General features: G+C 41.8%; 2 protein-coding genes across 3 annotated transcripts; one reads left to right on the top strand and one right to left on the bottom strand.

Moving 5' to 3' along the window:
- Positions 1–10,937: 10,937 nt before the first annotated feature.
- On the bottom strand, positions 10,938–11,846 carry LOC120029198 (actin-like). Its single transcript, XM_038974491.1, has one exon. It carries the CDS (start codon positions 11,844–11,846, stop codon positions 10,938–10,940), a length of 909 nt encoding a protein of 302 aa, XP_038830419.1.
- Positions 11,847–25,634: 13,788 nt separating this feature from the next.
- On the top strand, positions 25,635–58,717 carry LOC120028590 (alpha-2-macroglobulin-like). 2 transcript variants are annotated; one of them, XM_038973799.1, is made up of 36 exons: positions 25,635–25,797; positions 27,015–27,195; positions 28,631–28,787; positions 29,042–29,094; positions 30,014–30,034; positions 30,366–30,531; positions 30,651–30,735; positions 31,696–31,846; positions 31,977–32,097; positions 32,443–32,552; positions 32,699–32,869; positions 33,115–33,348; positions 33,559–33,625; positions 33,709–33,854; positions 34,480–34,629; positions 35,230–35,382; positions 35,587–35,674; positions 35,809–35,992; positions 37,458–37,683; positions 37,856–37,982; positions 38,111–38,232; positions 44,297–44,348; positions 44,429–44,512; positions 50,591–50,767; positions 51,681–51,756; positions 51,976–52,132; positions 52,292–52,366; positions 52,770–52,932; positions 53,277–53,467; positions 53,749–53,964; positions 54,153–54,277; positions 55,487–55,577; positions 55,716–55,784; positions 58,127–58,232; positions 58,338–58,391; positions 58,607–58,717. In XM_038973799.1, exons 1-35 carry the CDS (start codon positions 25,718–25,720, stop codon positions 58,376–58,378), a joined length of 4,416 nt encoding a protein of 1,471 aa, XP_038829727.1. In that variant the 5' UTR covers positions 25,635–25,717; the 3' UTR covers positions 58,379–58,391; positions 58,607–58,717. The 2 variants fall into 2 exon arrangements, 1 of the variants encoding a protein (XP_038829727.1); XR_005473474.1 differs by lacking the exons at positions 58,127–58,232; positions 58,338–58,391; positions 58,607–58,717 and having other exon boundaries at positions 55,467–55,577.
- The last annotated feature ends 13,372 nt before the right edge of the window (positions 58,718–72,089 follow it).

Below are 72,089 nucleotides of genomic sequence, written 5' to 3' on the forward strand. Positions count from 1 at the left end.
TGTGTGTGTGTGTGTGTGTGTGTGTGTGTGTGTGTGTGTGTGTGTGTGTGTGTGTGTGTGTGTGTGTGTGTGTGTGTGTGTGTGTGCCTTTTGCCTTGTTAGTGATCACAGAAAAATATGCATATCGTTTGCTTTTCACACATATTCTGTAAATACTGGGCCATGTTGCCATAAACAACAGTCTGTAAGAGATGCTGATGAGAGCGGGGTTTATTTCATATCGTCACGAAAGATCCTCTGTGCCAAAGGCCAAAGGGCCTGCAATGACACCGAAGCTCACGAGACAAATCCATGAAGCACAGGAAAAAAATAATTACAGTGTCCCTGTCTGTTTAGCTCTTAAAGTTCTTCCTGACAAACTTTTCACATTAAAAGTAGGCCTATGGTTATAAAGCATTATAAACCATCTAACGATGTATTTTTAGTAGCCGAGGTGTTTCCCATAGCATTCGTTAGTAACCTTAGAAAACCTTTGCACATCTACGAGTGATCCAGACCACTCGTAGAGTAGCCAAAGTGCATCATTAGATGTTTTTTTGCCCTTCCGCATCACTTTATTCTCAAAAGATCTTCGCTAAACATAGAATCAAGATGTTTAGGCTATCTGTCTGACTGTGACTGCCAGGGCCGGCTCTAGGCGCTGTGGGCACCCGGCCTATAGAGTGCCCCAGACCCAAAAATTATAAAATATATATATTAGATATATATACTTTTGGGGGGAATTCAGTTGGGGTCTCAACTTACTGTTGAGAGTTATCTAGATGTCCATCAGATGTTTTTCTCTTGTGATGTCAGTCACTGACAGTCACTCAATTAGCCTGTGTCAGCTAACAATTTTTAGATTGGTAAATTGAGTCTAGCCAGCTATCTAAACTTGTAGTAATAATGGTTGAATTATTGATTTGGCACAAAGGGCACTTGCTCAGGGGGCCGGACCTCCAGGGGGCCCCCATTGATTTTGTTAGTCACCCTCACTCAGATATCATATTAACATGGTATAAGTCATATTAAAAAATAGCTCTAAAGCTGCACATTTTTCTCTCCACACCATGGCAAAATGAGTAGAATTGCATGAAATGTTTTATAAAATGGTCAAATCTTCTCTCTGCCCCATGGCAAAATGTGTAGAATTGCAGCAAAGTTGCTTTAAAACTGTACCATTTTGTCTGCATCCCATGGCAAAATGTGTAGAATTGGAGGAAATTGTAACAACATTTCCCATAGGGCCCCCAAAAGGCTAGGGCCGGGCCTGGTGACTGCGATAACTTCAGAATGAAGTTGACTACACATAAAAAGTTGCCAAAGTATTTGCAATTGCTACAAACAAGTGAAGGGTAAAATTATGATTCAAATGAGAACTGAGATGACTGCATTAAAAGATACATAGGCTACAAGCCTATCTATATAGGCTAGTTCAATCATATTGAAATACATTTCTATTACAATATATTTAGTTATATTTTGCGTCTAGGCTACTGTCTGTAATTTTTGGCTCAATGTTTTTCATGTATGACAACATGTGCTCAATGATGTGCCCAATCTGTGATTTAGTGCATTATTATTGGGAAAGCATAATTAGCCGCCTCAATAGCCTATTTGCAGCCATAGGTGGCAATATGTCTCTAGGAGCTGATCCGTCGTCAGTATTATGGAATAACTTTCATGTTAAGGTATGATTTGAATGGAGAAAGCTGATCCGAGAGCAGCGCTGCTTTTCTTTCCATCCAGACAAATAGTCTAACAACTCATATAGCAAATGTCCTCTAAAAAGTTGGCTCTTAAATAACGATGCATCTGGTACGATTATCGTTAAGTTACATCGCAACTGGGAAAAGATGCCCAGTATTGTTTGAACAAACAAAACACTCACAATTCGATTTCAAAATAAAACTGCTGGTTGGATGAGTGTCATCCACTGAGTTTGTAGGCCTAAATAAATTAATATCCTAAAGAGGAAAGGGTTTTAGGGTCATTTCTCCTCTGTCGGAGCTCCAGAAAGGTCCAGAGAAATGATCAATTTGTAGCAGGAATATATGTTATAGGCAGAAAGTTACACACACAATAACAAGACTGTCAGGTCTCTCAGACGTTTATTGAAAGAATCACACCTGCGACCCTTGTCTCCAGGACTGCAACCTACCGGTGTTGACCTGTGGCTGCACTGTTGTCCAGACATGAGGAAACTAGCATTCAAAACATTCAAATTATATACTTACAATTTGAAAATGTTGTTTTTTTTATCTCAGAAAATGACTGCAAAAAAATAGCCTACTGGCTATACACATTCATAAAGGTTAAACACAATTGAAAATGTTACTGACTCAGAAAATGCAATTAAATTGCAATAGGCCTATACATAATTTGAAATAATTATCGAAAACGTTTACTTCTGTAGCATAAACTACTTGAAGGATTGTACATAATGATTATAGCTACATCATCCGCTTGACATTTTGCTGAGAGAGATAGGCCTACATATTATATAAACATTGTAGTGCATTTTGGTAGATTGCCATAGATCACAATACAATTTTTTGGGAGTAAACACCTTTTACCCAAATCAGTGTGTTGCTCCCTGGGGTTGAATTGCTTTCAGAACTCAGACTAATAAATTAACAATTTCAATCAATTACAGAAATACTGTATTCGGCTACTGAATATTGGCGTTCAAAGCCTCCGTGCCCCTCAATGTGCAGTGGTAAAACACAAACATCATTACATTTCTGTATAACATAAAGATGTAAACACGTTTTGTACACAGACCGTAACATTAATTATATAACATAGATGCTGTACTTGTTGCACAAACGAAATACACCATAATAAAGATACAATACAGCGTAATAACCCAAGGCTATAACGTAATGATAGGTAGAGCGAACACCCATACGCATTTATACTAGGTTACATTTAACAAGGCAAAAATAATATTTTGGACTTTTGTCAGCAATGGTACCTGATTATATTTAAATGCATAAGTCCTTCATTCTGGATCTTTCATTTCCGAAGTCTGAATGAGGCAACCTGCCTTTTCAAAGTTGCTCCTGCAAATTGAAGTATACAGAAACCAAGCGTGTGCAACAACAGCGTCGCAGGACGGGACGAGAATTGGCCAACGCTGTAGCGCCCACTATACAAAGCACAACCCAATAACGATAGTAGTTCGTTCCCTGAGAAGTGCCTCTCCCGTTTGCACAACTTTTTATAACTTAAAACGCCAATTGAATTTTTCTGAATTCGCGAAACGAACTGGCACTGACAGCATCAACTCGAAACCCTTGAAACAACTTATTCTCCCAACTGTACTGTACCGCTGCTCAGTCGTGAGTGGGGGCTATTTTCTACTGACACTCATGTAAGCAAGATACAATATATTGTACCTCATTTTTAGATGCGAAACAGCATTGATAACTGAGATATAGCTACACATTTACAAGATGGCAGTTTCAAAAGGCAAAGAAAGGGATATTGCACCTACTTGTGGCCAGTTTCCGTGCCCTGCCTTTGGACCTCATGATGCCAGTCCTTCGGCGTGGGTTTGTTAGATTTTTTCTTGGATCTTTTCCTCCTTTTTCTTTTTTCTCTGTCCTTTTCTCTGTGTTTCTCAATCCAGACTCGCTATCTCTCCAGCATTGTCAGTTTGGACACCTTCGCACATGCGCATAACCAAACTGGCAGCACCGCCAAAAAAGTTTGGAACGATTTATCACTTGATATGACTGATCTAGTCAGATGGCAATCGCAGAGAGATCCCTTCGTGTAAGATCTTTAAAGATCACCGAATATGAAACAGAGTCGACACGACCTCGAATCTACGGAGAGCCGGAGACATGAATTATAATGAACTATTCTCAAACTCTCACCATGCATGCCTACCTTTTGTGTTAAAATGAAATCACATTCATCAATGTTCGGCTAAATTACTAATGTGAAACGTTTTCATTAAATGTTTTATACGTTTTAATTGTGTTTTGACCATCACAGCGACCACTAGGAAATGAATGAACCCCTCCTCCCCTGGTATGTGGGCAGTCGAACTGACAGCTCTAATATGAGGCTGTCCGAGGCTTTTTTTTTGTGAAGCGATGACAATTATTAATCTGTTTAATACTTTGAATTAAAACCCCTTTCTGCTGGCGTGCATGCGTAAATTCCATCGCTTGCATGCAAATTGATAACCAAAATCAATGTTGTTGAACTCGAATAGTCTATTATAACTTTTGTGTAAAGCTGATGCACAATTGAACTGTTTTACTTTGCCTTACTCTTATCGGATTTGGGCACCACTGTATCAACATAGGATTGGTCCGATGAACCTAACAATGAAAACCCCAACAATCTTATTGGGCTATTGCACTACAGTCGTAGTGGAGAGATATTAACTGCAAGGTGTATTTGTTTATTAATTAAAACGCAGTATAATTAAGGTAATTGCTCATTAATTAGATCCGCATGAGGTCATGTTGATCTTGCACGTGAACCCTTTAATGGCTTGTGAACTCGATTTATTGATTCCAAAGTATGTTGAAATTGATTTAAGTAATGACATCATATAAATTGTAAAGAACAAAAATAAGACATCCCTTTGGCCGATGTCCATTATACCTTTCAATACGGCAAGTATACGCCTATAGGTTGGACCCCATTTATGCTAAAATACCTCTCGGAAATATGAATTCATGTTTTTGATAACTGTGGGCAATTGAGTCAGTACCACATTATCAATAGAAAAGGCGCGTGGGGTGTGTGTGTTATCCAATTCAGTCAAATACATTTGCTGTCAAACTATATGTTAAATGTTCATAAAGGTGTCATTAAGGAAAATACTGTCTCAAGTTATTCGTCCAACATACTTACAGTTTAGAGAAATCACCAAGTAATTTAAGTCACCAAGTCAAGAAAGGTTAATATAGGTACTTTATTGTGGGTATACCTCAGCCTAGCCCCAAAGTAATGACATAAATGGTGCTATTAAGTACACCGTGTGCTGGAGAGGGTGGCTTGCGGCGCAGGCAGGCATGCAGCCTTTCAGACCCATAGCTACAGCTCGAGGCAGCGCGCTCAATTAGCCTAAATGGAAACAGTTTTCATTCATTGCAATAACTCACTGTTCTCGAGACCACTTTCAGAATACATACTTTATTATGACACGCTGACCCGGAGGCGCGGAATGGCAGGACCAGGGAACGCTGGAGAGATCTGTGCAGCCCAGTGGGTTGTAATTATTAGACATTCATTGGGTTCAAGACCCTTTGCAAGTATAGCTAAATTATTTGCTTTCTTGTGCTATAGTTCGAATTTAAATCCAATCAAAAAAAGTGGTTGGGCAGTTCACAACGTTTGGATCCTATTTTAACCTAATTAGATGCGTTACCTTGGGTAATTTCTGCAGAAAATAAGAACTCACGTTAATATCTGGTAATTGATTGTTTATTTCAATGCATTTAGTTATGTTTGGGAGGTTGTTTAGGGGTTAAAATAAATACATAATTTGTATAGGAGCTGTCGAAGCCAGACTAAAAGTGAGAAGGGAGCCTCCGGCACAAGGAAATTACCGCGCACCCGCGTGACCTTTGAGCAAGGTAATCAATCAAGTGATCAACAGGGATATTTTATCAATGCTTTGCCCAGCCAAGACGTTTCTGAAATAAAATAAGGAGATGGACAACGACGATAAAGCGTGTAGATTATACTACTAAATACAAATAATAATACGGTATAAATACTCCCATCACATTTGCAAAAACATTAAAATAATAATTTGTCAAGTCAATTGTTGTATGTGCATGAGCAGTATTTTGCATGAGCAGTATTTTGATTCATAAAACATATACTTTTTATTATAATAACACTAATAACAAAAGCATTTAAAAAAAGCCTACAAATAAAACGTCTTTATAAATAAACCACACTAACAACAATAATAATAACAACACATATTAACAACACCAATAACAATAATAATACTATTAATAATAATAGCCTAATAATAATAGTTATTATTATAACTTGTTTTATAACTCTTATATGTGCAACTGCTTTTGAATCTGATACTGGTGCCTACACATTTTATGCTTTTGACATAAACGTGTGCTGGGTGTTAGAATCATCATGCCATACTGCCTGTGTTTTTACAACCATTTTTTCACCTTTAACTTCGAGAGTATAATCATATTACCATCATTTCCTGCTCTTATTCAATTGTAATAATTCATATAATGCCTTATGTGAAACATGTTCGAAGGAGTGTGATCCGGCGAAAAGGCCGGGAGTGGAGCACGCTAGTGCCCGGTGAGCAGTGCCCCTTCGTGGAGAGAAGTGCGAGTATTTTATAACCTATACGGACCACTGAGCTCTGGTACCGACACCCATTCAACACAATCTACATTGCCAAAACACCACGGGGAACTCCAACTTTCTGTCTAATTGTTCCGTTCGAGTAGAGATACGCAGAAATAATCTGCAACTGTTCACTCCTGGATTTTTAACTACATCGAAAAGCATCCACTATACGCTTCTACTTTTCGATCAAAGTTAATATTAGGCTACACTGTTGTGGCTATTTGGATATTGAGGTGTTCATATTTCCACCGTTTGCTTATGGGCAGGGGTGTCATGCACCCCAAACAACTGAGCAGGCACAAAGTATGTGAGGATTGCTGGGGGGTGATCCTGGAGGAGGGCTATGTCCCCATCCATAAATTTGAGAATTTAGATTTTTTTGTTGTTGTTGTATTTTCTCCCTTTTTTCTCCCCAATTGTGATTCAATCTCATTGCTGCAACACCCCAACGGGCTCGGGAGAGGCGAAGCTCGAGTCATGCATCCTCCGAAATATGACCCGCCAATCCGCGCTTCTTAACACCCGCCCACTTAACCTGGAAGCCAGCTGCACCAATGTGAGGAGGAAACACGTTCAACTGACGACCGAAGTCAGCCTGCAGGCGCCCCGGCGAAACCCTCCTCTAACCCGGAGGACATTGGGCCAATTGTGCGCCGCCCTATGGGACTTCCGGTCACGGCCAGTTGTGACAGCCTGGGATCAAGCCCGGGTCTGTAGTGACGCCTCAAGCACTGTGATGCAGTGCCTTAGACTGCTGCGCCACTTGGGAGGCCGAATTTAGCATTATTTCAAACTCCTGAAACAGCTTTTTCCTGTGATCTAGAGCCATAATCATGATGCTTAATTATATGTAAAAAAATTATGATAATAATTCTGCATGTCTAAGCAAACCTCTTGAGCTGTCTGTATCCTCCTGACAAAACTACATATGCTTCTCTGAATCTCTGCTCAAGGGTAAAATATTGAAAGGAATGTGAATCATATTCAGTACATTTAGTTATTTCTTGCTTTTCTAAAGTTTACCAAACCTACCAGGATGCATACCAGCTAAGATAGTTAGACAAGTTAGCTACTATAACTTGATTGATAGCCTGAAATGGGTTCTTGGTAGCTAGTTATGAGTTTGAAAGATTCCTGGAACCTATCTGGGCTAGCTTATACCAACTTCATACATGTGGCTAGTAGTATTACAGAGAAAAAACAAACAAACAAAAACAATGGCCATGACATGTCTTCTTATGAGCTCCTCAGTTTCCAAATCTGTTAAAAGGGTAATCTACAGTTCAAACAATAACAAATAACTACCCCACCACTGTTTTGGTGGAAAGCTTCAAGAAGGGGCTGGTGTAATGTAACCACACTCAAATTCATAGACAGAGCTATGGATACAAGCACTGACCATCCATGACATCAAAATTATAGTTTTAACCATGTTTTGAGCCTAGTGCTTGTTTACAATTACATCGTTTGTAAACAACAGAGTAAAAAAAAGCGTATATTTTGGGTTCTGAAGGGTTACGACAGTTGAACTAAGGTCATGAGGGATTTATAAATAATATTTTTCAAAAATCAATTGGTATACAATTGGTATATTCACGGTCTCTCTCTTCAAGCAGATTTCAGTAAAAACTGTAACTGGGCCACTCAGGAACATTCACTGTCTTCTTGGTATGCAACTCCGGTATAGATTTGGCCTTGTGTTTTAGATTATTGTCCTGCTGAAAGGTGAAGTCATCTCCCACTGGCACATACTACCATACCCCGTTCAAAGGCGCGTACATATTTTGCCTTGCCCATTCACGCCCTGAATGGGACACATACACAATCCATGTCTCAATTGTCTCAAGGCTTAAAAATCCTTCTTTAACCTGCCTTCTCCCCTCCATAATACATTGATGGAAGTAGATTTAACAAATGACATCAATAGGGGATCTATGTCATGGAAAGAGCAGGTGTTTGTAATGTTTTGTACACTCAGTGTAGATTGAAAACCTAGACCTATAGCCACAAGGCCTATATATTAGCCCACTCCTTATACAAAGTCCACACTCAACAAATTAATGTAATATTTTTTTTACCAGCAATAACCCACTAACCTCTCCTCATATGAAGTCAACATGTTTCCCCTGCAAACCCAACTGGTGCTGGAGAATGAAATAGATAATAAAGTATTAGTGACTGTGATTGCATTAAGTCTTTAAGCAAGGCTTTCATTCGATGTCATGTGATTCAAGCAAGGAGTTCTTGGTTCAATTGTATACTTCCTGGTTCAGTCGTGTTTAAAGCAGAATATATTTGATGAGCTTGGTAGAGCTTGGAAGAGCACAACCCTTGCATTTGAACAAATAAGCCATGTCTGCATTGTGGCGACACACTTGAGAAACCTAAGAAAATGCACCAAGACAGAGTATCATAACAATGCCCGTGACGCTGTGGAGAACATGTGAGCAAATACAATCTAAGTACTGTAGGCTACAGTATCAAAATACCATTCTGTGCTTCAACAAATAAATATGTCTTTGCTCATCAAAGTGTGCATCAACAACAATCAACTAAGAGCTGCTAATAGTTTAGAACATTGCAACCAAATATTCTCCCCAAACCATTTGTCTGTTGAGATTGTATTCATTTCATGTCCTTTAGCAGTGGTTTCTTTGCAGCAATTCAACCATGAAGGTCTGATTCACGCAGTCGCCTCTGAACAGTTGATGTTGAGATGCGTCTGTTACTTGAACTCTGTGAAGGACTTATTTGGGCTGCAATTTCTGAGACTGGTAACTCTAATGAACTGATCCTCTGCAGCAGAGGTAACTCTGGGTCTTCCTTTCTTGTGGCGGTCCTCATGAGAGCCAGTTTCATCATAGTGCTTGATGATTTTTGCAACTGCACTTGAAGAAACTTTCAAAGTTCTTGACATTTTCCGGATTGACTGACCTTCATGTCTTAATGTAATGATGGACTGTTGTTTCTCTTTGCTTATTTGAGCTGTTCTTGCATAATATGGATTTGGTCTTTTACCAAATAGAGCTATCTTCTGTATACCACTCCTACCTTGTCACAACACAACTGATTGGCTCAAACGCATTAAGAAGGAAAGAAATTCCACAAATTAACATTTAACAAGGCACACCTGTTAATTGAAGTGCATTCCAGGTGACTACCTCGTGAAGCTGGTTGAGAGAATGCCAAAAGTGTGCAAAGCTATCATCAAGGCAAAGGGTGGCAACTTTGAAGAATCTCAAATCTAAAATAGATTTTGATTTGTTTAACACTTTTTTGGTTACTACATGATTTCATGTGTTATTTAATAGTTTTGATGTCTTCACTATTATTCCAAAATGTAGAAAATAGTAAAAAATAAAGAAAACCCTGGAATGAGTAGGTGTGTCCAAACTTTTGACTGGTACTATATACAGTATATATATATATATATATATATATACACACTGTACCTTAATGTCTGACACAGAAATGGAATAGGCCTAGACCTACTAAAGGCAAGACACAAAGGTTTGCAAGGACAATTTATGCACTGGTGGACAGTCTGCTATAGCAAGTGTATACGTATCTATTTGTCAATCCTGATACATACCTTTGGTTTGGAGGTGGTAAAATTGTTAAAATGCTTTACAACAGCTATAGTAAATTACACCCAACCAAACAAGTGTGTGCAGTGATGACAGATTCTTAGACTACAATATTTCTAACGTTTGTTGCTCCATAATGTTGTACCGCCATCTAGTGCTCAATAAGCGGCACGGTTTACAATAAAGCAATGAAACAAACTATTGTCTAAACGTACCTATACCAAATATATTCTACAACAGAGGTATAGATATGTAGATAACACTAGCAATACGATGAGGGTAATGTATACATTCACTGCTGGTATTTCAGGGGCAAGCAAACTCTATTGACATCTTGGTGAGGCAGATAGTTGAGTGCATTTTAACAGTGATTCCCGGTAGACCTATCTAGGGGGCGGATTACTATGCACTCTCGAGACAATCTGGAGAAGTATTTATGGACATGGTGTGGCGGGGATGTCTACGGGCAGTCGTTTATCCTCGAACTCAGCAGCTCGATTAGGTCACAGACAGGTTACAGAGCCGTCCTCATCAATTCTGATTGACTTTTCCATTGCAAAAGTCTCTTCAACTAAGAGACCTGACAAGTAATCAATCCGTCATTCAATCAGCGTTATTTATCTGGGGTTTACCGTAAGAGCAGACTGGAGTGGGATGCTCGTCAGTTTCCCGGTTGCAGTGACATAATGGTTTCTGGAGACCATGCATAGGAATAAGACAGCTGTGTCACACAAAAGTTCCAAAAACCATTCGTTTTTATTAGCACTGAATCAAACTATTTCATTTCAATACCAAACAAGAGCTCTTATTCCCATAGGCCAATTTTTGTCTCCAATGTAAGCCTATGCCTGCCCCCTTCAGCCTAGGCTATATCCAAGTTATTTTGTGCCTTATCAAATGAACAGTACATTCTCCTTGGGAAACATTTAGAAAAATATCTTTAATCAGAATCAGTGTTTCATTGAATTGTCTCTGGTGAGCAGACCAGGGAAAGGCATCAGACATGACTCAGAAGCACTTGTGATGGATCACGTTGGACCCCATCTCCTGGTACTCCAAGGCACTGATGCACATGTCTCCAAAGATGGAGAGAGAGGACAGGAGGGAGCCCCCCAGCCAGGCAGTATCCATCACAGGGACTGGCCCCACGCGGTCTCCTTGCGGGGCCAGAGCCGAGGCCTCCTCCCTCAGTCTGTGGCCCATCCCGGGAAGGAGGCTGGAGCCCCCAGCAAGGACGGCGTTGTCTAGGAGCAGCTGCCACAGGTCTGCATCGCTCTCCAACACAGAGCTCACCAGGAGACTGGGGATGCCTTGTGTTACCATGCGGACAGTCTGAGGAGAGAAGAGGATTTCGGGCGCCCCGAAGCTCTCGCTGCCAATCCTCAGCATCTGTCCGTCAGGGAGCTGGTAGTCCGCATCGGCGCTGCCGATGATGGTTGTGGCTGTCTCTGAGGAGGGATCAGTGGATACATAACACATCTGCTCCTTGATGATGGTCACGGTGTCATGTTCCTGTGTGGTGCTGGAAAACTGAGCTCCGGACTCCTTCAGCAGCAGAGCCAGGTGGGCCGTGACATCCTGCCCTCCCAGGCCCAGCTGACGCACAGCGTGGGGGAGGCAGTGGCCCTCGAAAACTGGGACGGCGTGGGTGACGTCGTAGCCACAGTCCACCACACAGCCGGTCACCCTGCCTGAAGACAGCAGGGCCAGGAGCGACTGAGGGGCCAGGTACAATGCAGGGACACCCAGCCCCTCGAACATCATCCTGCAGGTCTTTTCCCTGTCCGACTGGGTGGTCAAGGGGAACTCAGTCAGTAAAACTGGGCTCTCACATGAGGGGGTCTTCACGTGCATGTTGAAAACATAGCTCCATATGGCCTCCATATCAGCCCATGACACCACCCTCCCACGCTTCATGGGACGAATCACAGACAAGTCGTCTCTCCTCCCCCATGCCTCATCTCCAAAGCAGAGCTCTCCTTCAATAGAGTTGCTCTCAGATCTGCCAGTGACATTTTTACAGATCAGACTAGGCTCTGTACTGCCTGAGTTCCCAACTCTCATCTGGTCAGTTCCATTGTCAATCACAACTGCAGTTGGCAAATGTGCCATTTCTCTCTCAATTCTAGCAGCAGAAAGTATGAAAAGAGTTCCCACAAATATGAAATAAAGTTATGCCTTATTACAGTCCCCCCTTCTCCATTCCTATCACTTTGTGATACATTACCAAGTACCTCGGCAATGAAAACATTCTGATTTCAGAACAGATTAGAACACCATTATGATGTCACAAGCACTTTCTCCTCTAGTTACAATGTGCGTGTATCCGGATCGGTGACAATGGGTGAGTTAATTTTGCATCACCCGGTGATATAGTTGTCATATTTGCTGATAACGTGGTGAGAGTAAATATTTGTATTTAACTCAGCAAATAAGAAGAAGATGAAATCGCAAGACTTCTGTTTGTGTCCTGCTTAGGTTTGCAACACTGACAACATTTTGCGTAAACATTTTATAATTTTTTTGGTATGTATTTTTATTCAAGTTTTACAGAATGTACATCAATGTAAGTACAAAGATTTTACCATATCCCAACCACCCTCCTTCCCTCCATACAACACATCCACCCAACCACCCTAGTCCCCCCTACCTTTACGCCCTACCTCAGTCCACCAACCTCTATTCCATCCCTCCCTCCGAACCACCCAACCTCCTCTCAACCACCCACACTGATCACCCCATATAGCCAACCCATCCCACACCCTCCCTCAATTCGGGCCTAGAAAACAACAATTCTACAGAGATATCACAACAAATAAACAATCAAGAATACAGGGGGGGGGGGGGATATACAAACAACTCAATACAGATTCAAAATACAAAAGCAGAAATAAGTAAATGATCAGTAAACCTTAGACAAACGTGCTTGGACTGGATAGCATTATATTGATGACTGTACCTATTATGTAATGACTACTGGTAATGCCTACTGGGAAACCTTAAAGCACATCATCAGAGGAGAGCCTCTGTAAGCCATTAACGTATGATATAAATGGTTGCTATTTTCTAACAAATGTATCATTGGAACCCCTAAGAGAATACTTCATTTTCTCAAGCTTTAGGAAGAACATTACATTGTTGAGCCATTGAGAAGTAGAGGGGGGCTGAGCAGACTTCCACTAGAGAAGAATTCTACGTCGAGCTAATAAGGATGTAAAAGCAACAATATGGGCATGTTTGGGGTCCAAGGAGAACAAGTCTTCTGGAATACCAAAGACAGCTATCAAGGGACAAGGCTCCAGGTTAATTTCAAGCACCACAGATAAAGTTTGAAAAATAGAATCCCAGTAATTTTGCAGTTTAGAGCACTGAAGAAACATGTGACTAAGGTCACATGGTGAGACATGACATCTATCACACTCATCATTTACATTTGGATATATGTCAGACAATCGGGATTTGGAAAAATGCACCCTATGTAAAACCTTAAATTGTATGAGACCAAGACGAGCACAAGATGTAGTGGATCGTACTCTATCAATCGCCTCATCCCACCACTCCTGTGTAAATTTAACACCCAGATTTGGCATGGTTCCCAAGATCCTCAAAAGGTTCTACAGCTGCACCGTCAAGAGCATCCTGACCGGTTGCATCACCACCTGGTATGGCAACTGCTCGGCATCTGACCGTAAGGCGCTACAGAGGGTAGTGCGAACGGCCCCGTACATCACTGGGGCCAATCTTCCTGCCATCCAGGACCTATATAATAGGAGGTGTCAGAGGAAAACCCATAAAATTGTCAGAGACTCCAGTCACCCAAGTTATAGACTGTTTTCTCTGCTACCGCACGGCAAGCGTTACCGGAGCGCAAAGTCTAAGACCAAAAGCCATAAGACTGTTGAACAATTCATAAAATCGCCACCAGACAATTTACATTGACACCCCCTCCCTTTTGTACACTGCTGCTACTCGCTGTTTGTTTGTTACCTATGCATAGTCACTTCGCCCCCACCTACAGTACATGTACAGATTACCTCAACTAGCCTGTACCCCCGCACACTGACTCGGTACCGGTGCCCCCTGTATATAGCCTCGTTATGTTATTCTTATTGTGTTACTTTTTATTATTACCTTTTTTTTTTATCTACTTGGTAAATATGTTCTTCTTCTTGAACTGCACTGTTGGTTAAGGGCTTGTAAGTAAGCATTTCACGGTAAAGTCTACACTCGTTGTATTTGGCGCATGTGACAAATAAAGTTTGATTTAATTTTGTTGGTGGAGTGTTTGGTGGAGTGTCTGCCTTGCGGTCAGAGGCCGAGCAGTTGCCATACCAGGCAGTGATGCAACCAGTCAGGATGCTCTCGATGGTGCAGCTGTAGAACCTTTTGAGGATCTGAGGACCCATGCCAAATCTTTTCAGTCTCCTGAGGGGTAAAAGGTTTTGTCATGCCCTCTTCACGACTGTCTTGGTGTGCTTGGACCATGTTAGTTTGTTGGTGATGTGGACACCAAGGAACTTGAAGCTCTCAACCTGCTCCACTGCAGACCTGTCGATGAGAATGGGGGCGTGCTCAGTCCTCTTTTTCCTATAGTCCACAATAATCTCCTTTGTCTTGATCACGTTGAGGGAGATGTTGTTGTCCTGGAACCACACAGCCAGGTCTCTGACCTCCTACCTATAGGCTGTCGTTGTCAGCTGTTGTGTCATCGGCAAATTTAATGATGGTTTTGGAGTTGTGCCTGGCCGTGCAGTCATGAGTGAACAGGGAGTACAGGAGGGAACTGAGCAAGCACCCATGAAGGGCCCCTGTGTTGAGGATCAGCGTGTCGGATGTGTTGTTACCTACCCTTGCCACCTGGGGGCGGCCCGTCAGGAAGTCCAGGATCCACTTGCAGAGGGAGGTGTTTAGTCCCAGGTTCCTTATAGCTTATTGATGAGCTTTGAGGGCACTATGGTGTTGAACGCTGAGCTGTAGTCAATGAATAGCATTCTCACATAGGTGCTCCTTTTGTCCAGGTGGGAAAGGGCAGTGTGGAGTGCAATAGAGACTGTATCATCTGTGGATCTGTTGGGGCGGTAGACAAATTGGAGTGGATCTACGGTTTCTGGGATGATGGTGTTGATGTGAGCCATGACCAGCCTTTCAAAGCACTCCATGGCTACAGACGTGAGTGCTATGGGTCGGTAGTTATTTAGGCAGGTTACCTTAGTGTTCTTGGGCACAGGCACTATGGTGGTCTGCTTAAAACATGTTGATATTACAGACTCGGACAGGGAGAGTTTGAAAATGTCAATGAAGACACTTGCCAGTTGGTCAGCGCATGCTCGCAGTACACATCCTGGTAATCCGTCTGGCCCTGCGGCCTTGTGAATGTTGACCTGTTTAAAGGTCTTACTCACATTGGCTGCGGAGAGCGTGATCACACAGTCATCCGGAACAGCTGGTGCTCTCATGCATCTTTCAGTGTTACTTGCCTCGAAGCGAGCATAGAAGTACTTTAGCTCGTCTGGCAGGCTCGTGTCACAGGGCAGCTCTCGGCTGTGCTTCCCTTTGTAATCTGTAATAGTTTGCAAACCTTGCCACATAAGACGAGCATCAGAGCCGGTGTAGTACGATTCGATCTTAGTCCTGTATTGATGCTTTGCCTGTTTGATGGTTCGTCGGAGGGCATAGCGGGATTTCTTATAAGCTTCCGGGTTAGAGTCCCACTCCTTGAAAGCGGCAGCTCTAGCCTTTAGCTTAGTGCGCATGCTGCCTGTAATCCATGGCTTCTGGTTGGGGTATGTACGTACGGTCACTGTGGAGATGACGTCATTGATGCACTTATTGATGAAGCCAATGACTGATGTGGTGTACTCCTCAATGTCATCAGAGGAATCTCGGAACATATTCCAGCCTGTGCTAGCAAAACAGTCCTGTAGCTTAGCATCTGCTTCATCTGACCACTGTTTTATTAATCTAGTCACTGGTGCTCCCTGCTTGAAAATTTGCTGATAAGCAGGAATCAGGAGGATAGAATTATTGTCAGATTTGTCAAATGGAGGGCGAGGGATAGCTTTGTATGTGTCTCTGTGTGTGGAGTATAGGTGGTCCAGAGTTCTTTTTCCTCTGGTTGCACATTAGGAATCATGTAGTAACCAATTTTTTTTTAAACAAATCTAAATATATTTAATATTTTAGATTCTTCAAAGTAGCCACCATTTGCATTGACGACAGCTTTGCATGCTCTAGGCATTATCTCAACCATCTTCACCAGGAGCACCCGATCCCTCTCCTTCTTGGTCGAAAAGCCCTTACACAGCCTGGAGGTGTGTTGGATCATTGTCCTGTTGAAAAACAAATGATAGTCCCACTAAGTACCAACCAGATGGGATGGCATATCGCTGCAGAATGAAATCCACTCACTCTAAATTCCATCAAGGGGATGTGTCCTGTACTGATCAAACCCATAATGAGTCCTGGCTATAATCTCCATTATGAATATCTCCTAATAATGTATTGAGCTAATGGAGTGGACAAGGCATGGAAAGATGTAGTCGAAAATACAAATCCATTTAAAGAAAGAGTAACAGAAAAATTGAGAACACAAACAGATACACCCACAAAACAGATACAATAGAGCCCTGTTGTTGACAACACAGCTCACTAAATATAATAACAAATATATCAAAACATATACAGAGAATTATGAACATGTGAGTATGCTGTAAAAAAAACACTACTTTTAAAGAGCAGCAAAACTCCTCATGACCTAACAATGAGAAGAAAAAAAACACATACGTATTGCATTGCTCTAGCTAGAACCACGTGAACATCGAAGACAGCCCTGAAATTTCCCATTGAAAAAAATATTGCATTGAAGAAATTTACCTGTTGAACGGAGGAACTATCTTGGAACAGCCTGGTCTCACAGACTAGACGTAACATACCAAAACTCCAGGACATGCAAATGAGTATGATATGTTACGTTTGGTATGGTTACATAAGACAGAAGGTTACTTAAGGCAAAAACTAAAGGAGAGTGGTTGGCCGGGGTGGATGGATGGGTAGGAGTATAACCTGAACGTCTAACAACCTAAAAGCTGCGTGTTCGAATCTCGTCACAGACAACTTCAGGATTTTAGCAACTTTGCAACCACTTAGTCTATTGGCCAAAACTTCACCTTACCCTTTAACCTAAATCCTAACCTTAACCCTAACCTCTAGCCTAGCTAACATTAGCCACCTAGATAACGTTAGTGTTAGCCACCTAGCTACAGTACCGATAGCCACAACAAATTGGAATTTGTAACATACTGTATCATAGGTATTGCAAATTCGTAACATATTTGTCACGACTTCTACCGAAGGTGGCTCCTCTTCCTGTTCGGGTGGCGCTCGGCGGTCTTCGTCACCGGCCTACTAGCTGCCATCGATCCCTTTCCCTTTTCTGTTGGTTTTGTCTGATTTCTTTCACCTGTTTCTTGTTTAGATTTTGAGTTGGGCTATTTAAGCAGGTAGGCCCGCCTGCTCTTTGTGCGGGCTTGATTATTTTTCCCACTGTGTTGACGTGTGGTAGTGCGTGTTGTTTAGCTACCTGTTTTGGGCATTTGTTTGATTACGCCCAGTTTCGTGGAGAGTACTACTTTTCCCTGTGCGTAATAAAGCGCTATTCTGAACTTTCTGCCTCCTGCACCTGATTCCGCACCCACTACGCCTAGTGTGTTACAATATTGTACAAATTGTATTTCATAATCTACTAAAGGGAGCATTCATAAGCTGAACGTCATTTAAAGCGGGACCCACTTGGTTTGTAACAATGTAAAGTAACAAGTTACTTTTTCCAAATTGGGTAATATTATTACAGCTGCTTTTTCAAGTAATGCGTGTATTACATTTACATTACTTTCAGAAAATATTTTCCCACCGGGCGTGTTGTATTCAAGATGTCGTGGAAATTCTAACCAAAAGGATGAGAGAATTTAGATTCTTCAAACAACACTTTTATTTTAAGATTTGCAAAAATGGAGCAGTTAACAATCCCTCAATGGTGCAGAGTTAAGAGCCCAACGAACAGAGTTGGCTCTCAGCTTTTATAGAAAACTACAACCTCCTTATCTATTGCACAGTTAGCAGATGTGTAGAAACAATGGGTGGGTACACAAAGAAACGATAATCACTAGTTCCGTAACTATCTGCTGACACCGGGTATAGTCTGAATGATCATGATAACGCTAATCATGCTATTCTCTGTTCTCCTCAGCATGTTTCCACACAATTGGGATCCTGTAGATACTGAGTAACAGGATGTGTCACATATTGTGGTTTCACTCAGTCGGATGACTAGAATTGACAAAGACGGTCTGTATCAGTAGAGAAACATAGAAGAGACAGTTCTCTAAGGCTAATACAGAATAGACAGAGCCTAGTTTGTAATTTTCCACAACAATGATCCGATCTCAACTTTTTTCCTCATTTAGTTCTCGAGTGAGTGGAGAAAGATATTTGGAGAATAGTTATGACAACTGTCCATAAAAATAGATAGAGGTTTCACCTCTGATCTTTGCTATTGATCGCTTCTAACTCTAACCCTTTTCCTAACCTTAACTTCTTTCTCCTAATCTGACCTTTCCATTTGAGTCGAGATACACAGAAATAATCTGGAACTGTTCGCTCCTGAATTTCACTCCTTTGAAAAGCATCCACTATAGGCTACCCTTCTACTTTTTGATCAACGTTAATATTAGCCTACACTGTTAAGTAGTTATTTGGAAATTGAGGTACTCATATTTCCTCCCTTTTGGTTATTTCCACAATTTGGTTGGACTCCCATGTGGTGCAGTGGTCTAAGACACTGCATCTCAATGCAAGAGGCATCACTGTTGTACCTGGTTTGAATTTCTTAACTGACTTGCCTAGTTAAATAAAGGTTAAATAAAAAAATATAAAAAATAAATTAGCACCTCAAATTTTGGACCCATTAAAGGGGCAATCTGCTGTTCAAACACTAAGAAAGCGGACACCCCGATACTGGGAAGGGGCTGGAGAAATTTAACCATACTCAAATGAATTTATAGAGCTATTGACTATCCATAATATAAATAACTTATAGTTTTAATCATGTTTTGAGGCTATACAGTGTTTGTTTACAATTACATTGTTCACTAACAATGGAGTAAAACAAGCTTATATTTTAGTTTCTGATGAGGCATTTATAAATTAACTTCTTCAAGAATTAATGATAGGCTATCATTAATTTAAAAAATCCAAAATAGATGCATCAATCACAGATTTCCACTTTAACCCTTCTCCTACAATTTCCGCGGAATACATATGCACACACCACTTTTCTGATTTAAAATGTTTAAGTTATTTTTTCATTTCACTTCACCAATTTTGACTATTTTGTGTATGTCCATTATATGCAATCCAAATAAAATAAAAACATTTAAATTACAGGTTGTAATGCAACAAAATAGGAAAAACGCCAAGCGGGGTGAATACGTTTGAAAGGCACTGCATACAGGTAATATCTCAGAAATCTCTCAAACACATTTTGACTGTTTTTCCATGTATGAATCTGTTATTCAATGTGTTTCTATGGGCTAATAGCAGTAAGGACAGATTCAATGTTTCTTCAAATATTTGTTTAAAAATATTAGTTCATAAATATTTTTTTGTATCTACAGTGGCCCTAAAATTCCAAATCAAATAGCTACATGATCCTTGGTATGGCCATCTTAAAACAATTCCATATGGTAGTTTGTAGAAACACATCCCCGGGCCCTTAGACTTAACAGCAATTCCCGGTAGGCCTATCTGCTGCTCGATAAGGTCACACACACACTTACGTTACAGAATCGTCCTCATCAATTCTGATTGACTTTTCCATTGCACGAGTCTCTTCAACGAAGAGACCTGACGAGTAATCAATCCGACACTCGATCAGCCATTTTTATCTGGGATTTCCCGTAAGAGCAGAGTGGGATGCTTGTCAGTTTCCCGCGGTTCAGTGTGCTGCATAATGGTTTCTGGAGACCATGCATAAAGGTATTGGACAGCTGTGTGTTCCGTGGTCACAGAAAAGTTCCACAACCATTTGCTATTATTAGCAGTGAATAAAACCATTATTGAAACCTACAACATTTTATTTCAAAACCAAATAAGAGCTCTTATTCCCATAGGCCTTTTCTCTCCAAAGTAAACATTTTCCTGCCCTCTTACAGCCTATAGGCTATATCCAAGTATTTTTGCATTATCGAATAGACCTTTTGTTCTTGGTAAAAGTTTAGAAAAATACATTTAATCAAAAGCAGTGTTTCTCTGAACATATTGTCTCTGTGAGCAGGCCAGGGAAAGGCATCAGGGACCACTTGTGACAGTCTCCAAAGATAGACAGAGAAGCCAGAATGGGGAAAACCTGGTCAGTTGTGCAACTGAATGCATCTTTCACATTTAACCCAACCCCTCTGAATCAGAGGTGCGGGGGGCTGCCATAATTGACATCCACATCTTTAGCACCCGGGGAACAGTGGGTTAACTGCCTTGCTCAGGGACAGAATGATAGATTTTTACCTTGCAAGCTTGGGGACTCGATCCAGCAACCTTTAGGTTACTGGCCCAAAGCTCTAACCATTAGGTTACCTGGCGCCTAAGGAGCACCCCAGCCAGGCAGTATCCACCACAGGGACGGGCACCACATGGGACCAACTATGGAAGCATCACATATTGGGGTTATTAGCAGTAGTTAGAGTCAGGCAGAATCAGGTGCAAAATGATGGTACAGTTGAAGTCGGAAGTTTACATACACCTCAGCCAAATACATTTAAACTCAGTTTTTCACAATTCCTGACATTTAATCCTAGTAAAAATTCCCTGTCTTTGGTCAGTTAGGATCACCACTTTATTTTAAGAATTTGAAATGTCAGAATAATAGTAGAGAGAATGATTTATTTCAGCTTTCATTTCTTTCATCACATTCTCAGTGGGTCAGAAGTTTACGTACACTCAATTAGAATTTGGTAGCATTGCCTTTAAATTGTTTAACTTGGGTCAAACGTTTCAGGTAGCCTTCCACAAGCTTCCCACAATAAGTTGGGTGAATTTTGGCCCATTCCTCCTGACAGAGCTGGTGTAACTGAGTCAGCTTTGTAGGCCTCCTTGCTCGCACACACTTTGTCCACTCCAATACCTTGACTTTGTTGTCCTTAAGCCATTTTGCCACAACTTTGGAAGTATGCTTGGGGTCATTGTCCATTTGGAAGACCCATTTGCGACCAAGCTTTAACTTACTGACTGATGTCTTGAGATGTTGCTTCAATATATCCACATAATTTTCCATCCTCATGATGCCATCTATTTTGTGAAGTGCACCAGTCCCTCCTGCAGCAAAGCACCCCCACAACATGATGTTTCCACCCCCGTGCTTCACAGTTGGGATGGTGTTCTTTGGCTTGCAAGCCTCCGCCTTTTTCCTCCAAACATAAGGATGGTCATTATGGCCAAACGGTTCTATTTTTGTTTGATCAGACCAGAGGACATCGTACCAAAAAGTACGATCCTTGTCCCCATGTGCAGTTGAAAACCGTAGTCTGGCTTTTTTATGGCGGTTTTGGAGCAGTGGCTTCTTCCTTGCTGAGCGGCCTTTCAGGTTATGTCGATATAGGACTCGTTTTACTGTGGATATAGATACTTTTGTAGCTGTTTCCTCCAGCATCTTCACAAGGTCATTTGCTGTTGTTCTGGGATTGATTTGCACTTTCACACCAAAGTACGTTCATCTCTAGGAGACAGAACGTGTCTCCTTCCTGAGCGGTATGACGGCTGCGTGGTCCCATGGTGTTTATACTTGCGTACTATTGTTTGTACAGATGAACGTGGTACCTTCAGGCATTTGGAAATTGCTCCCAAGGATGAACCAGACTTATGGAGGTCTACACATTTTTTTCTGAGGTCTTGGCTGATTTCTTTTGATTTTCCCATGATGTCAAGCAAAGAGGCACTGGGTTTGAAGGTAGGCCTTGAAATACATCCACAGGTACACCTCCAACTGACTCAAATGATGTCAATTAGCCTATCAGAAGCTTCTAAAGCCATGACATCATTTTCTGGCATTTTCCAAGCTGTTTAAAGGCACAGTCAAATTAGTGTATGTACATTTCTGACCCACTGGAATTGTGATACAGTGAATTATAAGTGAAATAATCTTTCTGTAAACAATTGTTGGAAAAATTACTTGTGTCATGTACAAAGTAGATGTCCTAACCAACTTGCCAAAACTATAGTTTGTTAACAAGAAATTTGTGGAGTGGTTGAAAAACAAGTTTTAATGACTCCAACCTAAGTGTATGTAAAACTTCCGACTTCAACTGTACATGTATAGAAGGTGAATGAAGCTGCATTCAAAATTTGTAGCCTAGGAGCCTACAAGACATTGACGAACACCGACATAATTAGTTTTTTTCAGTTATCCAGCTAGCAAAAGCAACCTGACAAATGGACACGATTGCACCTCAAAACAATTTCCCAAGTTGGAATAATGTAACGCGTCGTTTGAACGGTTTAACTGATAGAATGGATCCTTGCTCTATCACTGATGTCAGCGTGGCTGCTATATTCATGGATTCGACAAAAACTGAAAGATCTGCACAGACGATATCTCAAAGGTACGTTGCATTTCATTCTCTGTTTACCTCAAATAGCATGGTGTTTGTATGGTCGACTGTAAAATTATTCCTTCCATCATTAGCCTAAATATACATTTGTATTGGTGCTTTGTCCATCCATTATGGTCACTATGTCAGTGTATATCAATCTGTCTATCAATGAATATCAATGTCCTGTATATTTGCCTATCACCAAGAGATTCACTAGACGAATGGACTTAATTTACAAGTAAAGGTAGGCCTAAATGCATTTTCCTTTGCAGTTTGCTGGTTAGGCTACTGTTGAATCATGAGAATTGACAACATCGATTTGAATACATTATATTTATCAAGCTACAATATTTCTCATAATAATATTATTATTATGTGTGTGTGTCTGCACATTGGAAGAATTGTAAATCCATTGTGAAAAGCTATTTGCGTTGCAAATTATTCCGATGAAATATGCAAATATATTGGTCTTTTAGTGCCGCCTATCAGTTGTTACTCTGGATGCTACGTCGGTCTATAGCTGAGCTGAGTTGAGCAGTGTGTCATTTGGTTGTAAATATGCCACCATCGAAGGCTATCGCTTGGTATTTACATTTGGTAAAAATTGTTTGTCAATCTGGTTGTTGGAGCTACGGTATCTGTTGTATGGTGATCTTGGGCTTCATCAAAGTTTATTTGTGAGTAAATCTGGCTTTTGATAATAGCCAGTGCTTACCCAGCCACCCACCTCACCGCACGCCACTGTAAATTATATATAATGTTTAAAAAACATATTAAAGGGGCAAACCACTGTTGCTTCATCCATTTTTGGACTTCTGAATTAAATAAATGTACCCATTTATTCTTGAAGAATATAGCTTATAATTGAACTTAGTTCAACTGTCATATCCCATCAGAACCCAAAATATAAGCCTGTTTCACTCAAGTTTGTAAACAAAGTAAATGTAAACAAACACTATATAGCATCTAAACATGGTTAAAACTGTAATGTTGATATCATGGATGGTCAGTCCTTGCATCCATAGCTTTGTCTATGCATTTGAGTGGTTACATTTCTCCAACCCATTCCCTCAACTTTTTACCAAAACAGGGTTAAATCTATTGATTGCCGCTTTAGTAAATTAATTTTTTATAAATTATGTTTTGTTACATTCAACTGTCAAAAATGCTGTTATCGAGATCATTTCTTTAGTAGGTGACGTCAGAGGTCAGCATGTGGGATTAAGTCGGAGTTCAGGGATGAATGACGAGCTTCCCACTGGTAATTACGAGTTGGTAAAAAACACCTTCCCACTTGGTTATGAATGCAGAATTAACCACAGGTCAGCGACCACAGGTTAACTTCTAAATAAAAAATGCATGGTTCTCATTTGGGCAAAATACCTTCCTCTCCTCGACTCCTCCGTCCTCTTGCCTCCATGACCCGGAAACCAATAAGTGGTCAAGTGGGTAGTGTCAATTCGTTAGTAGGCGAACGAAAGAGTGTACTCCCCTTCTCGATAGCCACCTTTCAATGAGAATAGTCTATGTATCCTACCAGAGTGCTTCGCAGAGGAGTTTTTATACAGTATGTGTCACACCCTCTTTGAATCAGCTGTTGTTTTGTTGGAGTAGAAAAGCATGCACACATTTAAAAACGATATGACACTTATTGTTTTATCTATAAAATGTCTGCCACAACCATCACCATTTATTTTTACCACTTTATGCATATATGTTGGTATTCTTCCTCTGTTAACGTCATTTGCCTGATGACGCGCTAGTGGACAAGGACAGTCTCATTTCATTCAAGCGCATTTGTTTCCACATTTCTGCATTTGTTTCCATATTTCTGCATTTGTTTCCACATTTCTTCTCCTGCTCTCCTCGATTACCTTTTGATATTTTTCAAAAGGAGGAGAGGACGGAGGACCGAGGAGTTAGCAAAACCAAATGAGGATCTCCCATTATTAACATTCCTACACGCCTGTGACAAATACAATCCAAAAGGATTTAGCAAGAGAATATGCTTGTGCATGCTTACAACATAAACAAACATCAGCAAACATTTGCAATCTGTGCAATGTCCAAAGTGACCGACACTCTCCAGTATGCAATGTCCAGTATGCAGGCCTATACCTGTACAGCACTTTGAGATATCAGCTGATGTACGAAGTGCTATATAAAAAAAATATAAAAAAATAAATACATTTGATATAACTACAGCTCTTTTCCTTTCAAGGGATGCTTTGTAATGTTGGCAATGAGCCCCATTATCTACTTCCCCAGAGTCGGATCAACATGTGGATACCATTTGTATGTCTCTGTGTCCAGTTTGAAGGAAGTTAGAGGTACTTTCACGGGCCAATGGTAACTAGCGTTAGCACAATGACTGGAAGTCTATGGGTATCTGCTGGCATGCTAGCAGATACCATAGACTTCCAGTCATTATGTTAACGCTAGTTAGAAACTCCCTTTAAACTGCACTCAGAGACATACTGCACTCAGAGACACAAATGGTATCCACAAATGAATCTGACTCTGGGGAAGTAGGTAAAGGGCCTCGAAGTATGGCTTTAGTTATCTCTGGATCTGTCCATAGGCTACCTTAGGGAAACTTCACCCCAGAGGCTAGGTCCATTTGCAGGAATTTTCATGTGTAGGTCAAATGACAGGAAGCATTAACTACTAATTCCCTTGTTGTCTTTCTGTCAATTTTCAGAATGTGCATAGATTCAAGGCCACTTATAAAGTGGGACAAAACTATAAGAGACTATAAAATTGGGGTGTAGCCCTAAAATGCATACTCACTTGAAACAAGTGGGTTTAGGTGGGGTGTTGTAACACAATATACATTTTGGCCAAAGTTACAGTACAAGCCAGGCATTACAGAACATTGATTGAAATGTAATCAGGCTATCGTGCATGTCAATGTCATACACTATATTGTATGTACATGTATATTAATGGTGTAGTCCCGAAGTCAGAGAATCTGCCAATCACAACATTGCAAAGCACTGCTATTGACACAAATTGGTCAATCATTCACAAGGCTTTTACCTCAATCATTTAACCTGGCTACACCAGTTCATCTGCACAGGGCAGAAGGGAGGTCTTGCCAGTAGGAATACTGAGACAAAGTCTGACTTGCTGTTTTTTTTCTCCTTAATCATGGTTTCGCCTCAGGTTTGGAGATGGATACTATTTGCCTGCTTTCACTGGCTTTGTGTCTGTCAAGAAACTCCAAGACCGTAAGTAAACCTGCACAGTCATCAGAGTTAGAATTGAATAATTAAACATGGCATCTCCCCCTGGTGTAAAATTTTCTCTCTCAGAGAGCAGATCAAGAGCTATGTTTCATCTACCCTTTCTGCAGATATTTTTTTCTTAAGACTTCCCCTACAGTTGAAGTCAGAAGTTTACATACACCTCAGCCAAATACATTTAAACTCAGTTTTTCACAATTCCTGACATTTAACCCTAGTAAAAATCCCTTGTCTTAGGTCAGTTAGGATCACCATTTTATTTTAAGAATGTGAAATGTCAGAGTAATAGTAGAGAGAATGATTCATTTCAGCTTTCATTTCTTTCATCACATTTCCAGTGGGTCAGAAGGTTACATACACTCAATTAGTATTTGGTAGCATTGCCTTTAAATGGTTTAACTTGGGTCAAACGTTTCGGGTAGCCTTCCACAAGCTTCCCACAATAAGTTGGGTGAATTTTGGCCCATTCCTCCTGACAGAGCTGCTGTAACTGAGTCAGCTTTGTAGGCCTCCTTGCTCACACACGCTTTTTCCACTCCAATAACTTGACTTTGTTGTCCTTAAGCCATTTTGCCACAACTTTGGAAGTATGCTTGGGGTCATTGTCCATTTGGAAGACCCATTTGCGACCAAGCTTGAACATCCTGACTGATGTCTTGAGATGTTGCTTCAATATATCCACATAATTTTCCATCCTCATGATGCCATCTATTTTGTGAAGTGCACCAGTCCCTCCTGCAGCAAAGCACCACCACAACATGATGCTGCCACCCCTGTGCTTCATGGTTGGGAAGGTAGACCTCCAATTGACTTAAATGATGTCAATTAGCCTATCAGAAGCTTCTAAAGCCATGACATCATTTTCTGGAATTTTCCAAGCTGTTTAAAGGCACAATCAACTTAGTGTATGTACATTTCTGACCCACTGGAATTGTGATGCAGTGAATTATACGTGAAATAATCTGTCTGTAAACAATTGTTGGAAAAATTACTTGTGTCATGCATAAAGTAGATGTCCTAACCGACTTGCCAAAACTATAGATTGTTAACAAGAAATTTGTGGAGTGGTTGAAAAATGAGTTTTAATGACTCCAACCTAAGTGCATGTAAACTTCTGACTTCAACTGTAGGTACCCTCTCATTTTGTACTGATATTCCTGTGTGTTTGTTGGTGTGTGCATGTGTGTGTATGTTCTCTGTAGTGTTTACATGGTAGCCATTCCTGCAGTGATCCAGGCAGGCTCAGAGGCCAAGCTTTGTGCCAGTCTTCTGCAGCCCAACGAGACCCTGGTCATGACCATATCTCTGATTGTTGATGAGCAGAGCAGAATTCTTCTCCAAGAGAGTTCTGACCAAGAGTTTCACCGCTGCTTCCAGTTTCAGGTCAGCCCAGCACTGGTCGACATCCAGAACCATTCCAATCAGAGTATACAGTACTGTTTAGCTTTGTGATACATCTCTTCATTTTAGTGAAATGGAATAATGTTTTATTGTAAATATCAAGGTGTTGGCCTTGACATTTTTACCTGGTTTTGGTCAGATGCAAGCATGCTTTTAAATACTGCACAATATATATATAGTGCATTCTGAAAGTATTCAGACCCCTTGACTTTTTCCACATTTTGTTATGTTACAGCCTTATTCTCAAGAGGATTAAATAAATAAAAATATCCAATCTACACACAATACCCCATAACGACAAAATGAAAACAGGTTTTTAGAAATACATTATTTAATTAAGTATTCAGACCCTTTGCTATCAGACTCGAAATTGAGCTCAGGTTTCCATTGATCATCCTTGAGTTGTTTTTACAACTTGATTGGAGTCTACCCGTCGTAAATTCTATTGATTGGACATGATTTGGAAAGGCACACACTGGTCTAAATAAGGTCCCACAGTTGACAGTGCATGTCAGAGCAAAAGCCAAGCCATGAGGTTGAAGGAATTGTCTCAGAGACAGCTCCAAGGCAGGATTGTGTCGAGGCACAGATCTGGGGAAGGGTACCAAAACATTTCTGCAGCACTGATGATCCCCAAGAACACAGTGGCCTCCATCACTCTTAAATGGAAGTTTGGAACCCCCAATACTCTTCCTAGAGCTGAGCAATTGAGGGAGAAGGGCCTTGGTCAGGGAGGTGACCAAGAACTCAATTGACACTCTGACAGAGCTCCAGAGTTCCTCTGTGGAGTTGGGAGAACCTACCAGAAGGACAACCATCTCTGCAGCACTCCACCAATCAGCCTGTGGCGAAGGATCACCTTCCAACAGGACAATGACCCTAACAATGACCTGGATGCTCCTCATTCAATCTGACAGAGCTTGAGAGGATCTGCATAGAAGACTGGGAGAAACTCCCCAAGTACAGGTGTGCCAATCTTGTAACATCATACCCAAGAAGACTCAAGGTTGTAATCGCTGCCAAAAGTGCTTCAACAAAGTATTTGTTTTTTATGTTTAATACATTTGCATGAATTTCTAAAAACCTATTTTTGCTTTGTCTTTATGGGGTACTGTGTGTAGATTGATGAGGGGAAAAAACGACTTAATCAATTTTAGAATAAGGCTGTAATGTAACAAAATGTGGAAAAAGTCAACAGGTCTGAAAACTTTCCCAAATGCACTGTATGGCACTTAACAGAGACCTTTATCCAAAGCAACTCACAATAGCCTATGTGATTCCCACTGGACTTGAACCCCCAACCTTGCCATTGCTAGCAGCATGCTCTTACCAACTGAGCCACACAGGACCACAGTATAGTATTATATGTTATTGGTATATTAGTTTATCAGTGTGTTGCTCTCTGTCTCCCTGACAGGCCCCTCATGTGGAGAGTGCCAAAGTGCAAAACTTTAAGGTGGAGGTTCGAGGTGAAACGTTTCTGTCGACAGAGGAGAGAAAGGTCATGATCAAACCGTACAGCCCGATGACATTCGTCCAAACGGATAAACCAATCTACAACCCAGGACAAACAGGTAATTTTACACAGAGCCAGTGACCTACACAATTAGTCTCCTTGCTCTATCCAGAGTAGCTGTCAAAAGTTTCTTGCAAAATTATGGTAACTTTCCCGAAAAACCCAGGTTTTACAGAAATCCCGGTTGAAAGATTCCTGGAATCTGGGAATCCTTCAACAGGGATTTCTGGAAAATCTGGGAAAGTTAGCTAAATGATGCTTCTAAATGTCTCATTGAGTGCTTGTCTTTGTCTTTTCATTGTCTTTTTACAGTGCAGTTTAGAGTGATCGCCTTGGATACCAATTTTAGCCCTGTCAATCAGCTGGTGAGTCTTGAAAATGTGAATAATTGAATCTTGAAAACAATGACCTCTATTTGGTCTTCATTTAGATCAGTATCTCAATTACTTTAAAAAAAGACAAATACAGAAGAATCTCAAGGATCACTTCACATTACTGTCTGATAGATGTAGCAATCAGCTATCATGTAACACTATGTACGATATTGTTCAACCAACTCAACTCTGCGGCCTTGTGGTTAGTGTCCTCCTTGAGAATGGAAGGTTTAGGGTGTCGAGTCTTACCAAAGAACGGGATCAGATGCCTCTCTACTTGGCACTGAACATTAAGGGGATGGATTGAGGTTAATGCCCAGCAATAGACTAGCGTCCTGTCCAGGCTCCTTCACTCTACAGAAACAGGACATAGGCTCCTGCCTTATGGACAGGGACAAGGCTTATTATGGACAATATACTGTAAATGGTTATTTTAATTCAGTAATCAACTAGCCACAACATGTTATACACATCTCGTTAGTACTCCATGAACAATAAGACTTTGGAAATGGGAAATGTTTTGAACAACTATGGGGCAAAATCCAAATCTTTAGGCCATGTCTGTTTGATAAGGCTACACAAACATTTGAGACCCATAGCACGCAGTGCAAAGGTTCTGCAGAGGTTCTCTAAATAAACCTGCGTGGGTGGATTTTAGGGTCCTCAAACATTCACCACAGGACATGGGGTTTTCAATTAATTTACTGTAGGTCAGATTGGAATGTATGAGATCTACTGAATTTATATTAAAGTCCCAGTGCAAATACTACTTGTGATATTTAGTTGAAGAGATGAACCTCAGCACCTGCCTAATTCCTATAGTTGTAGACAGCTTTGCTCCTCTGTTCATTTTGGGGGAATTTGAGTTATTCATAAAACATTAACCAACCTTTTGTCTTGCCCTTCACAGTACAATGTTGTGAAACTTGAGGTAAGACCCTTATTAGTCTGTCAATTTATGATGACTGTCACTAAATACTACAACACGATAAGACGATGACTCCACCAGCTAGGTAGGTCATTATTCATTTCCACGTGGCAGTTACCAGAAGACTCCATATCAGCTTTATGTGAACACATCTGGGCCACCTTCAGTAAGCAAACTTCAGAACGTTGCAGATAGAGATGTCATGAATAGAACTGACGTGACTCCTTATTCTACATGTCAGACAGGCATGTTTGGCCTACATAACATATTTGTATTTGAACATTCCACAAGGTTGTGCCCTGCTAAATGTGTCCCTTGTTCTACGAATAAACAGGATATTCATCAGAACAGGATTGGACAGTGGGTCAATACATCATCTAGTGGCAACATTCTGCAGCTTTCTCACCCGCTGAACTCTGAAGCACCTGTAGGATCCTATGCTATTGTAGTGTGGTTTGGTGATAACAAAATATACCATCACTTCAAGGTAAAAAAATATGGTAAGTTGAGCTTCTTTATTTGACCTTTCATGCTCGGTAATATTATGGATCTGGCAGTTGAATCAATAAATCACAATTCAGGAACATTCATGAGTTAACTGCTGTTCTATTATATCTAGTTTTGCCAAAGTTTGAGATCAAAATGAACCTCACCGATGAGATCAGCATTGTTCAAGAGGAGTATAAAGTAGAAGTGTGTGCAATGTGAGTCTACACTATCGCCGTTTTGCAATGCACTGTTGTTATGTGTAACTCCACTAATGTCACTGTCTAATTAATCGCATTGTGCAAATGCAGACCTTGAGTCAAATACTAATTTAATTATTTTAATTACTTTTGCATACATCTCAAAGTAAGTATTTACCGAGTGGCGCAGTGGTCTAAGACACTGCATGTCAGTGCAAGAGGTGTCACTGCAGTACCTGGTTCAAAATCCAGATTGCATCACATCTGCCTGTGATCGGTCCCATAACGTGGTGCACAATTGGCCAGGGTAGGCCATCATTGTAAATAAGAATTTGTTCTTAACTGACTTGCCTAGTTAAATAAATACTTTATAAAAAGTAATTCAGTATTGGAATGTATTTGGAAATACTGAAATACAAATATTTTAATACTCCATACATTTCAACCCATGTCTGTTTGGTCCTAGGGGTATTTGAAATAGTGTATTTGGAAACAAATACTTAAATATGCAAGTATTTGAACCGAGATCTGTTCTAATGACAAAAACGAATTGAAGACCTACAATGCTACTACTCCTCAATGTTATAAATTGCTTCTATGAGTACCCTGATAATTTAAAAGTTTGAGACAGTGGCATTTACATGAACAGCTGGGCCTTTAGTCATAAAGCATCTCAGAGTAGGATTGCTGATCTAGGATCAGGTCTCCCTCCCCCTGTGCATGTGACACAAACGATTACACTGATCCTAGATCAACACTCATACACTGAGAGGCTTTATCAATACAGGTCTAGATGCATTGACAATGTTGAAAGTACTTGACTTAAAGAAAGCCTGCAGGTATAATGCATTTGAACTTGTTGTAAGCACGCATGTATGAGCCTTTGTAATGTCTCATATGAGGTTTATAATATACTATGTCTCTCTAAGTAGGAAATCTATGATGTTTTTGATGCTTTTCATTATGAAATAAAATCAGATACACGTATGGACAGCCTGTACCTGGAAAAGCAGAGGTAGAGTTGTGCCGACTTTTAAGGAACGATGTATTGATATCAATGAGATTTGATGTGAAAACTCAACAAGGAGTTCCTGATTATACAGCCCCCTGCCACAAAGAGTCAATAGAGGTCTGTATGCTTTCCTGTAGAAACTATCATCAGGATAATTGTTTTCACCAACATATTACATTTTAATGTGATGTGGTTAAATGTATTTAAATCAGTTCTTAATGTCTGTGGTTTTGCTTGCTTTTCCCAGATGGACCTAACTGGCTGTGCTTCTCATGTCTTTAACATGTCCATTTTCACAAAGAATGCCGGACAGAAAATGCTCATAGACAGGCTGAGTTTCAATGCAAAAGTAGAGGAGGAGGGGACAGGCAAGTCATTTATCACAACAATTTGGAGTTGGGAAATATGATGACAACATTTGCCTGCAGTCAAATGAAAACATATTTTTTTTATTGAGAGTGAAAAGCATGATGTCAATATGTTTAATTAGATTGTGGAGACCTGTGTTTGACCTTCGGTGCAACACCATAATGTTTTATATATATATATATATATATATATATATATATATACATGTTTTTAATCATGTTTTAAAATCTTGTGTAAGCTGCACTGCAATTGAGTTTCTGCATTGTGAACTGTCATTGTGCATCATGGTGGCATGTGTTCTTGTTAAATAAACCATCCTATTGTCATTTGTTTTCCTTTGACAGGTATTACACGGTCAGAGGAAAAACACATAGCGCTCTCCTATGTGATTGGAAAACTCACGTTTGTCGACACACCCAAAATCTATGAGCATGGATCAATTATCGAGGGCAAGGTAAGTCCAAATCCAGTGTTATTGTTCCTTGTACTTTGTTGAATTGTGGATGCCATTTGTTCTTTGACATTCCTGTTTACTTAACTACTAATAGTAGGTAACAGTGACAAACAGATGTAGCGTCACATTCCTCCTTTTTTCCTCAGATAAACGTTGTTCACTTCAACAACACACCTATCTCTGACATGTTAGTCTACCTGTTGGAGAAGAAAGGCTGGTCCTCACATCGTCTCCAGAACCTAACCACGGACAGTCATGGTATTGCCAGTTTCTCCCTCAACACAACCACTATGCCCAAAGAGGATATTAACCTCATAGTAAGTATGATTCCTTCTAAGGTTTTGAAAGACTCAGACTCTTTATGCTCAATCCCAAATCACCCCATTGACCCTACTCCCTGAGGTCTATCATGCTCTTGTGGAGATCTGAGAAGATTCCATTGGTATAATAAGCAATATGGTGAAACTTCCACCTAGCCTATCAGAGGGTGAGGTGGAGCTCTAAGGGTCGATTTGGGATTGGGCCTTTAGTTATACTCTCTCTTCCCTCTGTTGATTTCCAGGTAAGCAACACACCAGAAGCGGAGCACACTAGATACAGGGTCCCCTATTTCAACAGAGGGCAACACATACTCTCACTGATCCAGCCCACTGCCCCTCACAGTAAAACGTCCAGCTCTCTGGCTATTCAGAAGATAGAGAAACCACTGGCATGTGGGGAGGAAGTGTCAATCACCATCCAGTACGCTATCGTAGGGGAGACCGTCCCAAAGGGCTCCGTGGATGTCATCTACCTGGTGAGTAGAACCAGAAACAAGTTGTGACAACCTGCAAACCCAGGGTGCATCCAAAATGACACCCTATTCCCTTGTGCACTATTTTAACCAGGGTCATTTCAGACATAGTCCCAGCCTCTCACCTTTAAAGGAAGGATGCCCTATACAACACCAATATTCCTCATCTCCTTCTTCCTGACTTGATGGGAAAACTGTTTTTCCCTCCTCCAGGCCTTATCCAGAGGGGCGATACTTCATCATGGACATATGAAGGTTACTGTACAGCAGGGGAGTCCTGGTGAGGAAGTTTTATTAAGTCATTCTGGACGTACTGGGAGGTGCTTGATGACAATGACAGTGTGACATGCTCTTACGTTGCAGTAACTGAGGGTGAAGTCACCTTGACGTTGGCAGTGGTTCCAGAGATGGCGCCATTGGTACAGGTCCTGGTGTACAGTATGCTACCCAGTGAGACTGTCATCGCCCACAGCATGAACTTCCCCACTGAGAAATGCTTCAGGCACAAGGTGTTAGTCATATACTCAGTGACTGCACATCAGAAACATATTGTGATCATTTTATGGAAGCCAGAAAACGTGTCAGGTATTTCCATGCACATAGATATCATACCTTGTATAAAGGTGTATAATGCCTCCCGAGTGGCGCAGTGGTCTAAGACACTACATTGCAGTGTTAGCTGTGCCACTAGAGATTCTGGATTTGAGTCCAGGCTCTGTCGCAGCCGGCTGCGACCGGGAGACCCATGGGGCGGTGCACAATTGGCCCAGCATCGTCCGGGTTAGGGAGGGTTTGGCCGGCAGGGATGTCCTTGTCCCATCGCGTACTAGCGACTCCTGTGGCGGGCGCAGTGCATGCTGACACGGTCGCCAGGTGTACAGTGTTTCCTCCGACACATTGGTGCGGCTGGCTTCCGGGTTAAGTGGGCATTGTGTCAAGAAGCAGTATGGCTTGGTTGGATTGTGTTTCGGAGAATGCACGGCTCTAGACCTTCGCCTCTCTGAGTCCGTACGGGAGATGCAGCCCCCGTACGGACTCGATTCTGTAACTACCAATTGGATACCACGAAAAAGGGGTAAAATTGTTTTAAAGTAAAGGTGTATCATGTACACTTATGTATGTCCTGTGTGCCAGGTGTTTGTGGAGTTCTCACCCTCACAAGCAGTCCCAGGGGAGAAGAACACGCTGCAGCTCTCGGCCCAGCCCGGCTCCCTCTGTGGCCTCAGCACTGTGGACAAGAGTGTTCACATCATGGAGCCAGGGAAGAGGCTGGATGCTGACAAGGTAACAGAGCTCACTGAAGTGAATGTTTTTCAGCGAAATTACAGTTAATTAGCATATTCTGTAAAGCGAAATGATAACATTTTCCCTTAAACAATGTGCTGCTTTTTTCCAACGTACTAAAAAGACAATTTACCATAATCTTATTACAGCATCATTTCATTTTTAGAATTTTGAAGTATATAGTAATTTTGTGATATTTATGTAATAAAAACTACTGCCAGTTATAACCAGTTATAAACATAGCCGAGCACATGAGTTGCTTCATTTCTGCAGGTGATCAGTCTATTTTGTCAAAATCACTGATACAGGTCCCCCTCCACCCTCTGAGGATATGTATAACTTAATATTATATCTCCAGAGAAACCTAGATTAAAATATTTTTTTAGATTTTAAGTATTGAATAATCCATCTTTGGGATAAGATCAAAAATATGCCTCAGGGGACAAATTGACCCCAGTCAGTACTATGAGGGTTAAAAACGTTTAGCAATGGAAAACGAAATTGAGCATCCAAGTGGTCCTTCCCCATTTCAGTCTGTTGTCTTCTGTTTGGTGCCCAGTGAACAAGGTAATTTCACGTCTCCCTATTATCCCATTCCAGATATTTTATTTGTTACCAGTCAAGGAGACAACATACATTCCCTACGAGCTTCAAGACCCAGTAGCATGTTTACGTGTAAGACCAAGGAGAAATGTAATGCTATACCCAGATGGACCATCCGAGGAGAAAAATCAACCTTATGAAGTTTTTCAGGTAACTTCTTCCTTGTTTTCTATTTACTTGAAACCTAATTTCTGCTCTTGTAAGAATCAGTCAACATACTGTCACCATCTTCTTAAATTATGAATTGCTAAAATACCCTGTTTGAGGCTAAAAAATACATACAGAATAGAAACATAAAACTCAGAGGTATTAATTAATATTGAGCTCTCTTGTTTTTGATTCTGGCATTTCTAGAAACTGGGACTGAAGCTGGCAACTAACCTGGTTATAAGAGTACCTTCCTGCCTCAGCTACAAGGGGCTGCAGTACCATCGGCCCTATGGTGAGATATCCTCCTTACCACCTCTTACTCTCGTCATTGCCAGACGTATTCGGTGAATCTTGGGAAATGCATGGCTTTTAGTTTGACCAGGCTGATGCTAACACCAGAATAATGACTATGTTTTTTATTATTAGGCTACAATCCCTACCCTGTAACAATGAACAGATTTCACCTGGGTCCAGCGATTCTGGGATTTGGTCAAGCTGGACTTGGTGGAGTACCCGGTGTCGGATTTAGTGCCGATCCAGCTCCACCACCCATACAGACAGTCCGTACGTTCTTCCCCGAGACATGGATATGGGATCTTGTGGAAGTTGGGTAAGAGCACTGCACAGTGAGGCTAACTTCAGGTGAAAGCCCTCTTATCTCTTGCCTAATATCAACACATGCAGTAGTTGTGTAGATTAGGAACCTGTACCTCTTTAATAATTAAGGTGTATTACAGAGTAGGGGAAATTGGGGTAAGTTGAGACATTTTTTACATTCAGTATTACTTCGAAATTATAGTATTCTTCCTATCAAGAATGTACATATATTTCAGGATGTTGTATATCCCTGGAAATAATCGGAATTAATGTAAACATTACAGTTTTGAAAACAAAGCTTGTCCATAAAAAGTGGTACCCTGGTATGGGGTAAGTTGAGCCCGGGACATGGTAAGTTAAACCGCTTACAAATTTCTGTACTGAACAAAATATTACCACTGTAGCGGTCATCGTTGCATGAAGAAGTGGACCAAAGACCAGCGTGGTAACTGTTCATGATTTATTCATAAAACTGAACACTGAAATAACAAAAAAACAACAAAGAGACCGAACGAAACCGAAACAGTTCTGTCTGGTGCAGACACAAAACAGAAAACAAATACCCACAAAACACAGGTGGGAAAAAGCTACCTAAGTATGGTTCTCAATCAGAGACAACGATAGACAGCTGCCTCTGATTGAGAACCACACCCGACCAAACACACAGAAATAGAAAACATAGAACACAAAACATAGAATGCCCACCCCAACTCACGCCCTGACCAAACCAAAATAGAGACATAAAAAGGATCTCTAAGGTCAGGGCGTGACAACCACTACCTTTTTAAAACCATGTCTATATTTATTACCCAAACACAATTCAATACAATCACAATGGCTTATTTATTAAACATATTTTAACACATGCTTAAACGTTGTACTTTTTTAAACACTTTTACCATAGATATTGCCTTGCTTTACGCCTGGAATGATAACACATACATTTCCTTAACTTGCCTCAACCCTTGGCTAAACATACCCCAAGGCAAATGTTTTGAGTACATTAGCCCACACAGCTAAAAGGAAGCAAGGTCATGGTAGGTTTAGGACGTCAAGTTGAAGCTTATAGAGACTCCAACTGATGTTATGAACAATCTTTAGATACAAGCATCATGAAACCTCTATCACAATAAATTCATTTGACTTGGTGAAAATCCGTTTTTGGAACTAAGTTGTTTCATCCTTCACAGTCTCCATGAAATGATGACCTCTTCCGAAATATTTGGTCAAATTAATCATTTTGTGTGTGGTTTCCTAGAAACAATGGTGGCTAAAATTACCCCATTTGGCTCAACTTGCCCCACTCTCCCCTATGCCCGTTTTTTCGTAGGGAAGAGGTCCTCAGAGCTGTTTAGATTAAGCTTAAATACATAAAAATACAAATAAATAGTGTTCAAAGAATTTGTAAAGTCATACTCCATTGTTCTCTATGGGACACTTAGTTGCATTCTGTTTGAACTCTGACCTCTGTATTACAGGGAGTCTGGATCAGCAGACGTGCCCCTCACGGTCCCAGACACCATCACCACCTGGGAGACAGAAGCATTCTGCCTGTCCCCTAGCGGCTTCGGTCTGGCTCCTCCTGTGGAGATCACTGTCTTCCAGCCTTTCTTCCTAGAGCTCACCCTGCCCTACTCCATCATCCGTGGAGAGCATTTTGAGCTGAAGGCCACTGTGTTCAACTACCTGTCCAAGTGCATCATGGTACGGCACTGCATCATGATCGTTTCTTGAGTTGTTTCATGAGTTTCTCGAGTTGTATAAAATGTTGTGTTTTGTTGCAGTTTGCCTAGTCAGTGTTTATTTATTTTTTATTACACCCAGTGTATCAGTCTTGGGATTTCCATGTAATCTTACAAGTGTTCCTCTTGGGCAGGTTTCTGTGACTCCGGCTCCTTCCTTAGACTACACTCTCACACCCCTGAATGATGTCCAGTATTCATCATGCTTGTGTGCCAGTGGACGAAAGACCTTCAGTTGGACAATGGCACCCTCAGTCCTGGGTAAGTCACCAGTCTCCATTCAACTGTTCAAACAGCAGAATGGATGTTAACCTGAGTTGTGTACTCTCAGTCACCGTATTGGATGTTCTGTAACCTGTGTTGCGCTCTGTCTGTCAATGTGTGTGTAGGGGATTTGAATGTGTCAGTTAGTGCAGAGGCTGTCCGGTCCCACGCTGTGTGTGACAATGAGATTGTGAACGTACCAGAGAGAGGACGCATCGACACAGTTACAAAGAGCCTGCTGGTGAAGGTATGTAGTTTAGTGCTGTTATGGAACGTACTGTTAGTTTGTAGAGGTATATGACCAAGATTATGTGGACACCTGCTCATCGAACATCTCATGGGCATTAATATGAAGTTGGTCCCCCCCCTTTGCTGCTATAACAGCCTCCACTCGTCCGGGAAGGCTTTCCAGTACTTGTTGGAACACTTGTTCCATTAAGCCACAAGAGCATTAGTGAGGTCAGGCACTGATGTTGGGCGATTAGGCCTGGTTCCAATTCATCCCAAAGGTGTTCAATGGGGTTGAGGTCAGGGCTCTGTGCAGGCCAGTCAAGTTCTTCCACACCGATCTCGACAAACATTTTCTGTATGGTCCTCGCTTTGTGCACAGGGGCATTTTCCTGCTGAACCAGGAAAGGGCCTTCCCCAAACTGTTGACACAAAGTTGGAAGCACAGAATCGTCTAGAACAGAGTTTCTTAAAGTATGGGTCACGACCCGGGCCTGTTAACGGTGGGTAAATGTATAATTACTTCATTAATTACTGGAATTGATTTGGCCAAGTGCAACTGTGTTCTCGGTTCAGTGCGCTCTCTGCTTACCAGTGGTCTCTGCTCAGTTTGGCAGCTGCGCGAGTGGGAGAGGTAGAGGGAGATGCCCGTGTACTTCGAGGTTTACCGGATCTTTTTTCTGCAGTTTTCTTGAAGATCACTACACACGTTCGGACTGAGTTCAATCGTCATGAAACGCAAATACAGTGATGACTTTTTGTCTCTTTCATACAAACTTTGATAAATAACGAGAAGCGCCCACAATGTGTTTTGTGTGGGGAAGTGCTGAGTAATGAGTCTCTCAAAACGAACAAATTAAAGAACGACACGTCCTGACCAAACATCCAGGCACAACATGACGGTACACCCAGGGAGATCTTTCAGAACAGGGCAGAATGCTTCAGGAAACAGTGCTTCGAATGTGGAAAAGTAAGTCAACTAGCAAGGCATTGTTGTCACTTTATAACAGGTGATGATAAGCAGAAATAAGGGAGTACTGTCTCTCATAGTAGTAGATGTGATTTTCTCTTTCAAACAATCCCCTGGCCGTGTAACGGTACACAGCTAATAGTTCACGTTAGCCAAAGCAAGCTAACTAGCTCACGTAAACTCGTACATCGCCTTGGTCCGTACAATTGCCCTTATTTTAGCGCCCCAAAAACGTAATACTTCCAGATCAACTGTAATGTCAATACCATTGTAAAGCACAATTTCTCCCCTTTCCAACATGATCAATTACATGACCTAAACGCTGCCCGTTTCTGCATAATTCAAGCAGCCCCGTCGGGTATTTTTAAAAATGGCGGGTGGGGAAGCGAAACTAATGCGTGATAGTGAGAAGGAGAGATGTGTGTGGGAAAATTGCTTTTTTTCACTCGATCTGTCCAACTTATCGCCTCTAAAATGTAAATAAAATACTATACAGAGTTTATATAATGTGTCATTACATACCTATTTGAAGGTTTGTGTCGAATTTGAATCGGGTTTTTAGGGCGGTGCTAAAGTGATCTTAGAAGTAAACAGCTGCTTTGAGAATGATGATCGCATGCAATGATGACACAAAAAATGACTAGGTATCCCCCCTTACCCCCGTCACTGTCCATTTCTTGTTTTTAAACGATGAGAGAAGTGCTACACCTGGTGGAGAGAGATTGTAAGACAGAAATAGTTGCTTTATGCGTGCTGTATGTTACGACATGACACGTCACGATGTAACGGAGGGTCTGTTTTTTCAACTTTTCTCCAAGAGGGAGAAATGCAGAATGCAGAAAATGCAGCGTTGTGTGATGCAGCGTTGTGTGATGACATGATGCAGCGTTGTGTGATGACATGATTTATTTAAACAAGACGAAAAAACGAACTACACTTGAATAATTAACAAAACAAATAAACGATGTAGACAGACCTGGACGACGAACTTACATGAAACACGAAGAACGCAATAACAGGAAAACTGACTACATAAAACGAACGAACAAACAAAACCGAAAACAGTCCCGTGTGGCGTAACATACAGACACTGACACAGGAGACAACCACCCACGACAAACAAAGTGAAAACACCTACCTTAATATGATTCTCAATCAGAGGAGATGAAAACCACCTGCCTCTAATTGAGAACCATATCAGGTACCCAAAACCAACATAGAAACAGAAAACATAGACTGCCCACCCAAACTCACGTCCTGACCAACTAACACATACAAAAACTAACAAAAACAGGTCAGGAACGTGACATAACCCCCCCCTTAAGGTGCGAACTCCGGGCGCACCAGCACAAAGTTTAGGGGAGGGTCTGGGTGGGCATCTGACCACGGTGGTGGCTCAGGCTCTGGGCGAGGTCCCCACCCCACCATAGTCAATCCCAGCTTACGTTTCCCCCTACGACTGACCACCCTCCTATTCCACCCACTTAATTTTTTGGGTAACATCGAGACAAGGGGCAGCACCGGGACAAGGGACAGCACCGGGATAGAGAGATAGCTCGAAACAAAGAGGTAGGTCAGGATAGAGAGGTAGCTCAGGATAGAGGGGCAACTCCGGACTGAAGGGCAGCTCCGGACAGAGAGACAGCTCTGGACTGAGGGGCAGTTCTGGATTACTAGCAGCTCTGGGCTGAGGGGCAGCTCATGGCTGGCTGACGGCTCTGGACGCTCATGGCTGGCTGACGGCTCTGGACGCTCATGGCTGGCTGACGGCTCTGGACGCTCATGGCTCACTAATGGCTCTGGACGCTCATGGCTCGCTGACAGCTCTGGACGCTCATGGCTCGCTGACAGCTCTGGCTGCTCATGGCTCACTGGCGGCTCTGGCAGATCCTGTCTGGTTGGCGGCTCTGGCAGATCCTGTCTGGTTGGCGGCTCTGGCAGATTCTGTCTGGTTGGCGGCTCTGGCAGATCCTGTCTGGTTGGCGGCTCTGGCAGATCCTGTCTGGTTGGCGGCTCTGGCAGATCCTGACTGACGAATGGCTCTAGCGGCTCCTGACTGACGAACGGCTCTGACGGCTCGGGACAGACGGATGGCTCAGACAGCACTGGGCAGACGGATGGCTCAGACGGCACTGGGGAGACGGATGGCTCAGAGGGCGCTGGGGAGACGGATGGCTCAGAGGGCGCTGGGGAGACGGATGGCTCAGATGGCGCTGAGGAGACGGATGGCTCAGATGGCACTGGGCAGACGGATGGCTCTGGCCGGATGAGGCGCACTGTAGGCCTGGTGCGTGGTGCCGGAACTGGAGGCACCGGGCTAAGGACACGCACCTTCAGGCTAGTGCGGGGAGCAGGGACAGGGCACACTGACCTCTCGAAGCGCACTATAGGCCTGGTGCGTGGTACCGGCACTGGTGGCACCGGGCTGAGTGCACGCACATCAGGACGAGTACGGGGAGAAGGAACAGTGCGTACAGGGCTCTGGAGACGCACAGGTGGCTTAGTGCGTGGTGCCGGAACTGGAGGCACTGGGCTGGAGACACGCACCATAGGGAGAGTGCGTGGAGGAGGAACAGGGCTCTGAAAACGCACTGGAAGCCTGGTGCGTGGTGTAGGCACTGGTGGTACTAGGCTGGGGCGGGAAGGTGGCGCCGGAAATACCGGACCGTGTAGGCGTACTGGCTCCCTTGAGCACTGAGCCTGCCCAACCTTACCTGGTTGTATGGTCCCCGTCGCCTGACCAGTGCGGGGAGGTGGAATAACCCGCACCGGGCTATGTAGGCGAACCGGGGACACCATGCGTAAGGCTGGTGCCATGTAAGCCGGCCCAAGAAGACGTACTGGTGGCCAGATATGTAGAGCCGGCTTCATGGCACTTGGCTCAATGCTCAATCTAGCCCTACCAGTGCGGGGAGGTGGAATAACCCGCACCGGGCTATGCACACGTACAGGAGACACCGTGCGCTCTACTGCGTAACACGGTGTCTGCCCGTACTCCCGCTCTCCACGGTTAGCCTGGGAAGTGGGCGCAGGTCTCCTACCTGCCCTTGGCCCACTACCGCTTAGCCCCCCCCCCAAGAAATTTTTGGGGTTTCTTCTCGGGCTTCCTTGCTAGCCGCGTACCTTCATATCTCCGGTCTTGAGCTTGATTCTCCGGCTTCCAGCCACGTCTCCTTGCTGCCTCCTCATATCGCCGCCTCTCTGCTTTCGCTGCCTCCAGCTCAGCTTTGGGACGGCGATATTCTCCCGGCTGTGCCCATGGACCTTTACCATCCAGCTCGTCCTCCCAAGTCCAGTAGTCCTGTGTATTCCACTGCTCGAACATATGCTGCTTGGTTCTGATTTGGTGGGTGGTTCTGTAACGGCGTTCCTCCTCCTCTTCATCCGAAGAGGAGGAGCAGGGATTAAACCAAAATGCAGCGTTGTGTGATGACATGATTTATTTAAACAAGACGAAAAAATGAACTACACTTGAATAATTAACAAAACAAATAAACGATGTAGACAGACCTGGACGACGAACTTACATGAAACACGAAGAACGCAATAACAGGAAAACTGACTACATAAAACGAACGAACAAACAAAACCGAAAACAGTCCCGTGTGGCGTAACATACAGACACTGACACAGGAGACAACCACCCCCGACAAACAAAGTGAAAACACCTACCTTAATATGATTCTCAATCAGAGGAGATGAAAACCACCTGCCTCTAATTGAGAACCATATCAGGTACCCAAAACCAACATAGAAACAGAAAACATAGACTGCCCACCCAAACTCACGTCCTGACCAACTAACACATACAAAAACTAACAAAAACAGGTCAGGAACGTGACAATCTGTGTGATGTGATCAATCAGTTTATTCCAGTTCAGAATAAAAAATATATATTTTAAGAGCAACAGTTCCAACCTAGACTTTCTATCAACAATAATTTATACTGTAAGATGTACAGTATAACAGATCATTTATCTGTACTGTAACTTAGGGATGCACGATCAAAAAGCCTGTGTGTGTGTGTGTTCTGTTATACATCTGTGGGATGTGATCAATCTGTTTATTCCAGTTCAGAATGAAATGATTTATTGTATTTTAACAGCAACAGTTCCAACCTAGACAGGTATGTAAGAGTGTTTTTAATGGGGGAAAATAGACATTAAAATATATTTATGGGTATTTCATTGTTATTTGTTTTTGTCTACATTGCATTTCTTTTAGGCATAAGGGCAATGAAATGTACCGATATTTACGTAGAGTTGCATATTTCCCTAAGCTTGGGTCCCAGGAAAACACAGCATTTCTGATTTGGGTCCCAGGCTGAAAAAGTTAAAGAACCCCTGGTCTAGAATGACATTGTATGCTGTAGCGTTAAGATTTCCCTTCACTGGAACTAAGGGGCCTTGCCCAACCGTGAAAAACAGCCTCAGACCATTATTCCTCTTCCACCAAACTTTACAGTTGTCATTATGCATTCGGGTAGGTAGCGTTTGTCATCCGCCAAACCCAGATTCGTCCGTCGGACTGGCAGATGGCAAAGCTTGATTCATCACTCCAGAGAACGTGTTTCCACTGCTTCAGAGTCCAATGGCGGCGAGCTTTACACCACTCCAGCCAACGCTTGGCATTAGGCTTGTGTGCGGCTGCTTCGCCATGAAAACCCATTTCATGAAGCTCCCGACGAACAGTTCTAGTACTGACGTTGCTTCCAGAGGCAGTTTAGAACTCGGTAGTGAGTGTTGCAATCGAGGACAGATGATTTTTACGTGCTTCAGCGCTCAACGATCACGTTCTGTGAGATTGTGTGGCCTACCACCTCGCGGCTGAGCCGTTGTTGCTCCCAGACGTTTCCACTTCACATTAAAGTTGACCGGGGCAGCTTTAGCAGGGCAGAACTGACAAACTGACATGTTGGAAAGGTAGCATCCTATGACGGTGCCACGTTGAAAGTCACTGAGCTGTTCAGTAAGGCCATTCTATTGCCAATGTTTGTCTATGGAGATTGCATGGCTGTGTGCTCGATTTTATACACCTTTCAGCAACGGGTGTGGATGAAATAGTGTAACTGCCTCTAACTGAACATTCTCTCTTTCTTTCTCTCCTCTCTCAGGCGGAGGGAACAGAAAAGACCGACACCTACAACTGGTTGCTGTGTCCAACTGGTCAGTAATGCATGCACGTTGAATGTTCACTTTTATTGAACTGATCATCTCCATTCATCTTATCATCTGTGTGTCCACAGGAGAAACTCTGACAGAGGAGGTGGAACTGCAACTCCCCAAGAATGTGGTGGATGGATCTGATCGAATTTCTCTCTCAGTCCTGGGTAAAATGTACCATAGTATTGTTTGGAGACGTAGTGAGTTTAGAGTGTGTGTGTGTAGGTGCTTATATTTGTCCTATTTCACATGTGTGAATTGGAAATGTGTTTTTAGCATATCTCACTCTCCCTGAGACACCCTTGGAGAGTGGGGTCATGGCCAGGGTCTGACATTATTAATGCTAATTAGGAGCAATTAGGGTTAACTGCCTTGCTTAGGGCCACATCAACAGATTTTTCACCTTGTCGCTCTGGGATTTGAACTACCCACTGGACACACAACGTCATTTCAAAATGGACATTTGAGTCATATTTGGCTGAGGCCATAAGACTGCTGAACAATTAATCAAATGGCCACCTGGACTATTTGCATTGACCCCCCCCTTGTTTTTACACTGCTGCTACTCACTGTTTATTGTCAATGCATCACTTGGCTTCCCGAGTGGCGCAGCGGTCTAAGACGGCACTAGAGGTCCTGGTTCGCTCCCAGGCTGTGTCACAACTGGCTGTGATCGGGAGTCCCGTAGGTTGGCGCACAATTGGGCCAGCGTCATCCGGTTTAGGGTAGGGTTTGTCCGTGGGGGTAGGCCGTCATTGTAAATAAGAATTTGTTCTTAACTGACTTGCCTAGTTAAATGTAAAAAATATGCATAGACACTTTACCCCTACCTACATGTTCAAATTACCTCGACTAACCTGTACCCCCGCACATTGACTCGGTACCGGTACCCCCTGTATATAGCCTCGTTATTCTATTGTGTTACTTTATTATTTTTCTTCTTTAGTTTATTTAGTAAATATTTTCTTAACTCTAATTTCTTAAAACTATATTGTTGTTAGGGCTAGGGTCCTTTTTTCAGAATTTCTGCCTGACTGACGTGCCCAAAGTAAACTGCCTGTTACTTAGCCAGGATATGCATATAATTGGTACCATTGGATAGAAAACACTTTGAAGTTTGTATTAATGTTATGTATGAGACTATAACACAATTGATATGGTAGGAAAAAATCTAAAGAAAAACCAACCAGAATTATTTTTTTTGAGGTCCCATGCTCTTACAATGGAAAGCTTTGCAATTCCTATGGCTTCCACTAGATGTCAACAGTCTTGTTCAAGGTTTCAGGCTTGTTTCTTCCAAAACGACGAAGAATTTTGAGTTTTGGTACTGAGAGTCACAGTTGGAAATCAGTCTGTGGGCGTGCGACGAACAGGACCCGCACTTGCTAATTTTACATTTCTATTGAACATACTTCTTTCTGTATGAAATATTATAGTTTAATTACATTTTAGGGTACCAGGGGATTACATAGAAACGTAGTTTGACTTTTAACAAAGTTTAGCGGTAGCTTTTTGGATTCCTTTGTCTGCATGTTGAACTCAAATCGATGGCACCAACTAAACAGACTTTTTGGGATATAAAGAAGGATTTTATCTAACAAAACAACCATGCATGTTGTAGCTGGGACCCTTTGGATTGTAAATCAGAGGAAGATTTTCAAAACGTAAGTGATTATTTAATCGCTATTTGTGATTTTATGAAGCCTGTGCTGGTTGAAAACTATGTTGATGTGGGGCACCGTCCTCAAACAATTGCATGGCATGCTTTCGCTGTAAAGCCTATTGTAAATCGGACAATGCAGTTAGATTAACAAGAATTTAAGCTTTTAACCGATATAAGACACTTGTATGTACCTAGATGTTTAATTTCCATAATTTGTATGATTATTTATTTGAATTGAGCGGCCTCCAATTTCACCGGAAATTGTCGACAGGTGTCCCGTGATTTAAAGAAATTTTAAAAAGGTAGTGGTAATATTTCATTCAGTACCGAAATTTGTAGGTGGCTTAATTTACCCCATACGTAAGTTGTGCCAAGAGACCACTTTTTGGGTGGACAAACAATGTTTTCGAAACTGTAATGTTTACATGAATTCTGGTTATTTCCAGGGATATACAACATCCTGAAATATATGTACATCTTTGTTAGAAAGAATACGATATTTTCCTTGACGGAGTAATGCTGAATGTAAAACATGTCTCAACTTACCCCAATCTCCCCTACTCTGTAATACAATTTAAAGAGAAACAGGTTCCTAATCCACACCACTACTGTATGTTTTGTTACATTCGTTTTACTTTATTACAAAAGCAGTATTGAGTTGTGTTAGGTTGAAAACGCACCCAAATATCAACATTTAAAAGATATGTATCTAATGCTTGGATAGTTTCATCTGAGCCACTGGCCACTTGTCAACAAGTTAAAAGGCTATTTACCTTATTGCAAAAGTGATATATAATGTTTGATTGTCAACGCAACCAAATATCAACATTTGAAAGAGATGTATCGTTTGTGCCACTGATTTAGTCTGGCTATAATTCCAGTTTGCTTACAAATTAATAATTGATATGTTGGATTCACGTCTCCATATCAAAGTTAAAGAATAGGACTAAATAAAATCAAACGTTATTTAAAGTGCATTTAAAGTTTAATTTGATTTAGTCCTATTCTTTAATTGATATTTTTAGTTGCGATGGAGACGTGAATCCAACATATGAATTATTCATTTGTAGACAACATTGACTTTTTGGTTGAGATGGAGACGTGAATACAACATTAATAATTAATTATTAACTTAAAGATTACATTTGAAACCCTAGGTTTATTGTCACTGTAACGTTCGTCTTGAAGTGAATGAACGGACCAAGGCGCAGCGGGTGATGAATACATACTGAATTTATTTAACAGACGAAACACTGACAAAACACTAGGAAAATACAAAACAACAAAACGACGTAGACAGACCTGAACTTACGTACTTACAATAGACACGAAGAACAGACTACCTAAAACGAACGAACAAACGAAACAGTCCCGTGTGGTATACACAGACACAGGAACAATCACCCACAAACAAACAGTGAGAACAACCTACCTTAATATGGTTCTCAATCAGAGGAAACGTCAAACACCTGCCTCTAATTGAGAACCATACCAGGCAAACCATTAACCCAACATAGAAAACACATAACATAGACTACCCACCCCAACTCACGCCCTGACCAACTAAACACATACAAAACAACAGAAAACAGGTCAGGAACGTGACAGTCATGCCCTAACCTTAGTTATCTTTGTTTTCTTTATTATTTTGGTTAGGTCAGGATGTGACGAGGGTGGTATGGGTGTTTTTGTCTTATCTAGGGGTTTTTGTATATCTATGGGGTTTTGGTATTGTCTAGGTAAATGTAGGTCTATGGTGGCCTGAATTGGTTCCCAATCAGAGACAGCTGTTTATCGTTGTCTCTGATTGGGGATCCTATTTAGGTTGCCATTTTCCATTTTGGTTTTGTGGGTTATTGTCTATGTGTAGTTGCATGTCAGCGCTCGTGTTTATAGCGTCACGTTATTTTTGTTAGTTTGTTTAGTGTTCTTCGCTTAAATAAAGAAGAATGTATTCATCTCACGCTGCGCCTTGGTCTCATCGTTATGACGAACGTGACATTTATATGTATTGTCTATTTTTAGTTGAACCCTGAATTGAATTTAAAACAAAATCTGTTGATGACTTCATAAATGCTATAAGGGCCTAAATAGTATCGTTGATGACAAATTACTTCGAAGTATGGTTACATTTCATTTGCTCTGTTAAACCTACACTTTGATATGACTACGATATCAGCAGTGAATATATTTAGTTAATAAGAGATTTCTCAATAAGCATTCTCACAATAGGACATTGGTAGTCAATGACAAATATAAAAGCTAAGCAGAACTGCACTTGATTACAACCCTGGATTGGAGACCAAATGGATAGCTGTAGATAGATTAACTCTCCACTAGGATATGCAGCCAGTCTTAGAATTTTTTTCTGATAGTGGATATAACGTTGGAAGATCTGATGTAGTTTCAAATGTAGAAATTCAACATATTTTATACAAGGTTTGTTTATGTTGAAAATTGGTTACCATGATGATGATGATATATTAACAGTTTCCCAGGTAGATTCCACGTCACAATACATTGACAAATTAAGTTGAAACAATGTTATTTCAACCAGTTTGTGCCCAATGGGTAGCAACCCCTATTACTAGCCTTTTCAACCTCTCTTTCGTGTCGTCTGAGATTCCCAAAGATTGGGAAACAGCTGCGGTTATCCCCCTCTTCAAAGGGGGGGACACTCTTGACCCAAACAGCTACAGACCTATATCTATCCTACCCTGCCTTTCTAAGGTCTTCGAAAGCCAAGTCAACAAACAGATTACCGACCATTTCGAATCCCACCATACCTTCTCCGCTATGCAATCTGGTTTCAGAGCTGGTCATGGGTGCACCTCAGCCACGCTCAAGGTCATAAACGATATCTTAACCGCCATTGATAGGAAACAATACTGTGCAGCCGTATTCATTGACCTGGCCAAGGCTTTTGACTCTGTCAATCACCACATCCTCATCGGCAGACTCGACAGCCTTGGTTTCTCTAATGATTGCCTCGCCTGGTTCACCAACTACTTCTCTGATCGAGTTCAGTGTGTCAAATCGGAGGGTCTGTTGTCCGGACCTCTGGCAGTCTCTATGGGGGTGCCACAGGGTTCAATTCTTGGACCGACTCTCTTCTCTGTATACATCAATTATGTCGCTCTTGCTGCTGGTGAGTCTCTGATCCACCTCTACGCAGACGACACTATTCTGTATACTTCTGGCCCTTCTTTTGACACTGTGTTAACAACCCTCCAGGCGAGCTTCAATGCCATACAACTCTCCTTCCGTGGCCTCCAATTGCTCTTAAATACAAGTAAAACTAAATGCATGCTCTTCAACCGATCGCTGCCTGCACCTGCCCGCCTGTCCAACATCACTACTCTGGACGGTTCTGACCTAGAATATGTGGACAACTACAAATACCTAGGTGTCTGGTTAGACTGTAAACTCTCCTTCCAGACTCACATCAAACATCTCCAATCCAAAGTTAAATCTAGAATTGGCTTCCTATTCCGCAACAAAGCATCCTTCACTCATGCTGCCAAACATACCCTTGTAAAACTGACCATCCTACCAATCCTCGACTTCGGTGATGTCATTTACAAAATAGCCTCCAAAACCCTACTCAATAAATTGGATGCAGTCTATCACAGTGCCATCCGTTTTGTCACCAAAGCCCCATATACTACCCACCACTGCGACCTGTACACTCTCGTTGGCTGGCCCTCGCTTCATACTCGTCGCCAAACCCACTGGCTCCAGGTCATCTACAAAACCCTGCTAGGTAAAGTCCCCCCTTATCTCAGCTCGCTGGTCACCATAGCAGCACCTACCTGTAGCACGCGCTCCAGCAGGTATATCTCTCTGGTCACCCCCAAAACCAATTCTTCCTTTGGCCGCCTCTCCTTCCAGTTCTTTGCTGCCAATGACTGGAACGAACTACAAAAATCTCTGAAACTGGAAACACTTATCTCCCTCACTAGCTTTAAGCACCAGCTGTCAGAGCAGCTCATAGATTACTGCACCTGTACATAGCCCATCTATAATTTAGCCCAAACAACTACCTCTTTACCTACTGTATTTATTTATTTATTTTGCTCCTTTGCACCCCATTATTTCTATCTCTACTTTGCACTTTCTTCAACTGCAAACCAACCATTCCAGTGTTTTTTACTTGCTATATTGTATTTACTTCGCCACCATGGCCTTTTTTATATTTTTATTTATATATATATTTTGTTTGCCTTCACCTCCCTTATCTCACCTCACTTGCTCACATTGTATATAGACTTATTTTTCACTGTATTATTGACTGTATGTTTGTTTTACTCCATGTGTAACTATGTGTTGTTGTATGTCGAACTGCTTTGCTTTATCTTGGCCAGGTCGCAATTGTAAATGAGAACGTGTTCTCAATTTGCCTACCTGGTTAAATAAAGGTGAAATAAAAAATAAAATAAAAACCTTTCGGTAACTGGTCCAACACTCTAACCGCTAGGCTACCTGGTAGAGGCGTAGTGGTGGGAAAAGCAACCCTTCTCCAGCGATAATGCTGCTGCTTGCTAAAGAGGACAGTCTTACAGAGTCCCATGTTTCTCTGTAGGGGACATCCTGGGTCGGGCCCTCAAGAACCTGGATGGACTGCTGCAGATGCCGTATGGGTGTGGAGAGCAGAATATGGCCCTCCTCGCCCCCAATATCTACATCCTGGAGTACCTGAGGAACACAGAGCAGCTCACTCCAGAAATTCGAGACAAGGCTAACAAGTTCCTCACTAGTGGTAAGAGTCCCTCAAAATATAGATCGTATTGATTAGACACCAAACGGAAGACAACTGACTGAAACAGGGCTGGATTTGTCCAATCAGAGCCTTTTTTTCTGTTTTCCATTGAAGAACATTTTTTTAACGTTTCACCAGTGTGCCCTAATGACTACGACCCTGCTATCATGTAAATGATAGAGCTCCAGCAGAGATGACATCACAGTGTTTTATCAACAGTGCATCACTGACTCAACACATGTAGGGACTTCAGGATGTTTTCCCACTGAAATAATTTGATCAGAGAATATTGAGGATGCATCCCAAATGGCACACCCAGGGTTGGGGAGTAACTGATTACATCTAATCAGTTCCATGTAATCTGATTACCCCCCCAAAAAAATAGTCACTGTAATCAGCTACCAGCTAAAATATTGTAATCGGATTACAGATACTTTTCAAAATCTAGATTATTGCTAACTTAAATTCAGAAAGAATGTTTGCTGAAAAAAACACATTGACACCTTTCTGTTTCCTCAATGACATTCAATTCAGCATTGAAAAAGGCTGTTTGAGTTTGTTCCACCTGAGGATGTCTGACCACAAGTCACCAAATGTGTTCGGTGGATACTTTTTTATCTTCTATACTTAAGGGGAAAGTCATCCAAAAGTAACAAAGTAATCAGATTACGTTACTGAGTTTGGGTAATCCACAATTTACGTTACTGATGACAATTATGGACAGGTAACTGTAACGGATTACCTTTTAGAAAGTAATCTACCCAACCCTGCCTATTCCCTACACAGTACACTTATTTTTTCCTGGCAAAAGTAGTGTACTATATACGGAATAGGGTATTATTTAGGGCATACACTCAGTGACTATAAAAAACACTTGGTCACTTTATTGTTCACTCTAAAAACACACCGACAGGTTACCAAAGGCAGCTGAACTACAAGCATTATAATGGTGCATACAGCACATTTGGACAAGGCTCGGGGAATACTTGGTGAGTATAGTGTTTTTCAACTCCTGGTAAACACATTATAACTGTGTTTGTTTCAATTAAGTATTGACCAATCAAATGGCATTGTCTCTGACAGACCATGGATGTGACATAAGTTAAAATAAGCTGTCATTGCATGTAATGTCAAGCTCTAAGTCATGTTTATGACAACCTTATGTGGGTATTATGACGGGACATTCAAATCAAGTTCTCTTTCCTCAGGCTGACTGCTTTTGTCTTGAGATCCTTTGGCAAAGCACAGTCTTTCATTTATATTGACCCGGCGAAAATTAAAGAGTCCACGACTTGGTTGGAAAGTCAGCAAGGCAAACATGGGTGTTTCGTCAGATTGGGGAAACTCTTTAATAACAGAATGAAGGTACTTATTGATATCAAATTTATAATTGATAATAAACTGAAGGAAGATGGAAGAAGATGTAGTTGTGTGTCTCATCAGACCAGCCATGAAGTTGTGAATGATGCTTTCAACAGAATTGTAGTTTAATACACATTGTAGTATTTTGACATTGTTTTATAGGGTGGGGTGACAGATGAAGTCACGCTGACGGCCTACATCACTGCTTCAATGCTGGAGCTCAATATGTCAGTGTCGGTAAGTAGCATCTCCAGATAACCATTGTTTCTCAAGACAACAACGTCCATTACAGGAAACTGATTTAGCCTCCTGTATGAAGTCTGTTGTGTACCTCTTACATCAACTGTCATCTGCAATGCAATAAGTTGTGTATTTAAAATTCTGTTAAATAATCTCTCTCTCAAAGTAGCCTATGCAATAAGTATAAGAATATGTGTTACCATAAACAGATCTAAATGGTATTGCGCTGTTAAAACTGAGTAGGCTTAGTTACTACTGTAAGCTAAAAAACTAGATGTGCTTCAGCATGAATGTCTGTAGCCTAGTCCTAGATCTGTTTGTATTGGCTTGTCAGTACAAACAGATCTGGGACCAGGGTAACATGTCTCTTAATGTGCTGCTCTGTTATTTTGTGCTCTAGGATCCTGTTGTGTACGGCAGTTTGTCTTGCCTGAAGAACTCCACCAGTGATTTGTCCAACACCTACACTACTGCTCTGCTGGCCTACACCTTTACCCTGGCAGGGGACATGGAGACTCGGGCCCAACTTCTGCAGCACCTGGACACGGTCGCATTACAAGAGGGTGAAACATATCCTGGTCCAAGATCTGTTTGTGCTGTCTTGACTTAATTGAGTTAGTCAATGGAGTAGTCCCAAAAGTGCAAACCCTCCGCCCGTCTGGCACTCCAAATAGGCTCAATCAAACACCCAAAGTATTTTATAGAACACAAATACGATTTGAACTCAGGTGTCTGTAATAAAATTCAGTTTGTCATAAAATTCATTGTGAAGGTCAGTGAAGAACTTTGTATCCTGTATAGTGATGAATAAGCGAGTCCCTATTTTCTCTCTCTGTGTGTGTGTGTGTGTGTGTGTGTGTGTGTGTGGTGTGTGTGTGTGTGTGCACGTGCGCTCCTCATCCCTCAGGGGGTCTCCTGCACTGGACTCAGACCTCCTCAGAGACTTCAGCCTCCCTGGCAGTGGAGATCAGCTCCTACGTTCTGCTGGCTTCCCTCAGTGCCTCCCCTCTGTCTGCCACTGACCTGGGCTACGCCTCCCGCATCGTCAGGTGGCTGGTGAGACAGCAGAACGCCTACGGAGGCTTCTCTTCCACACAGGTATACTTCAAAACGCCTCTGTTCCAAAAAGGCATCCGGTGCTGTGCACTAGTAGTGAGGCGTTATTACCTTGACTTTTACCAGATCACAGGTATGTGTGTGCTTCTTGTCATGTCAAGCCTGGTGAGGCTAACTTCCACTGAAGTGGAGCCAAGAAATCATCATGGATGAAATGAGAAAGTCACTCTAGGAACTGACCAATGTAAAATGAACCTTTCTGTAAAATGGGATAGCTCCATTCATTTTGAACAGATTTGTCTGTTGTTGGTGTGTGTGTTTAGGACACAGTGGTGGCCCTCCAGGCCCTGGCTCTCTACTCCACCAGGGTGTTCAGTAGAGAGGGCACCAGCACAGTGACAGTACAGTCTCCCAGCGGGGGACAGCACCTCTTTGAAGTTAACAAAAACAACAAGCTTCTCTACCAGGAGAGTGCGCTGCAGGACACAGAAGGGAAGTACACGGTGGAAGTGAAGGGCAGTGCTTGTGCCTCAGTGCAGGTCAGTGAAGACACTCCTCCCAATCCTATGTGGCAAGATCTGATTTTTATATTACTGTGAAGTTCAAACATTTAAGAAGCTTTGTCTGGCTTGATATCTAGTTTATGAAAAGTAAAAAAATTCAAGCTTGTAAAATGTATATTTTTAGACAACCTTGTTCCCCTGGCTACTTCTTCCCTCTTTCCCAGGTGGCGCTCCACTACAACATCCCTACTCCTACTGACAGCACAACGCTCAGTATCCAGGTGAAGACAGAGGTGGACTGCAACAGCAACTCTTTGAGACCCAGAGTCACGCTGAAACTCCAGTCTCAGTAAGAATGAATGACACATTTACTGAAGCATTATTTCAATCAAGTCATTGATGACACTCCAAAGTGTTATTATGGAGCATGTCTAACAGAATGTTTTTGACCCAATTTTATTGGTGTTTTTATACCTACAGTGTCCTTCGTAATTATTGCGACTAAGAAGCATGTATTTCTCATTTTGGCTCTATAATCCAAAAGTGTGGATTTGAAGTCAGGGTATTTACATCACTTTTTGTCCATAGTCCACCTATTTTAGGACACCAAAAGTATTGGGACAAATTCACTTATGTGTATTAAAGTAGTAAAAAATGAAGTACTTGGTCCCATATTCACTACAAATTCGCTGGATGCATTTTCAGTTTGTTTCAGATTATTTTGTGCCCAATAGAAATGAATGGTAAGTAATGTATTGTCATTTTGGAGTCACTTTTATTGTAAATAAGAATAGAATATGTTTCTAAAAACGTGTATATTAATGTGGATGCTACCATGATTACGGATAATCCTGAATGAATTGTGAATAATGATGAGTGAGACAGTTACAGACGCACAAATATCATACCCCCAAGCATTTTTGGGGGGTGGGGGGGTGATATTTTAGCATCTGTAACTTTTGTGTCTGTAATATAGATGTGTTTAGAAAAATATTATATTCTTATTTGCAATAAAAGTTACTCCAAAATGACACAATACATAATTTACCATCCATTTCTATTGTGCACAAAATAATCTGGAACACAACCAAAACAAACAGCAAATGAATCCAACACATTTGTAATCACGAGGTTGATGTAGTCATTATATGCTATGAATATGGGACCAAATACTTAACTTTATACTACTTTAATAAGTACATTTTTCCTAATAGCCTACATTTGGTCCCCTAAAATGGGGGGACTATGTACAAAAGGTGCTGTAATTTCCAAACGGTTTACCCGGTATGGATGCAAATACACTGAAATTAAAGCTGACAGTCTGCACTTTAACCTCATAGTCATTGTTTGATAAAAAAAAATGCTTCACTGTCCCAATAATACAGAGGGCACTATATGTATAGGTTACTTAATTTCTAGTTTGTACCTAACAGTAAGAAAACATATCAGGAAACCTGGTATTTTTATTGGTAAAATATTCAAAGTATCCATTCATTTGATTATTACAAGCACTTGTCAAAATCTAACCTTGATGTCAGGGGCCTCTTTTCTTTCACAGATATCATGGAAAGGAGCTGACCACCAATATGATTATAGTGGATTTGAAAATGCTGTCTGGGTTTGCTCCAGACCCAGACTCTTTGGGGAGGGTAAGTTTTTTGTCATAACATACTTTTATGGTGTTACCTGTGGCCTTTTTCTATGTATTGTAGCTCTTGCCTCTTTCACATGAAAATGAACTTTGTTGTCAATGCAAGATGAATAACATGTATGGCTTTTCTTCACAGCTGAGGAGGTCACTTCAAGTGGATCGTGTTGATACTGAAGATAACCATGTGTTAATGTACTTGACAGAGGTGAGACCAAAACCAAATCATCCATTCTATCAACTTTGCACAACTCTTAGGGCAACATATGTCCATTGTTTTTGTCAAAATTGCTCAAGATCAGTAAATTTGGTTGTGAATCATTGAATTCTCTTTCACTTTGGAAATGTGATTGTTTTCAATTAAAATGGTCAAAAAAATAAAATAATTTCTTCTTAGAAAATATAAATTCTCAAGCAAGAAAATACAGAGCAAGAAAAAGAGGTTAAACCTGCACAAAAAGTCTTATGTATTCGTTTTGTTTTAGTGTATGTGTTCTCTCTCTCTTGGAAAATTTGTCAGGGATAGGAAAAAAATCTAATTTAAGGCAGCAAATTGTGAAGAATGTGCAAGGAGTGTGTAGACTCACTAGCGACTGTATATATATTTTGATGTACTTGTGGTGACGTACAGTGCATTCGGAAAGTATTGACTTTTTCCACAGTTTATTACAGCTTTTTTTTTCTTCTACCCTATAATGACAAAGTGAAAACAAGTTTTTAGAAAATGTTGCTAATTTATTAAAAATAAAAAATAAAAATACCTTATTAACATAAGTATTCAGACCCTTTGCTCTGAGACTCGAAATTGAGCTCAGGTGCATCCTGTTTCTATTGATCATCCTTGAGATGTTTCTACAACTTGATTGGAGTTCACTTGTGGTAAATTCAATTGATTGGACATGATTTGGAAAGGCACACAGCTGTCTATATAAGGTCCCACAGTTGACAGTGCATGTCAGAGCAAAAACCAAGCCATGAGGTCGAAGGAATTGTCCATAGAGCTCCGAGACAGGATTGTGTCAAGGCACAGATCTGGGGAGGGTACCAAAAAATGTCTGCAGCATTGAAGGTCCCCAAGAACACAGTGACCTCCATCATTCTTAAATGGAAGAAGCTTGGAACCACCAAGATCCTTCCTAGAGCTGACCGCCCGGCCAAACTGAGCAATCGGGGGAGAAGGGCCTTGGTCAGGGAGGTGACCAAGAAACCGATGGTCACTCTGAAAGAGCTCCAGAGTTCCTCTGTGGAGATGGGAGAACCTTCTAGAAGGACAACCATCTCTGCAGCACTCCACCAATCAGGCTTTTATGGTAGTGGCCAGACAGAAGCCACTCCTCAGTAAAAGGCACATGTCAGCCCTCTTGGAGTTTGCCAAAAGGCACCTAAAGACTCTCACCCTAAAGACCATGAGAAACAAGATTCTTTGGTCTGATGAAACCAAGATTGAACTCTTTGACATGAATGCCAAGCATCACATCTGGGGGAAACCTGGCACCATCCCTACAGTGGAGCATGGTGGTGACATCATCATGCTGTGGGGATGTTCTTAAGCACCAGGAACTGGAAGACTAGTCAGGATCGAGGGAAAGATGAACGGAGCAAAGTACAGAGAGATCCTTGATGAAAACCTGCTCCGGCGTGCTCAGGACCTCAGGCCGGGGTAAAGGTTCACCTTCCAACAGGACAATGACACTAAGCACACAGCCAAGACAACGCAAGAGTGGCTTTGGGACAAGTCTCTGAATATCCTTGAGTTGCCCAGCCAGAGCCCGGACTTGAAGCCGATCAAACATATCTGGAGAGACTTGGTAATAGCTGGTAATAGCTGTGCAGCCACACTCTCCATCCAACCTGACATAGCTTGAGAGGATCTGCAGAGAGGAACGGGACAAACTCCCCAAATACAGGTGTGCCAAGCTTGTAGCGCCATACCCAAGAAGACTCAAGGCAGTAGTCGCTGTCAAAGGTGCTTCAAAAAAGTGCTGAGTAAAGGGTCTGAATACACTTACACATTTATTCAACTTAGTGTTTTCCCTGCCAAGACGTTTCCTTTAGTTTTAAAGTTTGTTTCTTAAATCCTTTGTTGTTGTTGTAATGAATTCTTTACAGCCACTTTCATCATATTTTAAATAACTTGCTCTTGAAACCTACTCCTGCATTCATCCCAGTTATCAGCAACATCAGCAACAGAGCAATTACAACTACAATAATACTGTCAAATAAAAAGTATATAGTATATAACATAAACATGCAGTTGGCATGGAGGTTATAGTATAATGGAATGTTTTGCCGTATGTGGTAGATTTTGTGGGTTTTGACACTCTTATGTAGGTGTCATAACCAGCCATTAAACAACATAATATATATCACAACAGGTCTAAATATGTGTCATGACAGTGTTATGACCATATTATAACAGGTTATGACAAGTTACGTCAGCTGTTCTGACATATTATGACAGAGTGTTACTGAAACGGAAACTTCTGCTTAGAGCATTTCAATAATTGTGACCAATATGGTTTTTTTTAATTGTATTTAATCTCCCAACAGTTACCATCACTATTGCCTTTCAACCACACCCTGGACATCATACAGGAGCTCCCAGTACAAAATCTAAAGCCAGCGGTGGTCAAGATCTACGACTACTACCAGCCAAGTAAGTTTAAATCTAACCTTCCCCAAGATGTATTTTTCCTTTTTAGTAACATTTGGTTACTTGTATTCATTTACTGAGACTTATCTGTCTTATGGTTTCATTCAGGTGACCAGGCAGAAACAGAATATGTCTTCCCTTGCAAGTAAGGGTTACAAACTGGTGAGCTATTTTAAATATGAAATTATTGATGATGTTGAATTATTCAATTTTTTTAAATAACTGACCCATATACTATAAATGCATACTCTATACATGTACTATACATTATTTAGTTTAACTATGTTGATATACCTTCATTCCTTCTACCAAATCGTTAGTCAGTTTGTTAAAGCATTCATTCCTTACATGTACAGTATATATTCACTCCTCTGCAGGTGTAAGAAGAAAATGACATTCACAGAGGTCACACCTGCAACCCCTGAGATATATTTTAAGCTCTAAAGTAAACTATGTAACTGGAATTAAAGTTTTCCATTATAACCCTATTCTTGAGCATTTTTCCCAGACAGTTTTGTCACACTGTGGCAAGCAATGAGTTCCAAAGTGCAGGCTCAGGAGACAAGGTGAATATTGAAAGGCTTTGTGTAAGACAGTGGGTCTCATCCTGGGGTACTAGTACCCATGGGGGTACCTGGCCTATCCACAGGGGGTACTTGGGAAGACTCATGGGCAGTGCAATATGTGATTGGGAGTAGGGTAAACCAAAAAAGTTTAGAACCACTGTAGTAGTAAGTAGTAACAGAAAATCTACACACGAACGGTTTATGACCATGATTTACGATCTAAATGTCAAAGGTCACGTACACCAGTGGAGAATCCCCAGAGGAGGAAGGGGAATTTCATACAAATAAAAATGGTGAAACAGGGGGGATTGGAGGGACGCCATGTGCGACTGACGTGTTTTCCGTTTGCTCCCGTGGTATTTTTAAAGTTTATGTGAATTTTGCAGCAGAACCGTATTTATTTTCATATATTATTTTGGTGATCCCTTCCCGTAAAAACCAAGACTACTTTACTTCCAAATGTCAGCATGTCGACGAAACATAAGGCCAAAAGCATGACTTTGAGAAAACCCGGCCTACAAGACACACTCTCATCACCGCCCTCCCCTGAGCCTGACGGCCCGGGGACTGATACTTTACCCGGGGGGGCGGCTTGGCCTGGCGGCGCTGAAGTGAACATTCTCGAGGCCATCAAACTACTACGCTCTGAGATAGTTGAAATGAAAACGGAGGTGGTTGCTACGATTGAGGCCCGAATAAAGGAGGTTTCTGATACTTTAAAAGCAGATCTAACCATCCTGCGGAACGAGACGGTGCCAGCAATCACATCACTCAAAACAACAATGGCGTCGCACGCTACAACGATTGCAGCACTGGAGACCTTCGCTACAAATGTCTCCGACTTAACTACATCCCTGGAGGCTGACGTGAAACGCCTAGCTGCGGATTTGAAAAAGGTGAAGGAGAGCTGTGTAAGTTTAGAGGGATTCTCTCGCCGCAATAACCTGAGACTTGTATCAGTCCCAGAGTCAGCGGAAATGCCTCGCGCCACGGATTTCGTTTCTGGGCTGCTGAAGGATGCTCTTGCCTTAGATGAAAAGCCCCTGATTGATCGTGCCCACCGGTCGCTGCGCCCAAAGCCCCGGGATGGGGAGAGGCCCCGTGACATAATTCTTCGAGTGCACTTTTTCCATGAGAAGATGGAGATTCTCCGACGAGCCCGCAATACCACTCTGAGCTTTCAAGGACAGAGCTTCTCCATCTACCAGGACTACTCCCCCACTGTTTCCAGGCAGCGCGCAGCTTTCGGACAGGCCAAACGACTACTTCGGGACCATCCAGGTGTGAAGTACGGACTGCGATTCCCGGCCCGTTTATGGCTATCTCATGATGGTAAAGACTACACATTTGAATCTCCGGATGAGGCTCTCTCTCACATTCAACGTCACATCAAGAAGTCTTGAACTTGCTCATAGTTCAGCAACTGTTGCTTGCGAACTGTGGATAGTAAGTAACCCACCTGTGGTACAATTATGTTTAGCTACAACATGCTAATTTTGTATAGTTGGGGAGTTGGCGAACCCATTCAGGCTTATTTGATGTGATCTAATGTTTTGATCATCTAGTGTGCTTGCCTTACAAGCATTCAGTCATTTTAATTTCATTGTATTGAGGTTTTACTATACTCCTGTGTTTTCTAGGCTGTCTTGCTCACCTATTCAGTTTGTTTACATAGTGTCTCAGTGACTCAAAATATTCTTGGTTATTTGCTTACTGCATCCGTTTGCATTGACCCAGTAAACAGTAAATGCTTCCCGAGGCGACACGTTTTTTTGGGGTCTTCACTTAAATTTTAAAAGTTCTGAGCGTCATTTATGCCCAGCAAGCGTTCAACGTTGCACACACGTAGTTTTTTGGTCTTGGTTGTAAGCTGTCTTACTACGATTTCCTTACTTCAAATTAGGTTTTCGGCTGAGAGCCTTTATACATTTTATTTATTTTCTTTATTTTCTCTCTCAAATGCCTGTTATAAGACTGGGAATATAATTATATACATCTGCAAGTGGTGCTTTTGTAATTTCGTCTGCACAAGGGATTCACTTTTATTTTTTTTTATTTAAAAATGATTATCTCTTTTTGCTGTTTGATCCACTAACAAAACGCGACTTTAAAGAGCGGGACTGTGGGTTTAGGTTTAAGACCGCACTCTCACAGACATACTGTGCGAAGAGAACATGTTCTATTTAGGCTTGTACCTCGTTTGGGGAGGTATTGTCTGGGATGGGGGGAGGGGGTGGGGGGAGGGGTTGAATTGTTCAGTTCTAATGTTGTCATTCGGTCTTTTTTGGGTTTTTTTCTGTACTTTTTCCAAACATCTACCACTGTACATTATTACTCTGAGACAAGTTATTCTGGGGTTTTTGGGCGCTCATTGCTTTTCCATTCTATGCTCTAATGACAGGGTTGTATAACGGGAATGCCCAGAGGGGCCGAAACAATGCGATCAAGTACATTTCGTGGAACACCAAAGGGGTTAATAACCCAGTGAAGCGTAAGAGGGTGTTGACACACTTAAAGGGTTTGAATGCAAATGTTGCATTTCTACAAGAGACTCACTTGAGGACTGGTGAGCACTTTAGGATGCGTAGGGACTGGGTTGGTCAAGTGTTCCACTCTAACTTTCATAGTAAATCAAGAGGGGCTGCCATTTTGGTTGATAAAGCCACTCCCTTTGTAGCTTCTGAGGTTATCGCTGATCCTAAGGGACGATACGTCATAGTAACCGGTAAACTGTTTTCTACCCCTCTTGTTTTGGCTAGTGTTTATGCTCCCAATTGGGATGACACAAGTTTCATTTCTTCCTTTTTGTCTGCTATACCCAATTTAGATTCTCATTTGTTGATTTTAGGGGGGGATTTCAACTGCAAAATGTCCCCAGTTCTTGACAAGTCCTCACGAACAACTACAGGCCCATCTAAATGTGCCCTACTTATTCAAGCCTTTCTTCAGAAATATGCCATGTTTGAGGCCTGGCGTTTCCTACATCCTACAGATAGACAGTATTCCTTTTATTCTCATGTTCATCAAACATACTCCCGGATTGATTACTTCTTTTTGGACAAAAAACTTCTGCCTAACCTTCGGCAGTGTACTTACAAGAGTATTGTTATTTCTGACCATTCACCATTAGTGCTTGAACTAGAGTTTCCCCAGCGACCTCCTATGTGTTATCAATGGCGTCTTAACCCCATTTTACTCTCAGATAAGGAGTTTGTCAATTTCATTTCTTCTGAAATCACCTTATTCCTAGAAACTAATTCAACACCAGGTATGTCCTGCTCTACCATATGGGAGTCTCTCAAAGCATACCTACGTGGCCAAATTATTTCTTATACAGCCAACCAAAACAGAGTTCGCTCTCAGCGACTTCGGGACCTGAGCGAATCCATAGCCACATTGGATGAGAAGTATGCTACGGTTCCTTCCTCTGATCTGCATAAAGAGCGCCAACTACTCCAATCTGAATTTGATGAGCTTTCTACCAGGCAAGCTGAACAGTTACTCTTGCGAGCTCGGTACAGAGTGTATGAACAAGGCGACAAGGCCAGTAAACTCCTTGCACATCAGATCCGTAAATCTGAGGCCTCACGTTTAATCCCACAAATAAGGACCCCGTCTGGTGCCACCACAGTTATACATAAAGAGATCAATGATCAATTCAAACAATTTTACTCTGCGCTATACACCTCTGAATCCCCTCAAGACCCTTTGCTGATTGATTCCTTCTTTAATGGCCTGAATATGCCTTCAATTGATACAGACACCCATGACTGTCTAGAAGAAGAATTTACACCTGAGGAGATTGCAACAGCAGTGTCCGCAATGAAAAGTGGTAAATCACCGGGTCCGGATGGTTTTCCAACCGAATTTTACAGGACGTTTTCTGGTCTGCTTTGCCCATTCTTGTCTCGACTATTTGCAGAGTGCCTTAATACCTCAAAGCTACCGCCTAGTCTTTATCAGGCTTCAATTTCATTACTATTAAAGAAAAACAAAGACACCCTGGAATGTGGATCCTATCGCCCAATCTCGCTTTTAAACTGTGATTACAAAATCCTAGCCAAGCTTTTAGCCATCCGTATGGAAGGCTCGCTGCATCAAGTAATACACTCTGACCAGACTGGCTTTGTGAGAAATAGGCATTTGTTTTTCAATATTAGGCGCCTTATGAATATACTGTACTCCCCAGCGTCGGAGGACCCAGAGGTGGTGGTCTCACTTGATGCAGAAAAAGCGTTTGACCGCGTTGAGTGGGATTACCTAACAGCTACCCTTTATAGATTTGGCTTTGGCCCCAAATTCATTGCGTGGATAAAGATTCTTTATTTTTCCCCCATGGCTTCGGTACGGACTAACAACTTGTCCTCTGACTATTTTCCCTTGCACCGCGGATCCAGACAGGGCTGTCCACTCTCCCCCTTGTTGTTTGCTTTGGCAATCGAACCTCTCGCCATTGCACTACGCTCTAATGATGCCATTCAAGGAATAAGCAGGACGGGCTCAGAGCAGAAAGTCTCGCTATATGCGGATGACCTCCTTTTGTTTATCTCTAACCCTGATACCTCATTGCCACGCGCCTTATCTGTTCTTAAAAGGTTTGGATCAATCTCAGGGTACAAGCTGAATCTAGGCAAGAGTGAGCTTTTTCCTGTAAACAAGGCTGCTTTAAAGTGCTCTTTTACAAGTTCTCAGTTTAGGATTGTCCGGGATCAATTCACCTACTTGGGAGTTAAAGTGACAAGGAAATATTCAAATCTGTTTCAGGAAAACTTGGTTGCTCTAGCAGACAGTTTGAAACAATCTTTTACTTTTTGGAATGCGCTACCTCTTTCTCTTATCGGAAGGATTAATGTCATTAAAATGAGTGTGTTGCCCAAATTTCTATATTTATTTCAATGTTTACCCATTTTATTCCAAAATCTTTTTTTATTTCACTGGATCAAACATTCATGCATTTTATTTGGGATGGCAAGGTACCACGGATTGGTAGAAAACATTTACAGAAGCCTAAGTCATTGGGGGGTTTAGCTCTACCAAATTTTCAGACATACTATTGGGCTGCAAATTTCAGAGCCCTTCTGTACTGGCTGCAGACTGATCCTACTGGCCCTAGACCAATCTGGGTCCAGATGGAGTCTGAATCGTGTAAACCTGCTGCACTTTCTTCTGTGTTGTGCTCGTCTCTCCCAGTGTCCCTAGGCAAAAGGTGTGTCAACCCAATTGTAAAGCAGTCTCTTAAAATTTGGAATCAGTTCCGTTTAGCCTTTGGCCTCCAAGGCTTTTCTCTATCAGGCCCAATCAATCAGAACATTTTATTTCCTCCATCTTTGAATGATGGGGCTTTTGGCATCTGGCACTCACTAGGCCTCTCCTCACTAGCCCAATTATTCTTTGATGATACATTTGCCTCTTTTGCTCAGCTACAGGAAAGGTTCAACCTCCCCCAATCCCACTTTTTCCGCTATCTCCAGACTAGGAACTTTGTCAGAGCTAACACACCTGAATTTCCCCATAGGCCTGCGAATACAGCTATAGAGAGCATCCTGGAGCTGAACAAGCTTCCTAGGGGCGCAATTTCAGATGTATATGCAATCATTCATGACTTACAGAACCCTTCTTTGGTGCCCTTAAAGACTCGATGGGAAAAGGATTTGGGGGAGGAACTTGGGGAAGACACCTGGGAATCTGTGCTGCGCAGGGTGCATTCGTCCTCTTTTAGCACTAGACACAGCCTCATTCAATTCAAGGTGGTTCACCGTATCCACTGGTCTGGGGCCAGACTTGGAAGAATATTCTCTGATTTTGATCCTACCTGTGTCAGATGTAAAATTGAACCAGCCACACTGTTGCATATGTTCTGGGGCTGTCATAAACTGTCAGGTTTCTGGGAATTAATATTTAAATGTTTCTCTGATATATATAACACTGTTATAGATCCCTCTCCCCTTACAGCCCTTTTTGGAGTACTGCCCATAGGTACCCCCCTGTCAAGAATCCAGTCGGACACTGTTGCTTATACAACTCTTTTAGCTAGACGGCTAATACTACAGAACTGGAAGATGGCAGCTCCCCCATCTTATAAATATTGGGTGAGAGATGTGTTGTGCTCTCTGAAACTAGAAAAAATTAAATTCAATTCACGTGGGAACCCCAAACTGTTTAATGAGGCTTGGGCTCCATTCCGGTCTTACTTTAAACAGTCCATCCTCTGATGGCATTCCTATTAAAACCAAAATAAGTCTGTATTTGACCCCCCTGTGACTTAGGGGTTGGATGAGCATTTCTCTGTGTTTTTTTCTGGGGTGGGGGTGGGGGGCATTAAGGTTGATGTGCTTATTGATTGTGACCTGTGGATGCCTTGTTCATCCTGCCCGGGCAGAGACTAAGGTGTGAGCTTGTTTTTCCCAGTTATTTTTATTTTTTAATTCTGTTCACGCCTACATAAAATTATTATTCTTCATTTTTTATTTTAAAGCATTGTAACTTTTTATTTTTGGTCCAGTGGATGGTCGGTCTGTGGCCTTGACTGTCTGTGAGTGGTTGCATTTCTCCACCCCATCCCTTGACTGTTTACAGGAACAATGGTGAGGTGTTTGCTCTGTCCCTATACTATAGATTGCCCTTTAACCTTTTGTAGCCTTCTGCCTGGGGTGTTTAACTTGTCTAAAGTATGGTATCTTTAAAGTTATTTTTTTTATATGTATTATTTGTATTTTTTCTAGTTGAGTATATTATTTATATTGCTTTGTCTTGTCTGTGTGTGTAAAACTTAATAAACAGAGTTTAAAAAAAAAAAAATGGTGAAACATTACAAAAGTTATCCTGTTTAGATAAAACTTTACGAAATATATTCACGTCACCAAATAATGTATTAAAACACGCTGTTCTGCAATGAAGGTCCACAGTAGCCTCAACAGGACAGCTAGCTTCCGTCCTCCTCTGGGTACACTGACTTCAATACAAAACCTTGGAGGCTCATTGTTCTCACCCCCTTCCATAGACTTACACCGTAATTATGACAACTTCCAGAGGATGTCCTCCAACCTATCAGAACTCTTGCAGCAGGAACTGACATGTTGTCGACCCAACCAAAGGATCAGAGAATGACTCTAGTACTGAAGCATAAGCTAAAGCTAGCTATCACTGCAGTGCCTCAAATGTGGTGCATAGTTGACTTAAAGAGAGAGAAAGACAATAGTTGAACAGTTTTGAAGAAATTAATTTAATCAAAAATGGAGGAGAAGCAAGTAAGTTTCACTTACTTAGCAAGCAAATGCAGCTAGCTAGTATAGCCTACTCAAAACACCCTCAGAGGGATGCTATGTTAGCTAGCTGGCTATGACTATCCAACACAACACTGGAACTCTTCCAAGTCAAGGTAAGATTTTGGTTTTACTAATTTATTGCCAGGTGTAACGGCTGAACTGATAACTGACTATACACTGTAAAGTTACTGCATGATTGTAGCGGGTTTACGAACACATTAGTTACATTAGCTATGTTGACTATGACGTTACTTTAGCTAATATGGGGACAACGATGTAGGCTGTGTGTAGTGGTTATGACATGGTTTGACTTGGAAAGCTTTTTTCGCCTAGTCACATACAGCTGATGTGTTGTGCATTGAAATCCGCAAACTAAGGGAAAAGGTGAGAGGAGAGCGCATAGATGCAAGAAGGAATACAACGTGGCTGCTATGAATGTGAACTGTGTTCACGCGTGATCAGGGGTGTATTCATTCCTCCGGTTCTGTTGTAAAACGTTTTTTAAATGAAAGCAAACGGAACAAAACGGGATAAACATACCTGAATTTGTCCAATAGAAACTGTTGTTTGCAACTATTAGACTAATGACTGTCTGTCCATGTGTCACTGTCTGTCATCTCAACATTTTCTCTCGACCTGTGTGCACCTATGTTGTAATCTTCCATTCATAGGCTAGGTTGTAGGAACCTCATGATGGGTACAGGGAAAATTAGAGTATCATGTAGTAGCCTAACCCTATCGATGTTACATTGAACTGGGTGAATGGAATATGAATGACAGTTATCCAATATGCTGTTATAGAAATAAAGAACAAAATAAATCTTAAACGGCATTGACCACCACTGACGTACACATACATGTACGTACGTGTGTGAAGTAGGCCAGGTGGTTTAGACACTGATGATTTTGTTCACTTAAGAATGTGGAAGAATTCTTATGATGACGTACAGTTGAAGTCGGAAGTTTACATACACCTTAGCCAAATGCATTTAAACTCAGTTTTTCACAATTCCTGACATTTAATCCAAGTAAAAATGTCCTGTCTTAGATCAGTTAGGATCACCACTTTATTTTAAGAATGTGAAATGTCAGAACAATAGTAGAGAGAATTATTCATTTCAGCTTTAATTCTTTCATCACATTCCCACTGGGTCAGAAGTTTACATACACTGAATTAGTATTTGGTACTATTGCCTTTAAATTGTTTAACTTGGGTCAAACGTTTCGGGTAGCCTTCCACAAGCTTGCCACAATAAGTTGGGTGAATTTTGGCCCATTCCTCCTGACAGAGCTGGTGTAACTGAGTCAGGTTTGTAGGCCTCCTTGCTCGCACACGTTCTTTCAGTTCAGCCCACAAATTTCCTATAGGATTGAGGTCAGGGCTTTGTGATGGCCACTCCAATACCTTGACTTTGTTGTCCTTAAGCCATTTTGCCACAATATTGGAAGTATGCTTGGGGTCATTGTCCATTTGGAAGACCCATTTGCGACCAAGCTTTAACTTCCTGACTGATGTCTTGAGATGTTGCTTCAATATATCCACATAATTGTCCTTCCTCATGACGCCGTCTATTTTGTGAAGTCCGCCAGTCCCTCCTGCAGCAAAGCGCCCCCAGAACATGATGCTGCCACGCCTGTGCTTCACGGTTGGGATGGTGTTCTTTGGCTTGCAAGCCTCCCCCTTTTTCCTCCAAACATAATGATGGTCATTATGGCCAAATAGCTCTATTTTTGTTACATCAAACCAGAGGACATTTCTCCAAAAAGTACGATCTTTGTCCCCATGTGCAGTTGCAAACCGTAGTCTGGCTTTTTTATGGCGGTTTTGGAGCAGTGGCTTCTTCCTTGCTGAGTGGCCTTTCAGGTTATGTCGATATAGGACTCGTTTTACTTTGGATATAGATACTTTTGCACCTGTTTGCTCCAGCATCTTCAAGGTCATTTGCTGTTGTTTTGGGATTGGTTTGCACTTTTCGCACCAAAGTACGTTCATCTCTAGGAGACAGATCGCGTCTCCTTCCTGAGCGGTATGACGGCTGTGTGGTCCCATGGTGTTTATACTTGCGTACTATTGTTTGTACAGATGAACATGGTACCTTCGGGTATTTGGAAATTGCTCCCAAGGATGAACCAGACTTGTGGAGGTCTACATTTTTTTTCTGAGGTCTTGGCTGAATTCTTTTGATTTTCCCATGATGTCACGCAAAGAGGCACTGAGTTTGAAGGTAGGCCTTGAAATACATCCACAGATACACCTCCAATTGACTCGAATGATGTCAGAACTGAAAAAGTGTGTGCGAGCAAGGAGGCCTACAAACCTGACTCAGTTACACCAGCTCTGTGTCACGATCGTCAAAGGGACTGAGAGAGGACCAAGGCGCAGCGCGTGGAAAGTACATCTTATTTTTATTTAAAGAAGGAAAAAACAAAACAAACCAACAAAACAGACGACCGTGAAGCTATACAAACATAAGTGCTGACACAAAACACTTCGACATAGACAATTCCCCACAAACAGCTAAAGCCTATGGTTGCCTTAAATATGGCTCCCAATCAGAGACAACAATAACCAGCTGTCTCTAATTGAGACCCAATTCAGGCAACCATAGACTTTCCTAGATACCTACACTCAACCATAGACACAGCTAGACTTCTATACTAAACATAAACCCAACTACTCTAATAAACCCCCTAAACCTTACAACCACCCTAGACACTACAAAAAACACATACATTCCCCATGTCACACCCTGACCTAACTAAAATAATTAAGAAAACAAAGAATACTAAGGCCAGGGCGTGACACTCTGTCAGAAGGAATGGGCCAAAATTCACCCAACTTATTGTGGGAAGGTTGTGGAAGGCTTCCCGACACATTTGACCCAAGTTAAACAATTTAACGGCAATGCTACCAAATACAAATTCAGTGTATGTAAACTTCTGACCCAGTGGGAATGTGATGAAAGAAATAAAGCTGAAATTAATCATTCTCTCTACTATTATTCTGACATTTCACATTCTTAAAATAAAGTGGTGATCCTAACTGACCTAAGACAGGGAATTTCTACTAAGATTAAATGTCAGGAATTGTGAAAAACTGAGTTTACATACACCTTAGCCAAATACATTTAAACTTCCGACTTCAACTGTACGTACGTTTACGTTGTATATATGTACACGTGTACGGTGGAGATATAGGAGCAGGTGCATGTGTTTGGTGAATTTGGTGAAAAGTATATTTCTTTACTCAAGAATGTGTGTGTTGATTGATGATGTACTGATTATGTATATTCTAAACAAATGTATGTGAGTGAAAGTGTGAGTGATTATTTGTCTAGTACACACTCAGTTTAAATATGTATATATGGGTTTGTGTAAGACCAGTTGTATGTGTGGGTTTAAATATTAAGTGTGAGTTTGTGAGGTAGCTGGGTCTGGGTGGGATAGCTCAGGGCTATGTGAGGTAAGAGTGAGTAAAGTAAACAGACTTTTACATTTATTTTTATTCACCTCTATTTAACCAGGTAGGCCAGTGCAACATGGCCAAGATAAAGCAAAGCAGTGCGACACAAACAACAGAGTTACACATGGGATAAACAAACGTACAGTCAATAACACAATAGAAAAATCTATATACAGTGTGTGCAAATGTAGTAAGATTAGGGAGGTAAGGCAATAAATAGGCCATAATGGTGAAATAATTTCAATTTAGCATTAACACTGGAGTGATAGATGTGCAGAAGATGATGTGCAAGTAGAGATACTGGGGTGCAAAGAGCAACAACAAAAAATAACAATATGGGGATGAGGTAGTTGGGTGGGCTATTTACAGATGGGCTGTGTACAGGTAAAATGATCGGTAAGCTGCCCTGACAGCTGATGCTTAAAGTTAGTGAGAGAGATATCTCCGGCTTCAGTGATTTTTGCAATTCGTTCCAGTCATTAGCAACAGAGAACTGGAAGGAAAGACTGCCAAAGCAGGAGTTGGCTTTGGGGATGACCAGTAAAATATACCTGCTGGTGCGCGTGCTACGGGTGGGTGTTGCTATGGTGACCAGTGAGCTGAGATAAGGCGGGGCTTTACCTAGCAAAGACTTATAGATGACCTGGAGCCAGTGGGTTTGGCAACGAATATGAAGCGAGGGCCAGCCAACAAGAGCATACAGGTTGCAGTGGTGGGTAGTATATGGGGCTTTGGAGATAAAATGGATGGCACTGTGATAGACTACATCCAATTTGCTGAGTAGAGTGTTGGAGGTTATTTTGTAAATGACATCGCCGAAGTCAAAGATCGGTAGGATAGTCAGTTTTACGAGGGTATGTTTAGCAGCATAAGTGAAGGAGGCTTTGTTGCGAAATAGGAAGCCGATTCTAGATTTAATTTTGGATTGGAGATGCTTAATGTGATTCTGGAAGGAGAGTTTACAGTCTAACCAGACACCTAGGTATTTGTAGTTGTCCACATATCGTAGGTCAGAACCGTCCAGAGTAGTGATGCTAGTCGGGCGGGGGGGTGCGGGCAGCGATCAGTTGGAGATCATGCATTAAGTTTTACTTGCATTTAAGAGCAGTTGGAGGCCACGGAAGGAGTGTTGTATGGCATTGAAGCTCATCTGGAGGTTTGTTAACACAGTGTCCAAAGAAGGGCCAGAAGTAAACAGAATGGTGTCGTCTGCGTAGAGGTGGATCAGAGAATCACCAGCAGCAAGAGCAACAACATTGATATATATCCTGAGAAAAGAGTCGGCCCGATAATTTAACCCTGTGGCACCCCCATAGAGACTGCCAGAGGTCCGAACAACAGGCCCTCCGATTTGACACACTGAACTCTATCTGAGAAGTAGTTGGTGAACCAGGCAAGGCAGTCATTTGAGAAACCAAGGCTGTTGAGTCTGCCGATAAGAATACGGTGATTGACAGAGTCAAAAGCCTTGGCCAGGTCGATGAAGACGGCTGCACAGTACTGTCTTTTATCGATGGTGGTTATGATATTGTTTAGGACCTTGAGCGTGGCTGAGGTGCACCCATGACCAGCTCAGAAACCAGATTGCATAGCGGAGAAGGTACGGTGGGATTCGAAATGGTCGGGAATCTGTTTGTTAACTTGGCTTTCAAAGACTTTAGAAAGGCAGGGTAGGATAGATATAAGTCTGTAACAGTTTGGGTCAAGAGTATCTCCCCCTTTGAAGAGGGGGATGACCGCGGCAGCTTTCCAATCTTTAGGGATCTCAGATGATACGAAAGGGTGGTTGAACAGGCTAGTAATAGGGGTTGCAACAATTGCAGCTGATAATTTTCGAAAGAGAGGGTCCAGATTGTCTACTCCAGCTGATTTGTAGGGGTCCAGATTTTGCAGCTCTTTCAGAACATCAGCTATCTGGATTTGGGTGAAGGAGGGTGTGGGAGGCTGTGGGGTAGGTGGGGGAGGCTTCGGCAAGTTGCTGTGGGGGGTGCAGAGATGTTGACTGGGGTAGGGGTAGCCAGGTGGAAAGCATAGCCAGCCGTAGAAAAATGCTAATTGAAATTCTCGATCATCGTAGATTTATCGGTGGTGACAGTGTTTCCTTGCATCAGTGCAGTGGGCAGCTGGGAGTAGTTGCTCTTATTCTCCATGGACTTTACAGTGTCCCAGAAATGTTTAGTGTTACAGGATGCACATTTCTGTTTGAAAAAGCTAGCCTTTGCTTTCCTAACTGCCTGTGTATATTGGTTCCTAACTTCCCTGAAAAGTTGCATATCGTGGGGGCTATTCGATGCTAATGCAGTACCCAACAGGATGTTTTTGTGCTGGTCAAGGGCAGTCAAGTCTGGCGTGAACCAAGGGCTATATCCGTTCTTAGTTCAACATTTTTTGAATGGGGCATGCTTATTTAAGATGGTGAGGAAAGCACTTTTAAAGAATAACCTGGCATCCTCTACTGATGGAATGAGGTCAATATCCTTCCAGGATACCCGGGCCAGGTCGATTAGTAAGGCCTGCTCGCTGCAGTGTTTTAGGGAGCGTTTGAGAGTGATGAGGGGTGGTCATT

The sequence above is a fragment of the Salvelinus namaycush genome, chromosome 34, assembly GCF_016432855.1.
Source record: "Salvelinus namaycush isolate Seneca chromosome 34, SaNama_1.0, whole genome shotgun sequence".
In the NCBI taxonomy this organism is placed as follows: Eukaryota; Metazoa; Chordata; class Actinopteri; order Salmoniformes; family Salmonidae; genus Salvelinus; species Salvelinus namaycush.

What these genes read in the sequence shown, in the direction of transcription:
- LOC120029198 (XM_038974491.1), bottom strand. Translation starts at nt 11,846, where the DNA reads ATGAAGCGTGGGAGGGTGGTGTCATGGGCTGATATGGAGGCCATATGG.
- LOC120028590 (XM_038973799.1), top strand. Translation starts at nt 25,718, where the DNA reads ATGGTTTCGCCTCAGGTTTGGAGATGGATACTATTTGCCTGCTTTCAC. An exon ending in CCGTGGATGTCATCTACCTG is followed by an intron (nt 33,349 to 33,558) that starts GTGAGTAGAACC and finishes TCCCTCCTCCAG; the next exon opens with GCCTTATCCAGAGGGGCGAT. An exon ending in TGTACAGCAGGGGAGTCCTG is followed by an intron (nt 33,626 to 33,708) that starts GTGAGGAAGTTT and finishes CTTACGTTGCAG; the next exon opens with TAACTGAGGGTGAAGTCACC.